Here is a 72,089-nt window from a genome sequence, read left to right as displayed (position 1 = left end):
CTTATTAATTTGCTCCGTACCAAATTTCTCAACCTTAATTCATTCATCTTATACTGGTCCATACCCTTCCTTTAATAGGGTTCCATTAAGAACTTAAACAATCTAAGGTTTACCTTCAAAGTCACTCATAACTTTAATCGTTCATTGCATGTCCGTTAACACTTTAACTCACTAACCTCCTCTAGTATTATTTCAAAATCTCCCAATTACTGAGAACAATTCTTCACCTTAGTTAGTCAAATTATTAATTTCATATATACATGTGTACATGTATTTTCAAATGTCAACATCTCTCGTTATGTATAGAGATCCATGTGTTCATACACCTTGGACTACATTTCCCTTTATTCATCCGCATTCAAATCCTAGTTTCAATATAAAGATTCGTATAGTGTATGTCAACCTTCTTATTATGCTTGCGTACAACTTCATATCATTCATATATTTTCCAACCATATGTTTGAGTTTCCTTATACTATATATCATTGCATCACAATGTCATCTCAATTGAATTATAATCTATTATGCGCGTATGCTTTATAATCCTATTGATGTGTCATGACCCGGAACCTCCCTCAGGCCCATGACAATCTCCGCGACGTCCCGATTGACACTCATTATCCGGAATGCCAACCGGAACCCCGCAAGGCTTACATATCTGTTTTTTTTCCTTTCCTATGAGCAATCATTGTTAAATATCGAGTTTTTAGAGAATATACACTATTTTAGATCAAAAACAATCAAAATAAAATTTTCGCCACACAGGGGTATTTTGGTCATTTTTTTCTCAAAAATTTTGAAACTGGGTAAAACGTAATATACAAGTACAAAATACATAATTCATATTCAAAATGAGTTTAAAAGTCTAAAATCTTCATTTAAAATGAAATTACGGTTATTTGAATATAATAAGAAAATAGAAGAAATATTAAGGGAAATATTCTATTTTCTTATAAAACAATATTTATAGAGTTATACGTGAATAATTTTTATAGCGTAAAAGCTAAATAAATTTATACATACTGAAATACAGTAAGCCAAAATATTTAATTTAATTTACAATAACAAGAGGGCCCCCGAATAAACAAAAGTAAAGAGGACTGTGAACCTACGGTTTGGAAAATGCAGATCCAATGGTAGTCCTCGATGAGATCAGCTATCTACAGTCTATACTAAACCTGAAATGGGTGGAAATGATGGTGGTGAGATTATAAAATCCCAATGAGTAAACAGACATTATCATAAATATCTAAAGGCGAGTAAAATGGAGGCAAGTTTAAACAACAAATTTCAACCAATTTCATAATGTTTTCAATTTATTTCTTAAACCATAAAATATTTGTAATTTATCAAAACAGTTGTTAAGGCTTATGTCTTTTATTAAAACAAGGCTCAAGCCAAAACTAATCATCGGCGATACCTTGGCCGAGGCATCTAACCGAGTCCGCCAAGGACGTTAAAATATTCACACGTGAAACACATTTTTATTTTTAAAACAAGCCGTCCCTTGGCGTTGGCCGAGTTCCACATTCACGTGGGGGTCCGACGTGAAGTGAGCTCTAATACTACCCCGAGAGTTACCCTCCTCGCCTCTACAACCGGTGTAACTATATAACTGGGTTTACCGTGCCCTTCTAATAGGCAGTCCACGGAAATCCGTCACTGCAGTGACTAACCCACCAATTTTAATAAAATTTCGACAGTATAACGTGGCTTTTATTTATTTATCCAGCCTGCATAGTAAAAACAACTTATATAAATTTCCCAATGCACTCACAAAATATAGCCACATATACTCATTTCTCATAAGCCATTCCTAGGAAAATATATATTTTTCAAGTCAATTTGCAGCCTCCAATTACTCAATTTCATAATCAATACAATATATTTTTATTTGTCACATTTATTCCTAAAACATCAAAAATCCCGTTTTAATCTCGTTCTCATTTCATAAAATACATAAAGGGCATTTAAAATAAACTCTAGATAATTTACAATAATAATAAGTTTACTCACCGTTTGTACAAACTAAAAGCTTTCTAAGCGCCCCGATCATTACTCGTCGGGTATGACTTCTTTGCCTTTTCCGGAAGGCTCTCCTCCTAGACACATTACAAAAATTTACAGAATTCATCACATTGATGCTAAATCACTATATAATTAACTTAAATCCTATACTAATGCATGGTATGAAATGCAATAGCCTAAAACGGCTTAAACGCGGTATTAACTTATTTTTGGCACTTTGCCCGATAAATTGCTAACACGCTCCATTTTAACTCTAAATCATCTCATTCTCTCTCCAACATTTCTAACCATTAAATATCAGCAAATAACCTTCTAAAAACAACAAAATCAGCTCACTCCCTTCCTTGGAAAATTCGGCCAAAAATGGGACATTAACTCGGTTAATTTTCTACTTTGTTTTTCTATCACGTTTAATCGTTTTTCATCATTTTCTCTTCATTTCCCTTAGAATAAAATCAATTCATCATCATTGTACAGCATTGAGCATCCAGCCAAGAGTGGGTATTGTGAAAATTTAATGATTTCTTGCCCAATTTAATTTCTAAACACATTTAACTAACTAAAACTATCAATTTAACTAAAAATCAAAACCTAAAAATTTCAATTTCTCTCCCCTAGAATTTCGTCCAGCCCTTGATATCACTTTTTGATCTCTCTCCTCAAGCATGCTAAATGGAAATAAAGGCATAGGAAAGGTAGAAATCAAGCTAAAATCGAAAAATCTTACCATTAGACGCGTAAACGGTCAAAAATCGTGAATTCCCCTTTGAATTTTCTTGTTTCTCTTTGGTTTTTCTTTTTTTCTTCATTTCCTCTCTATTTCCTCTCTTGTTCTTCCTTATGGCTGGCCAGCACTTAAAATGGGGTTTAAATGGGCTGACTTTTCATTAAAATAATATTATTTTATTTAAAAATGCCACGTGTCACTTTCCCATTGGTCTATTTTTAAAATTTCATCCATTTGCTTCCAAATTTTCACCATACACTTGTCCCACATATCCATAGTTTGGATAAAATTCTCAGACTTATCCAAAGTCTCGGTGGAGTAATTTTTGAAATTTACACTTTTGCCACATAAAAGTGAAAAATTACATTTTTGCCCAAAAAACTGAAAAATTGCCCATAGACATATTTTTCATCCCTTATACTCATACCATTCTCCAATTTGTCAAATTTGATCTAAATTCTCTCAAAATCTCAAATTTTGTCCGCAGGTGGTAAAATTACGATTTTGCCCCTACTCTCCACAAATCACCAGAATTAAACTTTTTCACTTCCTATCATTAAATTATACTCCAAATAGTTAATCTTGGTCAAAAATTTCACTCCATGATCAAATTATTATCTTAGGTGGCAAAATGACGATTTGCCCCTAAACATCTAAATTTCCAATTTTACCCCAAATGAACCCTCGAACTCCGAACAATCATTTTTAGTCATTCCTTGACTATAAAATATTAAATTTCATCTTACAATTCCTATTTGAACTAGTTCGAGGTTAAATCAACTCAAGTGTACCATTACGTACAATACCGAGTTTCATCTATTCTTAGGTGCTTTTTCTAGCATAATAACATGCTACTCAGTGCATGTACATCATGACATGTGTTTATAGGGTCAGGTTTTACATGATGCCTCAAAGATTTATCTTAACTTGATCATTACATCTCATGCAATAGCACAATTCCTAAGACTCATCATTTTTCCTTGATTATCCTTCATACCTCTACATTACCTTGTATCTTTCTTGCATTACGATATTAATTTGTCACTTAAGACTCAAACTCATTTGAATCATGTATACCTCAAGCATTTTCAAATTCCAATTTCCATAATATATTCGGAAAGTTTCATTTTCTGACTTCATTTTCAGGGTCAACTTCTATCATCCTTTGTTTCACTCCTTCATATGAAAATAACATCATTTTTCCTTAATCAATTTATAAATTGTACTTGAAATTGTAAAACTTAAAACTAGATTCTCCTCAAGTATTTTTCAATATTAATACTAATATCACTATCAGCTTACAGCTTCCTTTTTATAATCACATAACTTAGTGCTTGCTTTAACGAGATCCAGAGTAAAACTTCTCTTGAGTATTTCCTTGGGAATATCTATCTTAAACTTATGTCTCACAACATGTGATCCCTTAACTTGTGATTTAGCCGTTAGGCTTCTCAGCAAGTTTTAAAAATTTTACGTTTCATACTTGCTGTGTATGATTATAATCTCTTCTCAAAGATGTTTATGTATTCCTAAAACACTTAATCTTAAAGGTATATAAATACGCACTCATCCATTCAATCCCTAACTCATCTTCATAGGTTTCTAGGGTGACACACAATTAGCTTAATGTTGTTCCTAACTCTTGTCATTTTACTGTATCAAAACAGATATTACAAATTCTCGTAATGATATTCTATATAAACTGATTTTCTATACCAGTCTCATAATTCTTCCTTCACACTTTCATTATTTGGTATCTCATCTCAATATACTCATTTCAAGAATCTTTCAATTTTTCTTTTAATTATATGCCTATATACAAGGCAATAAAGAAGTTTTTCAATTCATTTGGGTCAACATTCTCCAGAATATTTAAAACTCCCAGATAACAAAACACAATGACCAATAACCAAAATTCAATTTGTAAGCTCATTATCTTGTCACTCCCATCTTACTCATGCATCATAGGCGTGAGGTATTCGGAGCATTATAGCGTTGAACAGTCAATGCTAAAGTACATAAGCGTGAGGTATTTGAAGCATTACAGCGTTGAACAATCAATGCTAAAGTACTGTAGCTATTAGAAATTTTCTCATCAAAGCTATTTGTCTGCATTCAAAGTCACCATATCAATCGTTCTCAACTAGTGGTTTCCCTTCTAGATATATATCATGAGTTCCATAAGTATAGGTACCATCTATTTTCTTGTCATACACACTAAGCTAGATTAATACTTTCATCTCATGTCATCTTTTGACTTTTATCAACCTTCATAAAATTCCACCTCAAAACATCCTTTCCATACAGTGTAATAAATTCATGATACATATACCACTCCACACATAAGTTGCTTACTATCTACAACTTTCCTCAAATTTATTGTCATCCCTATCCAATTATCTTCTTTGTCTTATACTCTAATAATTTTATTGACTTTCGGTATAATTAACTACGAAAGTAGCCCAGCTTTCTCCTCACTTTATTCTCGCAATCCTTACTGAATCAAAATTTTATATTCCCCATATTCCATAATTTAACTTCATTGGGTTATATTTGTGCCCAACTATTACCTCATAGTGTCATAACATCACTGAATAATCCCTTTCATGCTTAAATTACAATCATTAACGTAATCACATTATCCATTCCGAATGTCATTTATAACCTTATTGCTTCCTTCTATAACTTTCCTCAATAATTATATTACCAATTTATCCCTATTATACTAAAGATTCTCATATACCTTCAGTTACTTAAACAACCATTTTATAATACATTCTAGTCATATACTTTTAAAAGCCAAACTATTTTTACTTCTTTGTACAGATAATTATTATCTCTTTTACACAACATCTACTTAGAGTTAAGGTATTGTAAAATCCTACGAAAATATTACATGTCCTTGGGATCATCATCTTAATCTGATCTTATCGAAAGATTCTACTCCGAGTCCTCTTGAAGATCCTCTTCCGGGTTTTCCTCCTCTTGAGATTTTTTTTCTTTGCTTTTCAATCCAAGCTTGTTGTCTTCTCCTAATTTCCTCAACACTCACCGATGCAGCATTTCTTCCACATCCAGGAGGAAAATGGCATACAACGTTCACCACCTTCCTAAGACGAATATCTCCCCTTGCAATTGCCTTCCTCGTATGTTCTCTATGGTACTCTTCGGATTGTTTCAAAAGGAAATCTATTTCAGTTTTCAAAATATTGGAGCTACTCTTACTTTCAAAATTCTGGCTACTCTTAAAGCTTTCCTTATTATGAACCCATTCTGCTAAGTTTAGAGGAATTCTATTATTAGGAATTCGGGATGGACCACCTTCCGAATCACCTGTATCAGGGTGCCATTTGCTTCTAGCCGTAGAATCTAGAGATCCCTCGCTAGCACTATGAGAGGTATCGGGACTATTACCTCTTCTAGACATGGTGTGTATATCACCAGTGCACCTCAAAACCTATATGCAATCAGATAGTAATTGTTTAATTATTTATGCATCTCAAAAGTAGGTAGATTTCTATATGTAGATGCATACGTTCTATTCAATCTAACCTAACTTAACTTATCTTAATTGAACTGGACTTGGGGCCACGCTGACATTGTAAATTTTAAAACAACTTTAAACCCAAAAGTTTAGATCTTTAAAACCAAAAGCTCTGATCTTTAAACCATGCTCTAATACCAATCTAAATTGTCACGACCCGGAACTCCCCATCGGGCCCGTGACAACCGCCGTGAGGCCTCAACAGACATTCTTCACCCAGAATACCGATCGACACCCTGCAAGGCTCTCGTATCAGCTTTCGCACTTCCCCGGTGAGCAATAGTTATCAAATATCAAAATTCGAAGGCTTACAAATCATTTTCAAATCAGAACATAACATATTGTTTTCTGGCTCATAGGGGCATTTTCGTCATTTTTGTCGAAAATCTCGAAACTTGCTAAAAAAGTAGTAGGTAAGTAGAAAATATATATTTAATGATTTAAAAACAAATTAAGTATCTAAAACGTTCATGTGAAGTGAAAATTTGACCATTTGAATATAATAAAAATATTCAATAAAATAAACTATTTTCTTGTAAAATAATTTTCATAAAACTATTGGTACATAATTCTTATAGCGTAAAAGTTAATTATATTCATATATACTATAAAGCAAATAACCAAAGCATAAAATTTTTTTTATAGTGACACGTGGGCCCACATCTATCCAAAATGCATCGGAAGCTGGAAACTTACAACTTTTACCGATTCGAGTCCAACTGAAGATCCTTGTCAAAGTCAGCTAACTACGGAATTCCCCAAGCTTGAAATGTGAGGAAATGAGGGTGGTGAGATTATAAAATCCCAGTGAGTAAACAGATACCATCTAAAGTATCTAAAGTCGAGTAAATGGAGACAAGTAAAATAACTCATCATACTGTAATTTCATTACCTTTCAACTCATTTCAACCAAATAAAATCAATCCATATAAATCGAGTAATCAACTTGGCTTATGAATTTCTTAAAACTTTGGCTCGTGCCAAAACTCATACTCGGTGATACCTTGCGTAGGGCATCCAACCGAGTCCGCCAAGGCTGTTAAAATTTTTGTATACACTTAAAATATATTTTTAGTTTGAGAAAAATACAGTCGTTCCTTGGTGTTGGCTGAGTTCCCCTTCACGTGGTGGTTTGGCGTGAAGTGAACCCTAAGCTTTACCCTAGGAGATACCCTACGCGCCTCTCCGTTCGAGGTAAGAATATAATGGAGTTTACCGTGCCCCTTTAATAGGCTGGTCCACGGAACCCCCTCTGCAGTGAATAATTAATATATAATCTACCAATCAATAAAATTCATTCTAGCATGACATGGCAATTTATCGCAACCTAGCCTCTCAAGGCTGAATACACAGTATAAATAATTCTAACACCAAAATTAGTTTAGCCATTCATGCTCATTTATTGTCATAAGCCATTCAATTCAAAACCATAAATTTGCAACACAAGCAGGCAGTCTCTAATTACTCTATTTTCAAAACTAGTATTCGATTTTTCCAAAAAATTTATAAAAATGTAATTTCTCTTAAAACATAGCAATTTACCATTTAAACCCATTTTCCTTAAAATCACACAATTGTATAAAACTACTCTAGATAATTAAGATGATAATAAGTTCACTCACTATTCTAGGAGTCGATGTACTCCTAATCCCAGTCTCCAAGCACAATTTTTGTACTTTTATCAATGTACTTTGCTTACCACCTATCCACAATGTACAATACATAATTCATCACATCAATCCTTGACCATTATAAAATCAATTCAAGCTCGGTATATATGCATGATATGATATATAACTTATCAGACTACCGTTTAAATGCGGTGTTGACCTAATTCGGCCTATTATCTCCAATTTAACTCCAAATCAATTCTTCTCACTTTCTATACTCCAATTATACCTAAATTACCTTAATGATTGTGAATGAGATTCAATTTATCAGTCCCGATAGCAAATTACGAAAATACCCCTAGTGGGTAAAAATTCGTATTTTTGCTTCGAAAATTCCCATTATTTTTCTAGGCTCATAATTCATCATTTCTTAACCAATTCTCCTAGAATGAAAATCAAATTCATCCTCACTCAACACATGGTAAATTCGGCCATTAATGGTTGTGGGAGAAAATAAATTCTTTTCTAAAATTCCCATTTTGTCCTTAGGTGGCAAATGACCATTTTGCCCCTAGATAGCGAAAATTTCAATTTGACTCCAAATTGATCCTCGAACTCCGAATCACCATATTAAACCATTCTTGAACTTTAAAATTCTTAATTTCATCATAAATTCTCTATTTGATCTAGTTCGAGGCTTAAATCAACTTTGTTGTACGTCTAGGTACAATACCGACTTTTGTAAATTTTTTAGGACTCTCCTAGCATGCAAACATGCTATCCATCACATGGATGTCATGACAAATATTTTTATAGAGTCAGGCTTGTCATCTTCTCCCCCACTTGGATTAATCATATGATCCTTCTTCATGACTGATTTCGATATCCGACTAAATATTAATATTTTAATATTATTTTATTAATAAAATATTATTTCATTCTAAAAATTTTATCTTGTCTCCTTGGTACCCAAAATACCTTATTATGCCTTACTTGACTTCCAAATCGCCTTTTATCTCACAAATTCTCCTCCGATAAAATTATTATTTTATTGTTATTTTCTCACTTGCTAAATATTTTATCCTAAACTACTCCTTTTGTCTTTTATCACTTCTAAACATTTTAATTGACCTCAATTTGTATTCGATCAACTTTATTTATCACCATATCAAAGTATGGGGTATTTCATAAGATGATCAGAAAGAGGAAGTAAAAACTCTAAAAGAGACCCTTGATATAATTGATAAACATTTCAAAAGAAATTTGGGTGCTTGAAATTAGTGAAAATAAAGAGATCTTAATAAATTATGTCATGATGGGAAAAGATGGAACCGGTAAATAAACTTCGATGATATTTTGTATATAATATAAAGCTCAATATTATGAAAGAAAAGCGAAGATCTTGAACTTATATTTATTAAAGAATGTAGACATAGAAATGATTGGCCAATGTGGAAAGACGCAATCAAAGTGAAATTGAATTCAATTGCTAAATGTGAAGTTTTTGGACTTGTAGTCCGTACACCAAATGGTGTAAAAGCAATGGGATGTAAATGAGTATTTGTGCAAAAACAGAATGAGAAAAATGAAATTATAAGATATAAAGGACAAATTATCGCACAATGTTTTACCTAAAGATCTGGTATTCAATATGAAGAGATATATTCTCTGTGGTGGATATAATTACAATTCTATTTTAACTAGTCTGACAATATATGAGAAGATTGAAATGTGTTTAATAAATGTAGCTACAGCCTATTTATGAGGCTTATTTGATATCGATATCTATATGAAAAACTTTTGAAGGTTTTAAATTGCCTGAAGCACAAAACTTTGAATTCTCGAGAAATTTACTCGATTAAATTAAATAAATCTTTATATGGATTTATGCAATCTAGACACATGTGGTATAATCGCCTTAGTGCATATTTGTTGAAAGAAGGCTATAGAAATAATCCTATATGTCCATGTATTTTATAAAACGGTTTAGATATGAATTTATTATAATTATTGTTTAGGGTGATGACTTGAACATTATTAGATATCTTGAAGAGTTATCAAAAACCATGGATTACTTAAAGGGAAAATTTGAGATGAAAGACCTTAAAAAAAATAAAGTTTTGTTTGCATCATTAGATTGAACATTTGAAAAATAGAATTTTGGTCTATCAATCAAATTATATCGCAAAAATGCTAAAACAATTTTATATGAAGAAAGTATATCCATTGAGTTCACCAATGGTTGTAAGGTCATTAGATGTGAAAAAAGAATTTTTTCAACCTCGTGAGGATAGTGAAGAACTTCTTGGTCCTGAAGTACCATATCTTAATGCAATTGGAGCACTAATGTATCTTGCTAGCAATACATAACTTGATATATCAATTGCTGTGAATTTATTAACAAGATATAGTTCTTCTCCAACTCGAAGACATTGGAATGAAATTAAACATATACTTTGATATCTCCGAGGAACAATGGATATAAACTTATATTATTCAAATGCATCAAAATAAAATTTAATTAGTTATGCAGATGTAGGATATTTATCTTATCCACACAAAGCTCCATTCTAGATAGGTTACTGTTCATATGTGGAGGTATGACTATTCTGTAGTGTTTTGTAAAACAAACTATAGTTGCTGCTTCTTCTAACCATGCAAAAATTTTAACAACTCATGAGCAAGTCCTGAATGTGTTTGGTTAAGATCTGTAACTCAACATATTTGAGAAACGAGTGGCTTGTCAACCAAGAAGGAAATTCCAACAACGTTATATGAGGATAATACTACTTACATAGCACAGTTAAAGGAAGGATACATTAAAGGCGATAGGACAACACATAGTTCACCAAAATTTTTCTTCACTCATGATCTCCAAGAAAATGGTGAAATTAGTGCTCAACAAATTCATTCAAGTGACAATCTACTAGATTTGTTCACCAAAGCCCTTCTTACTACAACATTTGAAAAGTTGGTATAAAATATTGGAATGCATCATTTTAAAGATTTCTATCATGCAGTCATTAGGAGGAGTAAAATACGCATTGTACTATTTTCCTTCATCAAGGTTTTTCTCACTGGGTTTTTCTTGATAATGTTTTTAATGAGGTAGTATTTCAAAAGCGTATTCTTGAAAAGATTATGTACTATTTTTCCTTCACTTGAATTTTTTTCCAATGAGGTTTTTTCTTGTAAAGTTTTAACGAAACATATTCTTAATGCAATGGATATTCAAGGGAGAGTATTATGAATATTTTTATGAATATCAATTTATGTTATCTATATCAGATTTAGATGTAAATTAGATTGGATAAATATTAGGATTTAATCCATCTAATCCTTTAATATTATCTTTATCTTGTAAATTCAATCTACATAAGAAATTATTAGCCTATAAATAGGCCCCTTTACTTCATTTGTAAAAACACATTTAAATAAGATCTTTTTACTCCCTCTAGATACTTTCTTTCTCTTTAAATATTTTTTTTATATATTTCTCTTATAATTGTTCTTTTAAGATTTATTTCATAATAAAAAATTAATTTTAACAAATATTCAAAAAGAAAATGAAACAAGACGGGGCAAATTGTCATGTTAGAAAGGGAAGGCACGAAGCGTGTTGACTGTTGTATAGATAAATCTTAAAATCGCACGATATATACTTGTCCGCATAGACCCTTAACCGGAGCTGCTAAGGGTCATTGTATAGCTTTTGGGAGTGATGAGTGAAGACTACGCCCACTCTTTCGAGACAAAAGCTGTCTTTGAATGATGTATAAATAGGGGATTCAGTGTATGTCTTTAAATGGCAAATACAAAAAAAAAAAAAAAGAAGTCATATAAATATACATCTTATATTTAAAAATTAGATTCAAATATAATTTCTTTATTGAATTAAAAATGATAAAATGATAATAAAAAACTCGAAAAATTATAACCATAAATGGATTTAGAAGAAAGCACTTACTAACGTAGATTCAAACTACATGATTCTAGGCACCATGGATAGATACGAATAAATTAAGAAGCAGCGTTCATTTACTTAATTAGTTATTTTCTGGTATTAAGTTTCCTTTGAATTTTTTTTTTTTCGAAAACAACTGTGATTGAATTGTATTCCAGAATTTATGGTTACTTTCAATGACATTAAAGTAATTTCATAAAGATAGCGCCTCATTAAAACCCTTTCCATAAACAAAATCCAGTATTTCCATATATCATTCCTAATAGCCTTTTGTGCACTAATAGGAAGAGAATTAAACTCCCTCCATAATACCTGGTCAGTCTCCAAATCTTTAATTACTTTGGCTAATCCATGAGCAACAACATTGGCTTCCTTTCTACAGTAGTCCACAGAAGAGGAATTCAGTTGACGCATCAGCATACAACAGTCTTCAACCACACATCCCACTTCTCCATGAAATTGCTTTCCCTGTAGCTAACTCACAACCTGCTAGCAATCTGTTTCAATCTTTGTAACAGTAACGTTTTCTAGGTAGCAAATCAAGAGGAGCCACAACACAAAAATATTAATATTCATTAATTGTGTAAGACATCCAAAACTTATATTTATAAATTTGTATTCATCAAATGACAATCTAAATGGCAATCATTGAAATATTTTTTTATTATAATTATTAGTAAGATTTATTTAATTTATAAATAAAAATTATAATGTGTTGAATGATTTCATTAATTTTTTTAAAAATTTTAATAGTATTGAATAATTTAAATATTAATATTTTTAATTTTTTAATATTGTAAGTTAAATATTAATATTTATCAAACCTATACCCTTAGGCTTAGTAACTAAGATTTTTCTTGTTTTGTTTTATGGAAAATGTCTTAGGTCTCTTCGTAATAAGAGTTTTTCTTTTTTTGTTCTATGGAAAATGACTTAGGTCCCTTAGTAATAAGAATTTTTATTTTTTATTTTATGGAAAATGTCTTATACCTTCATGGGTGTTTAATTTCTTGTTGACATATAAAATGTTTTACATATGAAATAAAATTTTAATCTTTCAAACAAGTATAAGTCTTAAAAATGTTTTATGAAAAATTATTTTACGTCAAAACAAACAAAACCATAAATGCATTTTTATTTTTTGTTTGAGCAAAAACTCTATAATCTTTCTTTTTAATATGGAATTCAATTTCCACTTCCAATTTGATAAAATTGTGGTAAAAATCACAACTTTTAGTTTCCTTGACAAATGATATTACGGTGGAATGCCTAAGATATGGATTTAATCATTAAAAACAAAATACAAATGAAAAGACTCAAGATAAGGGGCATCCAATTGTCAATTGACATGGCGAAAACTGAAGACCACTCAATTAGTGCAAGATTCTCTGAATGATTATCAATTCTAGATGGAGTTCTTGGAAGCAATGCTTTTGGGTAAGCCTCATTTTGTCAACAAAATCAATGAAGTTGTTATGTTAATACTGAAATTAGAAAGCCACTGAAGTTTTATAACCCAAACAATGCACTGCAATTGTAGCTACATAAGACTTGAAGGCAACATTTTCCTTTATTTACAATTTGTAACTAAGAAAGATTGTGGTTGACTTAAGACTTATATGATCACAATGTTCTACCATCTGGCTCAAAAGGCAAGTTTAAGTTGCACTCTTGTCAATTCCATTATCTTCAATAAGACATTTCACAGTTAGAAATCAACCAAATACCAACAAAAGTAGAAAATGTAAACCATTTTAAAATAGCAAAAGGCTACTGAAGAGACATGAGATGTATTTATCAACATATTTTATCTATCACAAAGCCACGTGCCACCTTGACTAATGTCTTTTTTGACAATTAACATGGAAAGATGGCAAGGGTAAAGATTGCTACATCACACTTTAGTTTTACTTGTTGACGTTCCATAACAATGGAGCCAATCTTCCATAAGAATTTCCTAGGTCCTCTCAATCTCTTTGATCTGGTTTCTCCGAAAACAGAATGTGTTGCTTGACACCATTGTTGAAGCTTCCTTTATAAATTAGGATAGCAGAGGGGAAAATGAGGACAACCGAGCCATAAGCAAGTTTAATACTATGTTTATAGAAAGGCAAAGCATGAAGCGTGTTGACTGTTTTGTTTCCTATTTGACAGCACATATTCAAATTCGATCCCTTTCACACAGTTTTTTTCTCTGATCCTTAGCTCACGTTACTCCCTTTTCTCAAAATTTTTAAGTTGTAACCCTAACAATGCGCTATAAGTGTGGCCGCATATTGACAACTTGTAGTTTATAAAGTTTATGGTTGACTTATGTCTCCTATAATAAACAAATTCTGCCATCCATATTGCAAGTTTGCGTCGCGATCTGATCCATTGTTTTCGATAGCTCATTTTGTGGTTAGAAATCAACCAATATAAAGGAAAACTATGAGATATATATAGCAAAAAGGATTGCTATAAGATATTTACAAAAGAGAGATTTTGATTTCAAAGATAACATAAATTGTGTGATAAAACATGACTTTGATAGTTTATATTTAAAATTTGTGTTCTGAACATAGCATAAATTAAAATTGAAATAAACTTAGAACTTTTAATAAGAAACTAGGAATTCTTTCTTAGCTCTATTGAACTCTGCTCTGAATCTCTAGACAACATCCAAAAGCAACTATGAAGGAAAGGAAACCAAGACAGACACTTGCCCCCAAAATAAAGGAACAAGAAACAACCAATTACTGGGTAAAACAAAAGCACCTTAACATTGATACAATTGAACTTGCACTCACTTATTTTCTTGATTTGGGATTCAAAGGAGTCAAATGGAAGCGTTAGCAACATGATGGTATTTTCATCAAGCCCGTATGTTTGAATCCTTCAAAAACTTGATTTTGATCTTCTTCAGCTTTGCAACTACGTTTTGCATGTCAGTCCTCTCTTTTGGCAACTCTTCTGAACATTCTAATGCCAATTGCAAAACAGACGATGCACAATCCTTTATTGCAAAAAGTTCTCGCTCCCTCTTATCAATTAGCAAATTGGCATCTACTACTTGAGTTAATGCAGATGGTATAGACTCATTCACCCAATGTCTTAAGCGCATTTCTCCAATAAACATTTCATCTGTAGGCTTTTTTCTTGTTAATGTTTCCATTAGAAGAATACCAAAACTGTACACATCGCCTTTCATAGAAACAATTCCTTGTGTTCCAAATTCTACATGCAAGTCATTAAAGCAATCATCAAAATATGCAATGATTTTACATGAATTATCATAATGGATAAAAAAAGTCTAAAGTTTAAGTGTTACCTGGTGCCATATACCCAATTGTTGCTAGTGTTATTGTTTGTATCGTTGAATCCTCTTCACCTAATAGTTTTGCAATGCCAAAATCACCCAAATGTGCAACCATATCTTCATCTAATAGAACATTGCTGGGTTTTAAATCACAATGGGCCACAGGAAGTGTTTGATCATGATGGAGGTATTCTAATGCAGATGCAACATCAATCATAATGTTCAACCTATGCAACATATCAAGAAAATAGTTATGAGAATATAACCACTTCTTGAGGCTTCCGTTAGGCATGAACTCAAGCACTAAGGCTTTAAAATCAACATTGCAGCAACTACTGATGATTTTGACTAAATTCCGGTGGCGAATATAGCGCAAGACCTCACACTCAACGTTAAAGCTCTTGAATGATCCTTCTAGCTCCACATTAAAGACTTTTATGGCAACGTTCAATCCATCTGAAAGAGCACCTTGGTATACTGAGCCAAAACTCCCCACACCAAGTAGTTTGCTTTCACAAAAACCATTTGTGGCTTGATGAAGCTCTTGGTATGTAATTCTTCTCCACTCAGCTAAACCAATTGAATTTTCTCGATCAATTTTTTGCTTTGAATGCTTTTTTCGGCTTCGGAAGAAAAAGACTATTACGGCTAGAATTAATAGCGTTGAGCTAACAGGCAATAGAATAAACTCTAAGAGCTTAGTAGCTTTCCTTGAATGTTTAGTAGAATTACTTGTGCATGGTGGGAGTTGCAGTCGAGCTGCACCACATAGCATTTCATTCCCCATAAATGATTGAATTGAGTAGTTCGCAAAGGGTCCTCCATTAGGAATTTCTCCATGCAGTCTATTGAAGGAGACATTAAAATACTCGAGATGCAAGAGTCTTTGCAAGGATTTTGGAATAATTCCAGAAAAATTATTCCTTGATAGATCCAAGAATTGCAACCCTGTCAGTCGACCAAATAACTCAGGTATAGATCCTTGCAATCTGTTACCAGATAATGAAAGATAGGTTAGGTCTTCAAGATCAGCAATGCTACTCGGGATTTCACTTAATAATTGATTTTCAGAAAAATCAATAATTGTAACAACCTTCCACATTCCAATGTCAATTGGGATAAAGCCACTAAGGAAATTGGAAGACAAGTTTAGTTGCAAGATATCTATAAGCCTTGTGAAGGTTGAGGGTATTGAGTTTGCAAACTTATTGGAGTCTAAATATAGATGCCGAAGAGAAACGAGATCACCTAAGCATGCTGGTATTGGTCCAGCCAATTTGTTAGCTGTGAGATACAAGAAGCCCAAACTCTTCAAACGACATAACTCATATGGAATGGATCCTTCTAACTTATTGCCATCAAGATAAAGACCTTGCAACTTTTCTAATCTTCTAATTGTGGTGGGAATAGATCCAGTCAGTTCATTATTTTTTATGTCCAAGCCGATCAAGTTGCTTAGGTTGCCAATCTCTCCTGGAATGTTGCCTCCAATCTTGCAACCCGAAGCATCGAATAATTGAAGAGAAATAGAGAGATTTCCTATAAAGATAGGAAGTTCACCATCGATCAATGGATTATCACCAAAAGCCAAGAATCTCAAGGCTTTGCAATTTGCCAAAGAAGAGACAAAGCTCATTTCTTGGGATGAAAGTGTGCTAGCTAAATTATTAGAATATAGGTTGAGTCCTTGCAGATCTCTTAGATTGCCGAGGTCAATAGGAATATATCCAGAAAATGAATTACTTGACAAGCCAAGCCGTGTTAGCTTAGAGGCATTGGAGATGGAGGTAGGTATTGCTCCATTTAACTCATTGTCACCAATTAGAAGCTCTTCAAGTTTTGGAAGCCAAAGTCCCATGCTCCATGGAAGAGAACCTGAGAGATGGTTTGAATTGAGTGCAATGACACTCACAGTTGAGCTATTGAAAATACGAGGAGGGATATGTCCGGAAATACTATTCGATCCCAAACTCAAAAATTCTAATTTTTGTAGGTTGCCTATCTCAAGTGGTATTTTACCTGTCACAAAATCAGAAGTCATTCGGATTAGTTCTAGTGATCCAGAAATAAATAACAAAATTAATCATAAAAATTTTACACAAATTTCTATCTTTATATTTTATATTATAGATACTTATAACAAAGAGCCAAACAATTAGGATTTGTAAATAATATTATTTAAATATTTACAACATTTGAAACTATACAAAAACTAAACATACATATGAAAAATGTAGCATATTACCTGTCAATTTATTATAGTTAAGGTCAAGTGTTTCCAGAAGTGTTAGGTTACCAATCTGTTGTGGAATTTCACCTGCATAATGAAATTGATCCATTAATTATTTCAAAATTTAGCAACAAATTATAAAGCTCATTTGTTTGTCAAACGAAACAATCAAAATTATCAAACAAAGTTTAGAAGTTAGATAATACAAAGTAACATAATCTTGCATTTTTACGATTAATTTAATATTTTCTTTTCAATTTATATAATATAATGAAAATATATTAGAAAAAGTTGAAAAAAAGAACATAAATAAGTAGATCGTATATTTGAATTTTTTATTGAATGATTATGAACAAAATAGAAATCAAATACTTGATTATAACAGAAAAAGGAATTAAAAAAAGGTGAAGATCAATGGTAAAAGTTAATTTAAACAAATATAACGAGATTAAATAAAGAGTGTGACAATATTATCAAAAACCAGAAAAATATAAAAAAGAAAGATGATATCATATGCCCAAAAAGTGATAAAATATAAAAGCATGTGAATGTCAAGTTAAAATTTTAAATTCTAATTACAATCATTCGCGATCTTTGAGTAATATTTTATTTGATCAAAATTTAAATTTAGTCTTCTAATATTAATTACAATTTGGTAATATTAGTCTCTTTAAATTCAAAGAATAAAATCATTATACTTTTATTAAAAGTCGATTAAGGATAATTGTACATATTAGTCCAAAACAATCATATTTTATATTAATTAAATAATAATTAATTATTTTTTAGATTCTAAAACAGCAACATTTTAGTACTTTTCTATAAAAAAATAAAACTCTTTCATTTTAAGGTTCTCATGTATGTGATATGAAAAAAAGATTTCAAATTAGCATGTTATGTCATCAACAAAAAAATCATGTTCTAGAAATTGATAGTATAATTGGCTTTTAAATTAACTTTTAATAAAAAATATAGAGTTTAAATTCATTAAAATTGAGGTATAAAGAACTAAAATAGTTGAATTGAAATAGTATAGGGATCAAATTCAAATTTCAACCTATTTAATCTTCATTCGTAATTTTTAAAATTGAACCTTTATCAACGACCATTTAAAAAAATTCCGAATCCATCCGTTATGTTAATCAATGTTTAAAATCAAAAGAACATGCTACGTCAGTTTCATGTGAGCTTCACGTGATGTAAATCTCAACCCACAAAGTCAAATGAGTTCAAATTTTTTTACCACATGAAAGTTTGTGTCATGCTAAGGTGGCAAATTCTCTTAGAATTTTAATGACAGATTAACATAAAGGATGAATTTTGGAACTTTTTAAAAATATGGTGGATCTTAAATTTGAGTTAAAAAAATAACGGATGAAAATGAAACTTACTCAAAGGTCTTGAATGTTAGGTGCTCTCAAATATTTACTGAGTTAAAAGTGGACAAGTTGAAATGCTATTTGTAAAAATATTTTTTATTTGAAGCATTACATTTTTTCATTCATTTGATAAAAACAGCACATGATATTCAATAAAAATATGGTTAAAAATAAAAAGTGTAATTTTACACTTATTATACACCGCTAGTCGCTAGAGCCATCTAACAAGTGTAATTCTCTTCACCTTTTCCCATATACAAAAATTGAATAGAGATATTTAGGAATGTGATATATTACCTGTCAAATTATTGCCGCCAAGTGTAAGTTCTTTCAAAAGTGTTAGGTTACCAATAATGGAAGGAATAGGCCCTATTAGGTGACATCTTTCTATACCTAATGCGTCCAGATTCAGCAGAGTGCCAATTTGTCGTGGAATTTCACCTGCATAGTGAAAATTTGATTATGATAAACTATGGTCATATTAGTTGACAGTGGATGAGCCAAAAATTCTATCTTGATGGTGTTAGGATAAAATTAATACCAAATATTAAGGAATTAATAGAAGAAGTATTAAGGAATTAAATGAATTACGAGATTGTAAAAAGGTGTCTTTGTTTAAAAAAATTCAATTAAAAAAAGTAAAATATTGTAGGCCCAAAAAGAGAAAAAGGCAAACGCTTTATTGTGAGAAGCACCGACCAGAAATATGCCAAAAATTAATGCATCTCAATATGTATTTTTCTTTTACCTTTGAGGTTGTTGCCTCCAAGAAACAGAAGCTTAAGCATCGTCAAATTCCCTATTTCTTCTGGTATAGTCCCCTCCAAATCATTATAAGAGAAGGATAATATTTCTAACTTTCTACAATTGAATAAACCCATTGGAATTGAGTTAGAGAGGTGGTTGTCACTCAAACCAAGCTTTTTTAATTGTGGTAAACGCTCAAACATATCTGATGAGATATGACCAGTGAGGTTATTCAATGATAAATAAATTGTCTGCAGGGAAGACATTTTGAGTGGGATGGAAGGTATGGAACCACTTAGCTGGTTCTCTCCGAGAAAAATCTCTAGCAATGAAGATATGTTGAAGACTGAGGAAGGTATGGAGCCTGAAAGTTGATTGCGGTGTAAATATAAAAATCTCAAGTTACGAAGATTTCCAATTTCCACGGGGATATGTCCTTGCAGATTGTTGTTATTCAACTTCAAGAACTCTAGTTTTGACAAAAAGCACAAAGAAGATGGAATAACTCCCACAAAGTTATTACCATTCAGACTCAAGTTTTGAAGTTTAGAGAAGGAATCAAGCCAGGATGGGATTCTCCCGTTGAAATTATTGTTAGACAAAATTAAATATTTCAACCGACGCAAATTAGCCAACTCGATAGGCAACGAACCATGAAAACTGTTGTTTCCAATGTCGAGGAAAGCAACGAAAGACAGATTTCCCATGTCTGGTGGTATGGTGCCAGAGAGATTCGTGCCAAATAGATCCAAAGCAATGACTCTGTGGTGCCGAGATCCGCAAGTGACACCAACCCAATTGCAAATAGAGGTAGCAGTTGACCAGTTGGTAGCCAGAAGATCACTGTTGACACGGGCTTTCAGCGCAAGAAGAGCCAATTGGTCTGTACTGATGTTGATTGTTGATTTCATAGAGGATGAAACCCCAAAACTAGGCAGCAACACCACCACCATAAGAGCCAGAATGAACCGAGTGTTTCCCATGAAGTTATGAAGAAGTGAAAGGAAAATTTCTGAATTGGAAATAGGAAAGATGATGTTTCTCTTTCAATATATAGAAAATGACAAAATTGTGATGGGACCTATTTCCACACGCTTTCCCCGCCCTTCCACGGTGAGAACATTAATTTACAGCTTTGGCATGTTGGAAAAAATTCTTAAAATGCAACGTTATCATTTCTTGTTCATTTTCATTGAAATGTCTGAAGGCCAACAAAAAGAAAATAATCTTATTTATAAAGTTTATTAGAGCATCGATTTAATTTTTTTATAGATATGTTACAGAATTATATAAGAAGAAGTAACTCGCTTTCATCCCAAAAATCTCATTCTCTCATATCATGATTGAAATCTGAAATTTCAAGTTAAAATTTTAAAATCAAATTATCGAGTTATTTGTTCAAATACTAAAATAAACAACTGATTAAGGAAAACATAGGTAGATACGTTATAAAATTAATTAAATCACTTTCTGTCAATGCTCGTTAATTCTAACAGAGATTTTATTGTTGGCTATAATTAATTAAGTCTTCAACCCAATCATGCATGACCAACTCATTTGTCATTAAGGTTGAAAATTTCAAGCTACTAGTTTTTCTTGTAATGCGCTTTGCAGTTCCATGTATCTATTTATTGTTTACTCCATTGATAACTCTTCATTATCTTTGATTTTTTTATTTGAAAATTTAAATTTAACTTTTTAAATAAAAAAAGTGTATATATGTTTATTATTGAATCAAATATTAGGGTCTGTTGACCTGTAAACTGTTTTACTTTGGAAATAAATTTTTAGTCTTTTAAATAAGCATAAGGAATGAAAATGTTTTTAAAAAAATTATTTTATGTAAAAATAAATGAACATTTAAATACGTTTTTATTTTCTGTTTGAGCAACAAACTCTCTACTATCTTTCTTTTTAGTACGGGATTCAATTCCCACATCCAATTTGATAAAATTGTTAGAAAAATCACATCTTTCGATTTCTTTCACAAATGTTAATATGGTCGAATGTCTAAGATATGGAGTTAACTGTAAAAAAGAAAAGAAAAGACCCAAGATAATTGGGGAATCCAATTTTCAATTGACATGGAGAAAATTGAAACCCACTCAATTAGTGCAAGATTCACTGAATGATTATCACTTCTAGATGGAGTTCTTGGAAGCAATGCTTTTGGGTAAGCCTCATTTTGTCAACAAAATCCAGATGAGTGCTTCTTTAGGGATAAAATCTTTGAGCAAAGTTTAAACATTTAGGAAAGTGAGTTAATTAAGTGTGGTAAGACAATACAATCCGTTTCTGAGGTCTTAATTCTTTGCATAAAAGAAATTGTTCAATGCTCACTTTACAATTACGAAAACCAGAATGAAATACAGGATCAATACTATAGATTATTATTTGTCATTTCAATGCTAAAATTAGAAAAGCAATGAAGTTCCCTAACCCAAACAAAACGCTATAATTGTAGTTACATATGACTTGAAACATTTTCCCGCATTTACAACCTGTAACTTAGAAAGATTGTGGTTGACTGAAGACTTATATGATCACATTCTACCATCTAACTCAAAATGCAAGTGTAGTTGCACTGTTGTCAATTCAATTATTTTCATTAAGACATTTCATAGCTAGAAATCAACCAAATACCGACAAAAGTGGAAAATGTAAACCATTTTAAAACAGTAAAAGACTACTGAAGAGACATGAGATACATTTATCGACATATTTTCTCTATCACAAAGCCACTTGCCATCTTGACTAATGTCTTTTTTGACAATTAACATGGAAAGATGGCAAGGCTAAATATAGATACATTACAAATAATTTCACTTTCAATTCTTTTCATTAAAATCTCACAATTATCTAGTGTAATCAAAGTTACGTATGATTCAAGACTTCATAAAACAGTTTCATTGATTTAACCTAATTTATGATTTTAATTAATTAACTCCATCTCATAATATTCCTGTGAGACCCTGTCAAGCTCGATTAAAAGACGGTATTGTACCGAGTGGTACAACTAAGTTAAATCGAGCCTTGAACTAGTTCAAATAGAAATTCTAAGAGGAATTTGAAAATTTTAAAACCAACAGAATGACTTAGAATAGTGATTTGGAGTTCAAGGTCCAGTTTGGAGTCCATCAGAAAATTGACCAATTAGGGGCAAAACGGTCATTTTACCATTTGATGATAAAATTGAGATTTTTAGCCAAGATTTGATCACATTTCACCAAGAATAATTATATGAAATATAATTATGATTATTGGAGTATAAAATGATGTTTAGCAGTGAAAAATTATGATTCTCGATATTTATGGAGCACAAGGGCAAAATGGTAATTTTGCCACTAAAGGACTAAACGAAAAATTTTTTAAACAATTTTTGCCCCATTTGGTTAATATTGATCAATATTAGTGTTATTTTAGGTTGAAAAGTAGAAATAATGAGATTCCGGTACATTTCGGAGTAAAAGGGCAAAATAGTAATTTTTTCGCCTCAGGGGCAAATCGGTAAATTTTTCACCCCAGCACTTGTCAAGACCAAGGGATTTTAATTGTGGTAGGATTGGATAAATACCAGAATATTTGTGGTGGAAAATTAAGAAGAAAAAGTCAAAAAGTTAAAAATTGGGCCAATAAGCATGTGACACATGGCATGCTTGATTATTTTATTAATTTCTATAGAAATCAGCCCATTAAATCCCCAATTCCCTCACCATATTTGGCCTAGGCATCCAGCAACAAGAAAAAAGGAAAAACAAGAAAACCTAGGTGGAAATTCAAAGAAAAAGTGAAGAAATCAAGGAAACAAGCTAGGTAAGTTAAAATTTCTTTAATTCTCCTTGATACCTAGCTTACCCATGCTTTTGTTCTTGTTTTCCATGGTTGAATATTGAGTTATCATGATGAATTCAATTCTGAAAAATGAGTATGGAAGAGGAATTGTTGTTGGAATAATTTGATTTTAGACTATGTTAGTGTTTAGGGATAGTTAAGCATGGTTATGAACAAAAATACAAAAGAAATATTCAATTTCTCTAGGGTTCCTTGTTGGCCGAACCATGAGAGCTGAATATCAATGGGGGATTGTTTTTATTTCAAGGAAAATGGCATGAAAAATGATGAATTAAGGTGAAACGGTTATGTAGAAAAAAATTCGATGCTAGTGCACCAAATGACCAAATTTTTCTATAAGGAACTGTGAGGGTTCTAATGCTGAATTTGGCTTTATTTAAATGTATGTGGTAAATTAAGGTATTAGAGGAGAAATGAATTAAGTTGGAGGTGATTTGGACACAATCGTCGATTAATCGGGTGATCGGTCGAATTTAATCGATACCGTGATTAAGCGGTAATCAGACATATTTTTGCATTTACATATCAAGCATTAGTAATTTAAATTAATTTATATCAATTTAGGGACAATATAGTAAATTCCTTGACTTTTTTATTTGTCAAGGTGGTGAGACGTCCGGAAAAGGCAAAGGAATTGCTCCTGAGGGCTATTAGTCCGAGTGCACCCGGAATCTGGATTTTCGATACCGGTGAGTGGACTTGCATTTCAAACTTATTTTGGGAAATATGAAAGATTCTATCCAACTTGTCTTAGAAAATGTACCTTGGGAACAAACTTTTAGTAAAATGATTTTATATTGTGAAAATGTGCTATACAATAGTTTATGTGTTATCACAATATGATAATATGCATTGGATGCTTCTTTACATGTTGATTTGAACCCGACTATGTGCGAGTAGGAGTGCACATAAGCCGTTGCTGACCCGGCTATGTGCGAGTAGGAGTGCACATAAGCCGTTGCTGACCCGGCTATGTGCGAGTAGGAGTGCACATAAGCCGTTGCTGACCCGACTATGTGTGAGTAGGAGTGCATATAAGCCGTTGCTGACCCGGCTATATGCGAGTAGGAGTGCACATAAGCCGTTGCTGACCCGACTATGTGCGAGTAGGAGTGCATATAAGCCGTTGCTGACCCGACTATGTGTGAGTAGGAGTGCACATAAGCCGTTGTTGCCCCCATAGCTTATAGGGCTGGATGCTTCATGATCTTCCACCCTATGAGTGCTTTGATAGGTATGATCTGTGGCAAAGTATGACTCTCCACCCAAGAGCTTGGAGGAGGAGGGAAGGGACTGCTCCGTTGCTTCGTGATCCGGAGTGAAGTGCACCTCTTGCCGAGTGAAGGGGGGGATGCTTCGTGATCTCCCACCCCCTAGTGACAATAGCATAAGCCGTTGCATATGAATGATGATAATGGGATGATGTGCATGATGATGATGATGGGATGGTGTGCATGTTGATGATGGGTATATGGTTGTAAATGCAAATATGTAAGTATTTGTTTTGTGGAAATTTGGAAGTTTACATGTGTTACATGTTGCTATTGTTATTTTAGTAGGATGACTTGTTTTAAGGGAAAAAGGAGACTTTTTTTTTCCTTGATGTTCTGGTTCTCGTTGCAGCGAGAATGAAGTTCGCTACAGCGAGAAACTTTCTGTCCATTTTGCTAACTTGTGGGTTTTTGTCATATTTCCCATTTCTTTGGTACCATAGTTGAGCATGGATTTTTGTAAAGTGATTTACTCATGTGGGATTTACATGAGGGGTTTAAAGAGCTAAAACAATTGCATGGTTTTGAGAAAACGAATGCATCATGATTTCAATAAACATTCCTTATGGTATGCTTGTTCCTTTCCTTGTTCACTCACTGAGTATTGTACTCACGTTTTATAAAAATTCATGTTTTTAGATCAGGTGACTGTTGGACCCTAGATCGAGGAGTCCCCGTAGTGCATATCTTGGGTATGTGTCTGGCATTCGATAGTAATCTCTTTTATTGTAAATGTCTCCGCTGGAAGTCATGGGTCCTTTTGTATTGTGAAAACAATATAACAATATGAATATGTGTATGCAATGTAAATTGCTAAATACATGACTGGTATAGTGCATGTATATTATTATCGATAATGCCATTGTGTTTTGGCTATGTTCACACCCGAGAAAAGGTGTGTGTGTATGCATGATATGATAAATTTGTTAAGCAAAGGTAAATGGATAGGCTTGCTTGGGCTTAGTGAGCTATGCTCATTGAGCTCATGCGCCGGTCATTGTCCGGGAAATTGGGTCGTGACAATTCCATTCAAACTCTTTTAACTTTTATAATTCTTTATATTATAATAATATCATATCACAGTAAAAAACTAAACATAATATTTTGATAGATCCTAAGGAATATAATTATAATTAATTAACTCCATCCCATAATATTCCGTTCAGATTCATTTTTTTAAGAATAGGCTACTACAACTAGCTTTTTTTTTGTTCCTTATTTTCGTTTTGGCAACATGAATTAGGGAAAAAGTAGATTCAACTATCTGGTATTGCCCTATTTCTTTTGGTCCAAAAAGCCCATGAAACATAATCATATGTAGATTGTTTGACAACCTCTTTAACTTGTCTTGCTTTAACATACAGTACAGACGCATGCAATTGGATTGAAGTTGAAACGGAAGATATTTTGCATTCCCTTTTGTGGGGTAAGCCTAGAAAAATGCCAATTTGGAATGGAATGTGCTTTTATTTGGCTACAACTTCCACTTTCCTTTAATGACAAATCCTGTTTATAGGCCGGCCCACCCTCCTTTAAAATGGGAGAAAAAGTCTTTGTTGGTCTCCAAAAAGTTTCAATATCAATAACCAAGTGGAGGCTGACAAAGCCACCAACAACGTGATGGAAACCTTCGGAGAAGAATTCAACAGGAGAGTAAATTTGAAGGTGACCCTTGTTGAATAAGGGCATATTGCAATCATCTTTCCACTCATGTATGGAAAACTTGGTAAAAAATGATTCAATGAAAACAAACAAAAGTGTGACCCTCATTGGACCATAATCATACCAAAAAATATAGTTTCAGAAAAGTATAACAAATTCATCAAGACACTTCTCGAAGTAGAAGAATTCCCAATCTAAATGATTGAACCCCATGAAACAGTCTTCAACCACATATCCCACTTCTCCATGAAATCGCTTTCCCTGTAGCCAACTCACAACCTGCTAGCAATCTGTTTCAATCTTTGTAACAGCAACGTACTCTCGGCAGCAATTCAAGAGGAACCAGAACATAAATAAATAAAAATTCATCAATTGTATAAGACATCTAAAACTTATACTTATAATTTTGTATTCATCAAATGACAATTCAAATGGCAATTATTGAAATATTTTTTTATTATAATTATTAATAAGATTTATTCAATTTATAAATAAAAATTTTAATGTGTTGAATGATTTCATTAATTTTTTTTTAAAATTTTAACAGTATTGGATAATTTAAATATTAATAAATATTTTTTAATATTGTAAGTTAAATATTAATATTTATCGAACCTGTACTCTTAGGTTTAGTAAGTAAGACTTTTTTTTTTTGTTTTATGGAAAATGTCTTAGGTCCCTTTGTAATAAGAGTTTTTATTTTTTTGTTCTATGGAAAATGTCTTAGGTCCCTTAGTAATAAGAATTTTTTTTTTTTTTATGGAAAATGTCTTATACCTTCGTGGGTGTTTAATTTCCGATTGAACTAGAAAATGTTTCACATATGAAATAAAATTGTAATCTTTCAAAGAAGCATAAGTCTTAAAAACGTTTTATGAAAAATTATTTTACGTCAAAATAAACGAAACCATAAATGTATTTTTATTTTTTGTTTGAGCAAAAACTCTCTATAATCTTTCTTTTTAATATGGAATTCAATTTCCACTTCCAATTTGCTAAAACTGTGGGAAAAATCACAACTTTGAGTTTCTTTGACAAATGATAATACGGTGGAATGTCTAAGATATGGATTTAACTATTAAAAATAAAAAAAATGAAAAGACTCAAGATAAGAGGCATCCAATTGTCAATTGACATTGCCAAAATTGAAGACCACTCAATTAGTGCAAGATTCCCTGAATGATTATCAATTCTAGATGGAGTTCTTGGAAGCAATGCTTTTGCGTAAGCCTCATTTTGTCAACAAAATCAATGAAGTTGTTATGTTAATACTGAAATTAGAAAGCCAATGAAGTTTTCTAACCCAAACAATACGCTGTAATTGTAGATATATATGAGTTGAAGGCAACATTTTCCTGTATTTATAATTTGCAACGAAGAAAGATTGTGGTTGACTTAAGACTTATATGATCACAATATTTTGCCCTCTGGCTCAAAAAGCAAGTTTAAGTTGCACTCTTGTCAATTCCATTATTTTCAATAGGACATTTCACAGCTAGAAATCAACCAAATACCGACAAAAGTAGAAAATGTAAACCATTTAAAACAGCAAAAGACTACTGAAGAGACATGAGATATATTTATCAACATATTTTATCTATCAGAAAGCCACCTGCCTCCTTGACTAATGTCTTTTTCGACAATTAACATGGAAAGATGGAAAGGGTAAAGATTGCTACACCACACTTTAGTTTTACTTGTTGACGTTCCATAACAATGTAGGCAATCTTCCATAAGAATTTCCTAGGTCCTCTCAATCTCTCTGATCTGGTTTCTCCGTAAACAGAATGTGTTGCTTGACACCACTGTTGAAGCTTCCTTCACAAATTATGTCAGCAAAGGGGAAAATTAGGACAACCAAGCCATAGGCAGGTCTAATACCGTGTTTATAGAATGGAAAAGCATGAAGCGTGTTGACTGCTTTGGTTCTTATTTGATGGCACATATTCAAATTCAATCCCTTTCACACTGTTTTTTTCTCTGATCCTTAGCTTACGCTACTCCCTTTTCTCAGAACTTTTAATTTCTAACTCTAAGAATACGCTCTAAGTGTGGCCGCATATTGACAACTTGTAGTTTAGAAAGTTTATGGTTGACTTAAGTCTTATATAATAAACAAATTCTACCATCCAACCCAAATTGCAAGTTTACGTTGCAATCTGATCCATTGTTTTCAATAGGGCATTTTGTGGTTAGAAAACAACCAATGTAAAGAAAAACTATGAGATATATACAGCAAAGAGGATTACTATGAGATATTTATAAAATAGAGATTTTGGAAAAAAAGTGGAAGCCGTTCAAGTTTTGGAAGCCAAAGTCCTATGCTCCATGGAAGAGAACTTGAGAGATGGTTTAAAGATACGGGGAGGGATATGTCCAGAGATACTGTTAGATTCCAAATGCAAAAATTTAAACGTTGGTAGGTTGCCTATCTCAAGTGGTATTTTACCGCCACAATATCAAAAGAGTCATTTGAATTTGTTCTAGTGATCTAGAAGTAAATAACAAAATTAATCATAAAAGTTTTACACACATTCCTATTTTTATGTTTTATATTACATATATATATAAAACAAAAAAGCAAACAATTAGGATTTGTAAATAATATTAATTATTCAAATATTTGCAACAGTTGCAGCTATATAGAAACTCAACCTACATAAGAATAAATGTAACATATTACCTGTCAAGTTATTTTTGGCAAAATCAAGTACTTCCAAAAGTGTTAGGTTACCAATTTGTTGAGGAATTTGACTTGCATAATGTAATTGATCCATTAATTATTTCAAATTTAGCAACAAATATAAGGCCTATTTGTTTGTCAAACGGAACAAGCAAAATTGCCGAAGAAAGTTTAGAATTTAGATAATACAAAGCAATATAATGCTGCACATTACGGTTAATTTACTATTTTTCATTTTAATTTTTATAATATAATGAAAATAAATGAGAAAATGTCTAAACCACCAACATAGATAAGTTGATAGTATATTTGAATTTTTGGTTGAATGATTGGTGAACAGAATAGAAATAAAATTCTTGATTACAAGCAAAAAATGAATTAAAAAAGGTGAAGATCAATGAGAAATATTGATTTAAATAAAAAACAATGAGGTTAAATAAAGAGTGTGATACTCTTACCAAAAACTAGAAAAATATAGAAAAGAGAGATGTGGAAAATCCAGATGATATCATAAGCTGAAAAAGAGTAAAATATAACCTATTTGTTATGATTATTAGTTGATGCAATAAAATTAGAGCAGATAGTATTTTTCAATAAAAATTGTTACATTTTTTTGTTTCACTGTAAAATAATATATGGTGCATGTTCATTGAAGTGTGTTTTCTTAATCTTAACTTTATGCATAAAAGAAAAAGGATAAAATATATATAAACTTAAAAGTGATCGAATTGAATTTAATAGAAGAAGTAATAAGGAATTAATAGAATTACTAGATTGCAAAAAATAAGATAGTGTTAAAAAAACAAACCCAATAAAAAACCAAAGAAACTAAAATATTGTAGGCCCAAAAAAAGAAAAAAAGAAAAAGGCTCTGCTATTGTGAGAAAGAAAGGACTAGAAATATGCTAAAAATGCATTCCAATATTTATTTTTCTTTAGTCTTTTTGGTTCTTGTGTCTTAGAAACAGGATCTCAAGCATTGTCAAATTTTCTATTTCCTTCGGTATAGTTCCCTTGAAATGATTATAAGATAAGGATAAATCTTTTAACTCTTGGCATTTAAATAAGCTCCTTGGAATTGGACCAGAATGGCCCTTTTAATTTAGGCAAACAATTAAACATATCTGATGAGATATGACTAACAAGGTTATTAAATGTTAAAGCAAATTTTTACGAGGATGACATGCTGAGTGGGATGGAAGGTATGGAACCAGTTAGTTGGTTGTCGCTGAGAAAAATCTCTAGCATTGAAGATATGCTGAAGACTGAGGAAGGTATGGAGCTTGAAAGCTGATTTTTGTCCAAATATAAAAATCTCAAGCTAGAAAGATTTCCAATTTCCATTGGGATATGTCCTTGTAGATTTTTATTATACAAGCTCAACACCTGTAGTTTTGACAAAGAGCACAAAGGAGTTGGGATAAGTCTCACAAAGTTATTTCCGCCCAAACCAGGATGGTAGGCAACGAACCAAGAAAATTGCTGTTTCCAATGTTAAGGAAAGCAACGAAAGACAGATGTCCATGTTTGGTGGTATGTTTCTAGAGAGGTTCATGCCAAATAGATCCAAAGCAATGATTCTGTGGTGTCGAGATCCGCAAGTGACACTAACTCAATTGCAAATAGAGGTAGCAGTTGACCAATTGGTAGCCAGAAGATCACTGTTGACACGGGCTCTTGGTGCAAGAAGAGCCAACTGGTCTGTGCTGATGTTGATTGTTGATTTCATAGAGAATGAAACCCCAAAATTAGGCAGCAACACCACCACCATAAGAGCCACAATGAACCGAGTGTGTTCCATGAAGTTATGTTGAAGTGGAACTTGTGAATTGAAAATCTTTGAATTATAAATGGGAAGATGATGTTTCTTTTTCAATATAGAGAAAATGCCAAAATTGTGATGCGACCTATTTCCACTGGCTTTCCCCTCCCTTCCACAGTGAGAAAATTTACCATGAAGAGAATAAGAGCAATGTTATCGTTTCTTATTATATTTATTGACATATCTAAAGGCCAAAAAAAGTATTTTTACTTGTAAGTTTATTACAATAGCAATTTAATTGTTTTTATACATGTGATACACAATTATATAAGTATAACATCCTATAAATCTCAAATAGAAATAACAATTATATAATTGCTTTCGAATCAGAGTTGGAAATGACAGAATCCTTGCCAAAAGAATGTTGTTGCTTCATCCTAATCATTCTCAAATTGAAATAAAATATGTAAGTTCTTACAACTGATTTTCAATACTATACAGTTTCCAACATGAAAGAATATTTAGGAAACAAGAACGACTATAGCTGTTTTCTTTTTTAACATTTAGCAGAAGTTTAATTCAAGCAAAACACTAAAAACTGCCTAAAACAGAAACTATAGTGGGTTGGCAATTCATTTAACGTCTCATAAACAAACGTTAGAACTGAAGCCCACAAACACTGTTAATTTACAAATGCAAACACTCATATATGAACAAAGCTTAAACAATGAGTATCCAACCCACATGCTCAAAGCAAATCAAGAAAGACTATATGTTGGATACAATAGAGACACTCTAATATAGTTTCAACCATATGCTCGAAGGAGTCAAATAGAAACGCCCACTACATGATGGGTCTCTTCATGATGCTCGCCTTTTCGAGTCATTTAAAAACTTTATTTTGATCTTCTTTAGCTTAGCAACAACTTCTTTCGTGTCAATCCTCTGCTCTGGTAATTCTTCCGAACATTCCAATGCTAGTTGCGAAACAGATAATGCACAATCCCTTATGGCAGACTGTCCAGCCTCTCCATTATTTAGCAAATTGGTATCTACAACTTCCATTAATGCGGATGGTAGCGACTCATTTACCCAGTTTCTTATGCTCTTTTCTCCAATGAACATTTCATCTGTGGGTTTTTTTTCTTGTGAAGGTTTCCATTAGAAGAATGCCAAAATTGTACATGTTTCTTTTATGGATACAATTCCCTCTGATCCATATTCTACATAAAAAATCATCAAAATCAACCATCATTAAAGTATACAATGATGTTACACTAGTGTCGTAACGTGTGGGTCCGGGAACCCGACCGTCAGACGTGATATGAAAACTCTAAAAAAAACTGAGAGTCGCCACCAATCATTTTTTTTTACTAGGTGCGATTGATCACCTAATAACTCGATTCTAATCGACGAGGCCTTAAATTGATTTTAAGTCCGCCGAAAAAAACCTTAAACTAGTTTTAATGATTTTCTAGATCTAGGCTAGGGAGTACGGTTACGTCCGGGGAAGGATTAGCACCCTCGGGACGCCCGTTCCATGAATGGTACCATTTTTTAGATTATCCTATTACACTTTAATTTTTAAGTTCACTATATTTTCTTAGTTATTATTCTCTTATTTTATCCCCTATTTAACCTTTTATTGAGGACGTTCTCCTGAATCCGCCCATCGTACTGGTGGGATCCGGGGTGTTCTCTCACCTAGGGAATTATTCGAGAAATTCGCCTCTGCAAGTTCAATGAATAAATCCCGTCATCGGGGTCATCGTACTTTTTCTTTTAAAAATAATATTTTCATGAATAATGAACCTAATTCGAGTGAAAGCCTTTTATTAAAGATGTTTCCCGAACCCTCCCATCATACTGGTGGGACCCGACGACACCTTTTCACCTAGGGAACTTTCCGAGAAATACCCGCCTTCGTGAGATCCTCGAGAGATCCCATCATCGAGGCTTAACTCGTGAGCAAATATTTATATGCAATGATATGCACGATGCAATATACATATATGCTATGCTAATGCAATTATCTATTTTTTGGTCATTTATTATTATTTAATTATTATTTTCATTTTATTTTTCTCTTATACTATTTTTCTATTTTTTCTTATTGTTATTTTTTTTATACTTTGCATTTTTTATTCCAAGTTTCTCTTGTATTTCCCGTTTATAAATTGTTTATGGTTCCATGTTATTTTAGTGGACAAAAATTTTATTATTTTTTACTACTTTTTATTTTTATATTTTTATTATTTTTATATTTTTTATGTTTTGATTATCATATTATTATTATTATTATTTTTTGTAAGCAATCTTTTATTCAAATCTAATGCCTAAAATTTTATATCTGTGTTTAATTTCATTTTTTACTTTCTATCTTATTTCTTTTATATAACATTTTATTAATCTATAGTTTATACTATTAGATATTTAATGATTAATTTTAAATTAGCTATTGTTTTGGATTTATTTATTTATTTATTTTGTCTATTTATTTAATGTCATGGATATTAACTTTTCATAAATTTATTATATATATATATATTTGAATCATCATTATTATTATTTATTATTTATTTATTATTTTGGTTTTTGAATGATTTTGCATTATTATTTTTTTATTTATAAAAATTTCGGGATCTCGAAATCAAGGCTCTCCCATCGTACTAGTGGAGCCTTAATTTAGATTTCGAACTTAGGGAAAATGGGCCCGGGATTGCGACTTCTCGCGTCTCGACCGACCATCACATCATCGGCATCACTACATTCGTAATCAATACCTTGATGTTTTTTATCATTTATATTTGTTTATTTTATTATTTTTATTATATATATATTTTTTATATGGACTTCACTTTCCTAAATTTAAATAATTTTAACAAGTATTTTTCTATATTTAAATTTTCCTTAACTAAATATGCAAGTTTTCTTATTTTTTTATGTTATATTATTTTTATATATATATTTACACTCCTTTATATATATTGTTCTCTTTATCTGAAAAATAACCTTTTAAAAATCTTATACACATTATATTAAAGTACTCCAATCCTAATTCTAAATAATTGAATAATAAATCCGAAAGCTAACAAAATGAACAAACCCAAATTATTGCAAACCTTAATAACATGGTAAAGAGTTTACCTTTATGGGCTCAATACCCACTCAATTTTGCTCACTTGCTTCTCTGCGGCCCAATCCTGTTCAAAGAGAGCCAGATTGGGAGATGGCTCGTTTACCCACTTCAGGGACTCAGTTCCTTCTCTCCCTAAATGGTGCCGTTTCTGGCTGTAACCCTTTTTCAAAACGATGCCGTTTTGATTTATACCTAGGTATAAAAACCTCTTTTCTTCTTCATACTTCCATTTTCTGCCCCTATTTTCTCTCTCTATCGCCGAACTCTCTCCTCTCTCTCTCTAAGAACTTCTTCCTTTCCTTTTGCCAGTCATTCAAAGGCTTTCCTTTTCCCAACGCCGATCAGCTCTTTTTCACTCTCCCTAGCCGGCCATCACTCACAACCGGACCTCCCATCGCCCATCTGTAGGTGCCTTTACGTTGGCGGCGCAACCCAAAGCTCTCTCTCTACAAGTACTCGACCAAACCCCAAAACAGGACTCTCCTTGCCGCTCGACATCCCCGGTGTCGCACCCCCCAACAGCTCTCTCTCGGCGTGACTCACCTACCAAACCCAGTTCTAACACTCCCCGAAACCGGCGGTAGCTAGCCCCAAGCCTGTAGCGTCATCGGTACCCCCTTTTGTTCTTTCCTGCATCGGTAGATCCCAAATAGGTTGCCCCAAATGACCGGCCCTCTCTCTATGATCGAGCGGTGGCAACCCAAGGCTTCAGCTCTCTAAAAAACTTTACCACCGGCGGCACAAACCCCAAACTCCTTCCCTTACAATCGGTGACATTTTTTGTTTGTGTTTTTTTTTCTTTTTTGGATGGTTGTGGCTGCTAGAGATTAGGGATTTTGGATTACTGCTTGTTGCTAGGGTTCTTTGCAGGTGTTTTTACTTTTCGATTCCCATGTTTACTACAGTGCCTCATCCCCTTTATACCCGGTTCTTGGCCTCTAGAGGGGGCACGCTCCCCTTACCCTGCCAGACCAGAATTTTTTGGGTCTGGTAGGGTGAGGATGGCGCCGGCAGGGTGCCTCCGTACCCTACCAGTCGTACTTCTATTTTTTTTTCTTTTTTAGAATTTATTTATTTTTATTATATATATATATATATATATGTATTTTGTGTCTACAGCTGCCCCTCTTTGCGCATTTCGAAAATCAGAAATAGTGCAAAGACATAGACACTGTTTTTAACTAAATTCTTTAATTCTCTTACCAAAGTTTTTTTTTTTTTTTTGGGATTCCTTAAAGCTGAGGCAACGAAACTTTAATAATGAACTCTTTAAAGCTGAGGCAACGAAACTTTAAAAATGAACTCCTCAAAACTGAGGCAGCGAAACTTTAAAAAATGAACTCCTCAAAGCTTAGGCAACAAAACTTTAAAAATGAACTCCTCAAAGATGAGGCACGAAACTTTAAAAATGAACTCCTCAAAGCTGAGGACACGAAACTTTTAACAATGAACTTTTCAAAACTGAGGTAACGAAACCTTTTTTTCTTTTGTGGTGAAAAATAAATCAACTCCTCATCTGAGGCTCTACGACTTTAAAGATGAATTTCCCTATTTTTCAGTTATTTTAAAACTTTGAACATGGCAATTTTAAATATCTTAATCATCTTCATCAGTTTTTTTTTTTTTTGTGTTTTTAGAGCTTTCTCTTTGATCAATGGGGGATGAACCGATCATGCTTTCGATCTCTCGTCTTCCCCAATTCGTTACTCATAACTGTTTTCTTCCTCTGTCATATGCATGGTCCAATCATTCTTCACATTTTTACTATTCTCCATTCTGTTGCTATTTCCATTTCTTTCTCTCTTTTCTTAATCTTTTTCTTTTTTTCTTTTTTTTTATATTACCAAACTCTATTTCTTTTCCCGTCTGTTATAATCCTTTTTCAAAATACTGCAAACATTTCTTTACTTTATCATGCTCTTAATTAAGTATCATTCTAATTTTATGGCAAATGCAATGCAATGTACTCATATCTCCTCTTTTGGCAGAATGGAAATGATGACAATATTGGGAGCAGAAAGGCTATTTCTCATTAGAAAAAGGGAAGTTTCAACAATCAGGTATAATGACAAGGAACAAAAAAAAACCAATTGATACAAAAGAGATACAGGTCTTTCTTAATGACTGTTCCGATAGCTATTGACAACAGTCTCAAAATTTTATTTCAAAGCAAGCATAAGCGTTAGCTTCCTTGTCTTTTGTCTGAACATCTCGGATCATGATTTCACCCATTTTGTGTTAAGCCCTTATAGTACTTGGACCTCCTTTGTGTCTAGACTGCCCTTTCGGGTTTTCAACCTAAACACATCTCCCAGATTCAAGTCGCCTTTTCAGGTTTTCAACTTGAAAAATTTTCTTTCTTTTTTTTTACTCAAAATGTTTTTTGATAGCATCGGTATTCACTGGGTTGGAAAACTCCATTCCGTCCATCTTTGCCAAAATTAGTGCTCCCCCTGAAAAAGCTTTCTTCACCACAAATGGTCATTCTCAATTCGACGTTTATTTCTCGTGAGGATCCTGTTGGTTCGGAAGAATTCTTTTCAATACTAACTATCCCTCTTGGAACTGACAAGGATGTACCTTCTTGCCATATGCCCTCATCATTCTCTTTTGATATAACTGCCCATGGCAAAGTGCCGTCAACCTTTTTTCTTCTATGAGATTCAATTGCTCATAACGAGCATTAACCCATTCGGCTTCTTCCAGCTGTACTTCTTTAAGAACCCTTGGGGAAGGGATTTATACTTCAATTGGCAAAACTACTTCCATCCCATACACCAAAGAGAATGACGTAGCTCTTGTGGAAGTTCAGACTGTTGTGTGATAAGCATGCAAAGCAAAGGGTAACTTCTCATGCTAGTCTTTGTATACATCAATCATCTTTTCAATTATCCTTTTGATGTTCTTGTTGGCTGCTTCTACCGTTCTATTCATCTTTGGGCGATAAGGCGCTGAATTGTGATATTTGATCTTGAACTTGGCACAAACCTCTTTCATCATTGAACCATTAAGGTTACTAGCGTTATATGTGATGATCCTTTCCGGGAGACCATAGTGGCATATTATTTCTTTTTGGATGAACTTACATACCACTTTCTGGGTCACATTGGCATAAGATGCTGCTTCTACCCACTTAGTGAAGTAGTCAATCGCCACCAGAATAAACCGATGCCCATTTGATACCTTCGGGGTTATTAACCCAATCACATCCATGCCCCACATTGAGAATGGCCATGGTGATGTTAATACATTCAGTGAATTTGTAGGAGTGTGGATTCTGTCTACGTATATCTGACACTTGTGACACTTTCGAGTGAAATCTATACAATCTGTTTCCAACGTGAGCCAGTAATACCCTGTTCTCATGACTTGTCTTGCCAACATATGCCCACTTGCATGTGCCCCACAAATTCCTTCGTGGACTTCCTCAACTATTCTCCGAGCTTCGGATGAATCCACACATCTTAGAAGCACTTGATCCTTACTTCTCTTGTATAAGATGTCCCCATCTAAGAAGAAATTCATTGCCAACCTTCTAATGGTTTTCTTATCATTTTTTGAGCTTTGTTCCGGATACTGCTGAAATTTGAGATAATGCATAATATCATGGTACCATGGTTTCCCGTCTACTTCTTCCTCTACATTGGAGCAGTGTGCAAGCATTCTCAAAGATTAATCATGATGGGTTGAATCTTGACATCAGTACTAACTTTGAACATTGCTGCTAGCGTGGCTAATGCATCAGCCATTTGGTTCTCCTTTTGGGGCAAATGGGTGAAGCAAATCTTATCAAAATTTTCAATCAGCTTTGAAACATACTTATGATATCAGACTAACTTCGAGTCACGTGTCTTTCATTCTCCTCACAACTGATAAATGACCAAAGCAGAGTCTCCATACACTTCCAAAACGTGAATTCGATTCCTCCTCACTTGTTTGGCATATTGACATCAAGTCCTCATCCGAAAACTCAAACTCCATGGGTTCATAATCCTCCTCCACCTTTTCCGCTAGAAAATCAGCAATTACACTTCTTTTGATAATTTTTGGGATACATATACAATATCATATTTAGACAACAACACTTGCCATCTTGCCACTCTACCTGATAAGGATGGTTTCTCGAAGATGTATTTAATAGGATCCAACTTCACAATGAGCCAAGTGGTATGATATAGCATGTACTGCCTGAGTCGATGCACCGTCCATGCTAAAGCGTAACACATCTTTTCCAACAAGGAATACTTGGACTCGTACTCAGTGAACTTTTTACTCAAGTAGTAAACTGCTCTTTCTTACTTACTAGTTTCATCATGCTCTCCCAACACACATCCCATGGATCCTTCATTTACTGTCAAGTACAAAAGGAGGGGTCTCCCAATCACAGGTGGTACCAACACTTGCGGACTCAACATATATTCTTTAACCTTGTCAAAAGCAACTTGGCACTCCTCGTTCCATGCCCCAAGATTGTGTTTGCGAATGAGCTTGAAGATTAGGTCACATTTGAGCGTGAGTTGTGATATGAACTGGGCTATATAATTCAATTTTCCCAAGAATCCTCTAACCTCTTTCTACGTTTTGGGAAAAGGCAAATCACGGATTGCTTGAACCTTATTCGGGTCAACTTATATTCCTCTTTCACTGACGACGAAACCAAGTAGCTTTCTTGAAGTGACTCCAAAAGTACACTTTGCCATATTTAATCTGAGCTAAAACTTCCGTAACCTCTTAAATAACCTTTCAAGATTGGTCGATGGTCTTCTGTTTTGCAAGCTTTTACAATCATATCATCCACATACACCTCAACCTCTCTGTGCATCATGTCATGGAAAAGAGTCACCATGGCTCGTTGATAAGTTGCCCCAGCATTCTTCAAACCAAATGGTATTACCTTATAACAAAAAGTCCCCCACATAGTTATGAAGGTAGTTTTTTCTCTGTCCTCTAGTGCCATCTTAATTTGGTTATACCCTGAAAAACTATCCATAAAGGAAAACATGGAATGACGAGCAGTATTGTCAACGAGGGTGTCGATGTGGGGCAAAAAAAATTATCTTTTGGGCTAGCTCTATTCAAATCTCGATAGTCCACACACATTCTCACTTTCCCATCTTTCTTAGGCACTGGGACAATATTTGCAACCCATTCAGGGTACTTAGCTACTTCCAAGAATCCTACATCGAACTGCTTTTTCACTTCTTCCTTAATTTTCAACAGCATTTCAGGTTTCATTCTTCTTAACTTTTGCTTAACTGGTTTGCATTCGGGTTTCAAAGGCAGTTTATGGGCTACAATGTTTGTATTGAGTCTTGGCATATCTTGATAAGACCATGCAAACACATCTACATATTCATGGAGTAGCTTTATTAGTTTTTCTTTTTCAATTGGCACCAACGTCGTACCAATTCTAACTTCTTTCTTATTTTCTTCATTTCCCAAATTAATCGTTTCAAGTGTCTTTTGATGTGGGACAATTTGTCTCCCCTCCTGTTCTACTAGTCTTAACAAGTCTAGAGTTAAATCATAATCCTCCACGTTTTTTGTATCATCAAGTTCACTGACACTTATACCTTTTTCAAAATTAACCTCAAAACCACTGTCATTATCATCTTTGCATTCATTATTTGGAATCCTGGAAGGTAAAGGGAATTGAAAGATGTAGAGCTATTGTATAGATAAACAGTTAAAATAAAAGGATGAGATGACAAAAATAAAAATGGTGAATCATGAGGGGAGATATGAGTAATGCACTACACATGTCAATTTATTAGAATGATAAGCGATAAAAAGCCCGATACATAAAATTTCTAATGCTCTTAGGCATAAGCACGGATGTTTAGTTTGCATTGCTTTGAAATTGACTTACAAGTGACTGGTAAACTCATGGTGGTCTAGCTGCTCAACTTCAACTTCGGTGGCCCGAGGTATGTAGTAGAAATCCCATCCACATTTCTTGGCTGCTCTTCACTTTCCTCCATTGTGCATATTGATAAATCAAAAAAGGCTTCCCCTGATGCTGACATTGATTTTCGACTTCCAACGGTGAATGATTCAAGAAATATACAGCCTCCGGATCGAAATGTCTCGTAGATATGAGGATATATCATTCTATGATTTTCCAACATGTGCTCCTTGAAGCAAGCCAATCTTTCCCTTCTTTTTTCAGCTATCATTTCTTCTCTTTCCTTCTTGGTTGGCTTATATCCCAAGCCGAACCTTTATTCATTTTTAGTAGCACATATTGGCCTTTTAATGCCTTACAGCTCTTTTCCCAATCCTGCCCCGGCTCGATATCTTTTCCCTACTATCTAACTGACAGCCATCTTGGTGGTTTTAGAAAGCCTCGGAATGGGTGGTGTGGTTCCTTCTCCAACATACGTGGTGTTAACAAACTCGAAAGATCGAAAGGAACATTCAGGCACTTCTTCTGTCGCTTCCACGTAAGGAGTATCCGTTGGCTTACTTATGAGTAAGTCCTCTTCCCCGTTAACACATACAATCTTCCTATCCATGATGAACTTGACTTTTTGGTGAAGCGATGAAGGTATGGCCCCAGCCAAGTGGATCCAAGGTCTTCCCAACAAATAGTTGTATGAAGGAGCAATATCCATAACTTGGAATTCAGTGGTAAAGGTACACAGGTCGATTTCTATCGGTATCTCAATGTCCCCTACTACTTCTTTCCTTGTCCCATCAAAGGCTCTCACAATCATCTAGCTCTTTCTCATATAAGACATGTTGATGGGTAAGCGGGCCAAGGTCCTCATGGGCATCACATTCAAGGACGATCCGTTATCAAGCAGCACTTTTGCGACGGTACAGCCTTTACACTTGGAAATGATATGCAAGGCTTTGTAGTTTCCCCTACCTCCAGAAGGGATTTCTTCATCGCTAAAGGATATTATGTTACCCATTGAAATGTTCCCAATAATGTAGTCCAAATTTTCAACTGAAATGTCATGATCCACATATGCTTGGTTTAGAATCCTCATCAAAGAATTCCTATGTGGTTCTGAGTTGAGGAACAATGATAACAGTGAGATACGAGCAGGCAACCTGTTCAATTGCTCAACCACATTGTACTCACTGTGTTTGATGAACTTAAGGAACTCTACCGCTTTTTTTTCCGTCATCGGTCCTTTTGAGCCATTTGTCGATTCTTGAGATTGCACTTTTTCGTCTCTCAGATGTTACTCTTTTTCTTTTCCCTTCTCATTCTTAAGATTCTCCAATGCCTCTGGTGTATAGCAACGTCCGTTGCGGGTAATTCCCCCAACACTAGTTATATTTGCAACATTATCTTAAGATTCGACCATCCATTTTCTCGCATTTGAAACTTGTAAATTGCAATTGTAGTTCCATGGGACAGCTTTGTCATCTTTGTAGGGGAAAGGTTTAGGGACTTCGATGGTCATTTTGGCATGGGTTTTGTCTTCCACAGACTCTCCTCTTGGTTCATAAAAAATGGTTAAAGGTTTTATCTTCATTGGGTGGGTGGAATCTTTGGCCATCATGTTTACTGCTAGCCCTAAAGCTTCCACGTAGAATTCAATCCTTGATTCGTCCATCATCCTTTACACTTCCTTTTGGAAAGAACTACAATCTCGAATTAAATGCCCCACACATCCTTTGTGATATAAGTAGTATGGTCCTTGGATATCTCCCCGAGTCATTCCCATTAGGACATTTTGGCCAAACCTCAAGCATATCAGCCTTTATCAAGGCCTTAAACACTTTCTCCATGGAGGATTCCACTTTCAGAATGTTCCTTTAACATACACCTCCCTTTCGATTGCATTTACCCCTGCCCCAGCATGATTTGGTAGTGGGTTATTGTTAACATTCTATTCCAACTTCTTTTCAAAATTTAGGATTCCTGCTTTGATCAACCTTTACACCTTATGTTTGAATGCTGTACAATTCTCGATCGAGTGACCTTCGATTCCATAATGATAATCACAATGGGCGGAAGCATCATACCATATCAGGAATGGAGGTTTGAATGGCTCTATGTATAAAGGTGCCACCAAATGGTTTGCAACTAACTAAGTGAAGAGTTCAGCATATGGGATTAGGATTGGGTCAAACTGGACTTTCTCTTGCTTGTTTCGCCATCCTCTTGATTCACCGGTAGTATGGTTGTTTGAAAGTGTTGTTTGTTGTGTGGTTGAAGCTGTAACAAGTGTGGAAGTAGGTGGGTGGATATTTATGGGGTAAGGTGTCCGTTGGATGGGAGCATATGGGTATAGGTTAGAAAAGGTATTTGGCATGGGTGGATATAGGTATGGGCTTTGTGAAGTGTTATTCACAATTGAGTAATAGGGGTATGATGGATATGGTTGGTAAGGGTTATAGCTTCCTCCTTGGGGTTGTCTCGAAGTGATGGCTTGGGCTTCTCCTTCCTTCTTCTTAAAAGTTTCCCATTTCTTCGTGTTTGTCATATCACCTCTTTCTATCTTTCCTTGCTTAATGACAGTCTTTATCATCTCTCCTGAAATCACCATATCAACAAAGTTCTTTGTGGCACTACCAACCAATCGTTCATAGTAAGGGGTCAGCAAGGTGTTAACGAACATTACGGTGGTCTCTTTCTCAGTCAATGGTGGCTGAACTTGAGAGGCCACATTCCTCTATCTTTGAGCATATTCTTTGAAGCTTTCAGTGGATTTCTTCTCCATGTTTTGTAAAAAAAGGTGACCTGGAGCCATATCTATAATATGCTTATACTGAGCTACAAACGCCCGAGCAAGATCTTTCCACGTGTGGATTCGATTGCGGTCCAGTTGGACGTACCACTTTGCTGTAGCACCAGTGAGGCTATCTTGGAAGCAATGTATCAAGAGTTTGTTGTCATGGGCATATGCGGCCATCCTTCTACAATACATGGTGATGTGTGTGACCAGGCACTTGGTTCCATCATATTTTTCAAAGTTTGGAACTTTGAATTTCGGGGGTATAATCACATCTGGAACGAGACAGAGTTCGTTGCATCCATAGAGCAATACATTCCCATTCCTTCTATCATGCGTAGTCTCTCCTCAAAAAGGTCAAATTTCTTGTGGGTATCGGGATTGTCCTTTGATTCAACGGATCCACACTTGAGCTTCTTTTGTTCCTTCGGAGCATCCAGATCAGGTACAGAGATGGGGTCTGAAGGACTTACCCCTCCAATTGGCCTATGTTGGGCATAAGTCGGTGGTGGCCCTGTAGGCGCTAGCATCCCAAAGAACGGATATTGTTCTATCGATGGCATCGGGATAAACGCATTCCTTACTAGTGGTGGTGTGAATCCTGGTGGATATACGGGGTCTATATTGGCTTCTGTCTGTTGAACATCTTTTGACACATCAAAACTCCCCGCCACTCTTTTCCCTTTATCTGTCGATATCAACTCCAAAATCTTTGACAACTGAGTCATGATCTCTTCTTGCTTCTTTTCAATCTTGTCCATTCTCTCCGAGTGTTCGTCCCCCATGATCTTAGAGCGAGCTCTTGTGTTGTATCTGTGTAGGGTTCGTTTCTCTGGAATTTTGTTCTTTTATAGGCCAAATGGATAAGTTAGAATTTTAAGTCATTTGTTATTATTTATATAAATCATGTAGCTATGATGCAAGTGAAATGTGCTTGAAAAGAAAAAATAGGAAAAATATTGGCCATCCAACATTTACCAAAGAAAATCCGCATCCATGAAACTTAAATATCCGATTACATCATTGTCTAAAACCATTGTATAACTACCAAAAGGAAAAATCAACTTTGTCATATTGGTCCCTAACCATCCTGAGGTGATCGATCACATGCTCACTCAATTCATCCCTCGGAAGAATCTCTCGTCTGAGTTCTTCGGTCTTGTCTGCCATCACTCGCGCTCTAAATGCAACTTCTCTCATCTGTCTCAGTATCCATCGCATTTCAGCTTCTTTCCTTTGAAGGCTTTGTGTGCACGAATCATTTCTTTCCCTCATTTGGAAATACTCTTGCCTTACTGCTTCATACTGTGCCTTATATCCCTCCATGGAAATTTCCAACAAGCCATAGTCATTTCTCAACTCTTGGATGGTTTGTTCTTGTATTCGTACCTTGTGCTGCAAAACATTGTTGGCATTTTGGAGTTCTTGCATTCTGGCTATCAGAGAAGAATTTTCCATGTTCACTTCCTCAAATTTGCTTTGCCACTCATCCCGCTCTTCCAAAGCCATCCGTACCTTTCTTGCCGTCTCTTTCTTCACTTCTGCTAGCTCATCCTTATATCTCCGCTTCATATTCATCATCTCCTTTTCAAGTCTCTTTCTTGTCAACTTGCTCTCTAGCATGACATCTTAAGGTTTTGGGTTTATGGGATGTTTTGATGGATTTTTCAGGGGGCATACGACATCTTTCACTTTTTGGTCATGCCAAGTATGATATCCTGTGGTGACTTCATCGGTAACCCTTCCCTCATCCACTCGACAAGTTTTCTTCCAATCTTGTGCAATTTTCTCAATTTTCTTTAGCGTTTTTGGCTCTCTATATGTAAACTCTAACTGGTTGAGCTAGTGAGTCATGGGCACGAATTGCTCAGATCTGAACTGTCTTCGTACCATTATCTGTGCATAGCTAATGGCTCCCCATGGTCCCATCAGCGACACCCACGGCTTGTCTCCGCATTTATACATCACTTGCATTCGCGGCATCCATGGAGCTCTCCAAGTTACTTCAACGCTCATTAACCTCCGGAGATTCGCGACCCACTCTTCTTTCCTCTTACAGTCGGGCCATACACTTTTGCAGAACTCAAGGATAGGGCAACTTACAGACAGATAATGCTTCCGAAATTTGCTCTCTTTGCATTCGAAATGGCTTTTGACCCATATGGTTAAGAGTTGGGCACATCCGATGAATCGTCCCTCGCCTTTGCGTCGACAGAAATTCAAGGATTTGAAGGTTTCAGCTAAGATGGATGGGGCTGGGTTGATGCTCCTTGTCACCTAATCGAAGAAGTCTATGACCGATACCTCCACATGACCTAGAACCTTCGGGAAGACCATTAAGCCATAGATTGCCATTACGAAGGCTAGGAGACCTTGTTCATCCTCCATGTGTTTTTTAATATATCCGTTCAAGAAACTCCACGAAAGGCATTTTGTGTCTCCTTTCTTCTTTAAGTGCTGATCCACTTTTACTGTAGTCATTCCTAGCAACTTGGCCAACTTCCTTCGGTGTCCCGTCTTCTGGGCCTTCCAATAGATCTTGTCAGGCTGTATGTGATCTATTCGAAGTAGAAAGGAGTACTCTTTTATGGTAGGAGTCATGTCCACCTTGTTAAAGACAAAGCAATGGTATGAAGGATCCCAAAACTGGACGATGGCTCAGAGCATCTGGTCATCAACAGGTACATATAAGAGCCATGCAATGTGTCCATACTTGCTTTGAAAATTGTCTGGGTGAGCACGTCTCCATTGTTCCCAAATTCCTATCATCTTTGTGAAGTCATTCTGTTGAAGGTCTAAGTGAACTCTCTCGGGTAAAGTTGGGATATGTCCTTGAGTCAAACAGTCTTTTTTTTCTTGTTGAATTTGCCCTATCTGTAACTCTATCTCATAGTAATTTTTGTATATGTTGAGTGGGCCTGCTGATGACGATGCCATGGATGTAACCGGGATCTCTTAGGTTGGATGTTGTGTAGCCAATATTTCTCCTATATGCAATTATGATGCATGCAAATGAAAATGCAACATCCATATGACAAGCAAAATAAACTTAAGTTAGTATGGTAAAAAGAAAGAATGAAGTGTTAAAAATGATGAGAAAATAATAAGCAATATCATGGGTATTACTGTTTACTCCACGATACTTTATTATCTCGTGGCAAAATTTAAAATAGAGGGAGTGGAAGAGATTCCTTCATGTGCACCTATTTATAGGGTATACTCTCACAGGTATGGCCCTACCTAGGGTTAAGCTGCTTTCGGTATTCTATATGCTGAGTGGAGTTTATAAACAGAGCTAAGGTTCCCAAATCGTTCCTCACTGTCGTCCACGCGGACTAGTAAGGCACCCCGATCCTCACCCATTACAAGCTTCAAATGGACTAGGTTCGATTTGAGTGAGAGTCTTCACTAGCCCGTATGGAGGTTTTCACCTCACGAGAGCATAGCTACTAAACTCCCTCCTCAAAAGGACATAACTCGGGTGGAGGGTTTATGCATGAATGTAAAATGTGCTGTGTGTGTGAAGGAAAACATCGAGTTCAGAGTAACATACTCACATCCCCCTATCCTAAATCCCCATAATTATTAAAAGCAATAAAGTAACAAATGCGAAATAAACAAATGCACCAAACAAAATATGCAGAACAAATCATCAACATTAAGGAAACATCAAATTATTTAAAGACTTGGATAACCTATTATTATTTAATGGTTCGACTCTCTGAAGTCCCCAGTGGAGTCGCCAGCTGTCGTAACGTGCGGCTCCAGGAATCCGACCACCAGTCGTGATGTGAAACTCTAAAAATAACTGAGAGTCGCCACCAATCATTTTTTTTTACTAGGTGCGATTGGTCACCTAATGACTTGATTCTAATCGACGAGGCCTTAAATTGATTTTAAGTCTGCCGAAGAGAACCTTAAACTAGTCTACGATTTTCTAGATCTAGGCTCAGGAATACGGTTACGCCCAGAGAAGGATTAGCACCCCCAGGACGCCCGTTCCATGAACGGTACCATTTTTTAGATTATCCTATTAGACTTTAATTTTTAAGTTCACTATATTTCTTTTGTTATTATTCTCTTATTTTATCCCCTATTTAACCTAAAATGAAATGCAAATGGGAGGCAAGATGAGATGCATGGCGTGAGATAAAAATGTCGGACAAATAACATTTTATTGAGGACGTTCTCCCGAATCCGCCCATCGTACTAGTGGGATCCGGGGTGTTCTCTCACCTAGGGAATTATTCGAGAAATTCGCCTTTGCAAATTCAACGAATAAATCCCGTCATCGGGGTCATCGTACATTTTCTTTTAAAAACAATATTTTCATGAATAATGAACCTAATTCGAGCGAAAGCCTTTTATTAAAGATGTTTCCTGAGCCCTCCCATCATACTTGTGGGACCCGAGAACACCTTTTCACCTAGGGAACTCTTCGAGAAATACCCGCCTTCGCGAGATCCTCAGGAGATCCCATCATCGGGGCTTAACTCGTGAGCAAATATTTATATGCAATGATATGCACAATGCAATATACATATATGCTATGCTAATGCAATTATCTATTTTTTGATCATTTATTATTATTTAATTATTATTTTCATTTTATTTTTCTCTTATCCTATTTTTCTAATTTTTCTTATTGTTATTTTTTTTATACTTTACATTTTTTATTCTAAGTTTCTCTTGTATTTCCCGTTTATAAATTGTTTATGGTGTCATGTTATTTTTGTGGACAAAAATTTTATTATTTTTTCCTACTTTTTAATTTTATATTTTTATATTATTTATTATTTTTATATTTTTTATGTTTTGATTATAATATTATTATTATTATTTTTTGTAAGCAATCTTTTATTCAAATCTAATGCCTAAAATTTTATATCTATGTTTAATTCCATTTTTTACATTCTATCTTATTTCTTTTATATAACATTTTATTAATCTATAGTTTATACTATTAGATATTTAATGATTAATTTTAAATTAGCTATTGTTTTGGATTTTTTTTATTTTTTTTTATTTTGTGTATTTATTTAATGTCATGGATATTAACTTTTCATAAATTTATTATATATATATATATATTTGAATCATCATTAATATTATTTATTTATTATTTTGTTTTTTGAATGATTTTACGTTATTATTTTTTTATTTATAAAAATTTCGGGATCTTGAAATCAAGGCTCTCCTATCGTATTGGTGGAGCCTTAATTTGGATTTCAAACCTAGGGAAAATGGGCTCGGGATTACGACTTCTCGCGTCCCCACCGACCATCCCATCATCGGCATCATTACATTCGTAATCAATACCTTGATGTTTTATATCATTTATATTTTTTTATTTATTATTTATTTTATTATTTATATATATATATATATATATTCTTTTATATGGACTTCACTTTCCTAAATTTAAATAATTTTAACAAGTATTTTTCTATATTTAAATTTTCCTTAACTAAATATGCAAGTTTTCTTATTTTTTTATGTTATATTATTTATATATATATATATTTACATTCCTTTATATATATTGTTCTCTTTATCTGAAAAATAACCTCTTAAAAATCTTATACACATTATATTAAAGTACTCCAATCCTAATCCTAAATAATTGAATAATAAATCCGAAAGCTAACAAAATGAACAAACCCAAATTATTGTAAACCTTAATAACATGGTAAAGAGTTTACCTTTATGGGCTCAATACCCACTCAATTTTGCTCACTTGCTTCTCTACAGCCCAATCCTGTTCAAAGAGAGCCCAGATTGGGAGGTGGCTCGCTTACCCACTTCAGGGACTCAGTTCCTTCTCTCCCTAAACGGTGCCATTTCTGGCTGTAACCCTTTTTCAAAACGGTGCCGTTTTGATTTATACCTAGGAATAAAAACCTCTTTTCTTCTTCATACTTTCGTTTTCTGCCCCCATTTTCTCTCTCTACTGTCAGACTCTTTCTTGTCTCTCTCTAGAAACTTCCTCCTTTCCTTTCCCCCTTATCACCCAAAGGCTTTCCTTTTCCCGATGCCGGTCAACTCTTTCTCACTCTCCCTAGCCAACCACCACTCACAACTGGACCTCCCGTCATTGATCTGTAGGTGCCCTCACGTTGGTGGCACAACCCAAAGGTCTCTCTCTACAAGCTGCCAGCCAAACCCCAAAACAGGACTTTCCTTGCCGCTCGACGTTGCCTTCGTCGCACCCACTAGCAGCTCTCTCCCGGCGTGACTCACCTACCAAATCTAGTTCTAACACTCCCCGAAACAGGCGGTAGCTAGCCCCAAACCTGTAGCATCACCGGTACTCCCTTTTGTTCTTTCCTACACTAGCAGATCCTAGATCGGTTACCCCGAATGACTAACCCTCTCTTTATGATCGAGCGGCGGCAACCCAAAGCTCTAGCTCTCTAAAAAACTTTACCACCAGCGGCACAAACCCCAAACTCCTTCCCCTACAACTGACGACATTTTTTGTTTGTGTTTTTTTCTTCTTTTTTTTTTGGATGGTTGTGGCTGCTAGAGATTACGAATTTTGGATTGCTCTTTGTTGCTAGGGTTCTTTGTAGGTTTTTTTGCTTTTTGATTCCCCCATTTGCTATAGTGCCTCATCCCCTTTATACCCGATTCTTGGCCTCTGGAGGGGGCACGCTCCCACTACCCTGCCAGACGTGAATTTTTCGCATCTGACAAGGTGAGGATGGCACCTGGTAGGGTGCGTCCGCACCCTGCTAGTCGTACTTTTTTTTTTATTTAGAATTTATTTATTTTTATTATATATATATATATATATATTGTGTCTACAACTAGCATTTATAATGAGATAAGAAAGTTTAAAATTTAGTCATCACCTGGTGCCATATAACTAATTGTTGCTAGTGTCATAGTTTGCATTGTTGAATCTACTTCGCCTAACAACTTTGCCATGCCAAAATCACCCAAATGTGCAACCATATCTTCATCAAGCAGAATATTGCTTGGTTTTAGATCGCAATTAACCATAGGTACTATATAACCATGGTAGAGGTATTCGAATGCAGTTGCCACATCAATCATTATGTTCAACCTATGCAATATATCTAGAAAATTATTGTGAGAATACAACCATTTCTTAAGGCTCCCATTAGGTGCAAATTGAAGAACCAAGGCTTTAAAATCAACATTACAACAACTGTTGATGATTTTGATTAAATTACGATAGCGAATGTTACGCAAGACCTTATGCTCAACATCAAAACTCTTAAATGCACCTTCTAGCCCTAAATTGAAGACCTTTACTACAATGTCTAGTCCATCTAAAAGAGTACCTTGGTATACTAAGCCAAAACTCCCTGCACCAAGTAATTTGCTTTCACAATATCCATTTGTGGCCTCGTAAAGCTCTTGGTATGAAATTCTTCTCCATTCCAATAAAGCTTGAGAATTTTCCTGATCAGTTAGCACCTTTACAATCCTTTTCCGACTTAGTGAAATGATAAAAATCAAGGATAGCACTAGTAATGTTGTGCCAACCTATAATAGAATATATTCTACAAGTTTACTAGCTTTCTTAAAATGTCTAGCCGAATTTCTTGTGCATAGTGGGAGTTTAAATAGGAGTGCACCACATAGTCCTTCATTCCTCATAAATGACTTAATAGAGTAGTTAGCAAAAGGTCCTTCGATTGGAATTTCTCTTTGCAATCTATTGAAAGAGACATTAAGATATTGGAGATACAAAAGTCTTTGTAAGGACTTAGGAATAATTCCAGATAAATTATTCTTTGATAAATCCAAGAATTACAGTCGTATCAATCCACCAAAAGACTCAGGTATAGACCCTTACAATTTGTTATTGGATAATGAGAGATAAACTAGGTCTATGAGATCACTAACGCTACTCGGGATTTCACCTGATAATTGATTCCTTGAAAAATCAATACCAGTGACAACCATCCACTTTCCCATGTCAATTGGGAGAGCCCCACTAAGAGAATTGGAAGACAAGTTTATTCGCAAGATATATTTAAGCCTTGTCAAGGTTAAGGGTATTGAGCTAGTAAACTTGTTGGAGTCAACAAAGAAATCTCTAAGAGAAATGATATCACCTAAACATTTTGGTATTGATCCAGCCAATTGGTTACTTCTGAGATACAAGTAACCTAAACTCTTCAAATGGCACAACTCAGATGGGATGGCTTTCTCTAACTTATTGTCTTGAAGAGAAAAACTTTGTAATGTTCTTAATCTTGTAATTGTGGTGGGTATAGATCTAATCAGTGCATTGCTACCTAAGTCCAAGTTTATCAAGCTACTTAGGTTTCTTATTTGTTTTGGAATGCTGCCATTCATGTTGCCACCAAAAGCATCAAAATCCTACAAAGAAATAGAGAGATTTCCAATAGACACCGAAGCCTACCACTGAGCCATGGATTTCCCTGAAAATGCAAGAACCTCAACTTCTTGCAATTTCTTAAAGATGATATGAAGCTTATTTCTGTAGACGAAGGCATGTTAGTGAAATTATTAATCTTTAGGTTGAGCACTCGTAGATCTCTTAGATTGCCAAGGTTAGTAGGAACATATCCATAAAAAGAATTACTTAAAATGTCAAGATTAGTAAGTCGAGAGGCATTGGAGAGAGAGGAAGGCACTACTCCATTTAGTTCATTTTTTGCAAGATAAAGTTGATCAAGTTTTTGAAGCCAAAGGCCTATGCTTGATGGAAGACAGCTCGAGAGAGGGTTTGAACTTAGTGAAATGATTCTTACACTTGAGCTATTAAAGATACGAGGAGAGATAGGTCTAGAGATAATGTTAAATTCCAAAAACAAGGCATCCAATTTTGGTAGGTTACTAATCTGTAATGGTATTTTACTTGTCACAAAATCAAAGAGTCATTTTTATTGTTATAGTGATATACAAATAAATGACCAATGAAACAGATAAAATTAGATTTTGTTAAATTCAAAAAAATTCTTTGATATTATTTTAATACTTTAAATTAACTAGCCAAATTATTTTTGAAAAGATTATTTTGTTCCTCCATCAACAACTACGTTAACCTAATTGACAAAAGACTTTAATGGTATAGGAAACTTGGTGTGGACAAGTTCATTGTACATTTACAAAAATTTCTTCCCACAACAAGCCATCATCAACAAGGATCTTAAACAATGCCAAAACAAAAGCTAGAAATCCTTCTAATGACATCTTAAAAAAAAAAAAACCTATGAACAGCAAATCCATCAGTAAAAACCTGCTTGAGAATCAAAACACAAAGAAAGCACCTATTGGTAAAAGTGCAAAAAAAAAACCACAATTTGGTGAAAAATCTGCCCAACAAGTTGCTGCTTGGGTTAAAGTTGTGTCATTTAAAGATGGATGGAGAATAAAGACCTTATGAAGCAAATGAACAAGTTTGATGAAATCATTGATCAGTTGAAGAAAGCTGATGTGAAAGTGAAGAAAAGAAGGCACTATTGTTTTTCACAGCATTTATGAATTCCTATGAGGTATTTTTAATAACTTTAATTTGTGGGGAAGATACAATAATGTTAAAGCAAGCACAAGCAATGTTAATATCTTGTGAAGTTTGAAAGAAAGTAAAGAAAGGTAAGGAAAAGGGTAGAGATTCAATTGACTTGGCATTGGTGATAAGGTTCAAAGGAACAAGTCAACTTTAAGGGATCTAAGGGTGACAAATCTAGTTTGACAATGTTCAATGCTTTCGATGCAAAAGATATGGACATATTCGAAGGGATTGACTTACAAAAAAGGATAAAAGTAACGTAAATAAAGGTGAGTGTATTTTTGTTACCAATAATGATCATTACGTTGTCCTTGTAGTCTCATAAGAAATGAATGCAAATTCTATTGATGGTTAGTATTTAGATTTTGCTTGTGACACTCACGTATGCTTCCAAAAGGATTATTTTGATTTGCTTCAAGAAATAGTGGTTGGGAATTTGACTTTGGGTGGCAAGTCAACTATGAAGGTCATAGGTACTCTTGGAGTTGTGAGAATAAAAATGTTTGATGAGGTTATGCATTTTTTTTGGTGATGTGGTCTATGTCTCAAAGATGTGTAAGAATATAATATCATTGAGTTTATTAGATTCCAAAAGATATAGATTTTCTACTTGTGGTGGAGTAGTAAAAGTCACACAATGCAACATGGTCGAGGACTTTGTATAATGATTTGTTTTTTTTTTTATTGTGAAAAGTGATTTTATTGATCTTCCATGCCAAGATATCATTACAAGTCTCTCGCTTGATTGGTCAAAGACTCTCATGGCATTAGAATTCGAATTGAGTAAGAAACTTGTCTAATTGCAGCGACATCACTACTTAGCCAAAACAAAAATTGCAACATCATTGCCACACAAAAGAAAAAGTGGTGGTTGTTCAAAGAAAACAGAGGAAACAAAAGAAAAGTCACCTGATGCCCAGGAGCAAAAAAAAAGGGCAGCACTGCATGCCTAAAACATAAAAAACAAAGGCCTAATCCTTCTCTTAAGTAAAAGCCAACAACAAGGAGCAAATAAAAATCAAAATCATTACATTCAACAAAAGTATTAGGTTACCAAAACACAATCAAAACCCAAAGTCTCAAAAACACGACACCTTGTTGAAACCTTGAACCCTTAGCCTCAACCATCAGCACAACTCAATAAAACGCATTCTATACCATACTTGAAATGCGTTTGAGTCACCTACCAACACCCTAAAGCTCTTGGAACTCAGCTCTTGTCATCACAAACGTGTTGATCAATTATCACCTTCCACTTCCAACTTTCCTTAACACTAAAAAAATGACTAACATACTCATTGATTCCCAACCCGTAAACACACCAACTTCATTCATTCATTGTGATCATACACATATCATCTAACTTGACACCCCACATGCTGCCATCGGAGAGCCCTTATTCCACAAAACAATAGTAAGAATCTTTCCCACAAAATAAAAGAGAGGGCTTGGCCTTATTCAAATAGTAGTCAATCGTGAAGAATCCCATCGCAACAACCATTGATCACGCAAAACTCTCACCATAATGGTTTGTATAGTCTAAAAGTCGAATCCTCAGCTGGATGGGAAAAGTACACAAAGGATATCGAAGTGAGATTTCATTTACGGATAAGGTGATAAAAGGTTCCTATGGTGTAAACCATTGTGAAAGGATGAATAATCTTACTAGTGTTGGTGAATTGGAGGGATTGTCAAGGTCTTTCTCTGAAGTAAATTAGTGTTGTTAATTTGATGATTACACATGTGCACTGGTTGTTTGTGGAATCAAGTGATGGACCATACTTATATGTATGGTCGTGGTAATTTTGAAAGCCAATGATTTGAAAAGTCTTGTGCTTGGAGAGTTGTTTAAGATTTTAGAAAATAAGTAGAGTTGAAGAGTTTCTATTAGGTGAACTGGTGGAACAAGTTTAAAGAGTTTAAATTCAAGTGAAATGAGGAGATTTGTTGAGTTTTTTTGCTAGGATTTTAATTTGTGTTTGTATATTTTCAAATTTCTTATTCCACATTGAGTTCTAAGCTTATTCTACTTTAGACATTTATATTATAAAAATATATCTCTAGGCTTTAGAAGTGGAATAGTGCTTTTGGGAATCCAAGAGAAAGACACCTTGTAACTCTGTCTTTTGTTTTGGGTGGTATTTTTGGGAATCTTAGAAGGAGACATCTTGTAACTTTGTCTTTGGGTGGAGATAGAGTTGGTATGGTAAGTATTCTTGTAAGGTTATCAAGGGAAGGTATACAAAGGTTCTTTAGATTGGTTTTGAGAACCATTAAAAGATATTTTATTGACTTTAATTTATTAATAGTAGAATAACTATTTAATTTTGTTGGGTAGGCAAACGGGTAGACCACATAACTTCTTGTGCTTTTTTGTTTACTTGATTTCTCTAGATTTTATTCTTATAGTTTCTAGCTTGGACAATTTTCATAAAAAAGAGAAAACATCTTCTTTGTTTGTTTTGGAAAATGAAAAATTTCATTATCTTTGCACTATGTTGTGACAAATACACCATTTAAGGATCATGGAGGCTAGTAGGGGCAGAGGGAAAGAGGGCTAGTAAGGTCCCCGCCACTTTAAAAGTTTTATAATTTTATAATTTCCCTTTTTTTCTTAAATTTTATAATTTTGCCTCTATTTTTAAAAATTTTATAGTTTTGCCCCTACAAATATTGAACTTTTACCATGATTATTTTATAGACATTCTTTTTGCCCCCAAGCATGAAATCTTGGCTCCACCACTAATGGCTAGTGCACCCCTTTATTATGAATTTTGTAAGCTTGTTAGGTTGTGTTTGTTTGACTCTTACTTAAGGTAATTATATGTATAAATAGAAATTATAATAATTATAATCAAATCTAGTTAAAAAGTACTAAGAGCCTATTTAATTAGGCTTTTTTTTAGCTTAAAATCTACTATTAAGTTATTATGAAATATAATAGCTTTTAAAATTAAGTTGTTTAGTAAATTTACTTTTATAAGCTCTTTTTTATAGATAAGTTGTTTGGCAAAACACTTTACACAAGCTTTAATTTTGGTTAAAATTACCATAAAGAGTAGTTAATAAATAACTTTCTATTAATCACAAATTCTTTTGTTTACAACGGAAAAAGTTAACTTTATTTTTTTATCTATTTAAAACAAAAATTTGGAAATATAAAAGTAATTTTATCAATGGAAAAAGATAACTTTATTTTTATCTACTTAAAACCAATTTTTGGAAATGTAAAAGGTAATTTTATATAACATAAAGTTTATAATTAATAATAAATCATAAATCAAAGCAGAACAATTTTGCTTCAAGCTTATATATGATTTTAGATGTTAAAATCAAAGATATACGTACATAAACGGAATAACTCTCAAACTTTATATAATAGTAATAGTATTAGATTTTTGTTGATCTAGCTGTAACAATCGCTCCTCGTTCGTTATCGGCGTTCGAGACCTTCGAGGGAATCTCGCCAAGTCCCAAACAAGCCTTAATAGAAATTCCCGTTAATTCACTATACACATTCACCAATCCATATTAATGCTTAAACCATGTACTCTCGTGACATGATTTGAACAATGGACATGAGAAGCCAAATCGACCTTTATTCCATATACCTATAAATAAGAACATCATAGCCTAAAATTTCCAAATGAATACTTATATTGAAACCAATATCCATTTACAACATAAACAAAATACAATGACTCGATCTCTAGCAGCGGAGCAACTCGATTGGGAGTCTAAGAGGTGTCATTACCTACGTTGCAGCAAGTCTCTATGTGCTGCACGATGCACTTAAGCTGATTATTTATCTGCAAAAGGAAATAAGGATGTGAATCTCACAAACTCAGTGATCATCAATCCTGTGAGTAAGGTGTAGATGGGAAACAAGCTAAACATAGAAGATTTGAATATATAAAAACATAAGAACATGTAAACCATTTAAAAGCAAATCGAACATTGTGCCTTACGTATAAAACCAAGGATTTTATGCAAGAATCATTTAACCATCATTGTGTCAAAACTAGTGTGAATAAAAGATTTCTATCATCGAAATTGTTAACAACTTGCTCAAGCTGATTCAACATAAACATGCACACCCTTGTAAAACCAAGCATTTTCAAAACATATACACAAATTCGCAAATCGCCTCGTACACGAGGAGTTAAATCCAACAACATAGTACAAATAGGGGAGTTGCGAAAAATCTTATAGTTTTCACCATGCGAAAGAAGACACATTTGAAAACCCAAAGAGATGCCACTCTTGAGTAGGAAAGTATAATATCAACATGTGGACCCACTTTCACATAATAACAATCCAGGAACAGCGCTTCCACCGGATTCCCACATGCCATGGCAGTCTTGAAGATATTGGCTGACATTAGAAAAATCAAGCGGTCGAATCGCGAATATCAATTGTGGCCTAACCACATATAACAACCCGTGGCCTTGCCACGTATATCACAGACCATGGCCCCAACCATGTCTAACAACTCGTCGGTGACCCAAAGGTTCTTTAGCTAAAGCTCACTTGTGCACAAGGGTCACACTTGTTTGATGTGACATCCGACCTACTCTCAAATCTCCCGATTTAGTAAAATCACTTAAAAGCTAAATCGGGTTTTCAAAAGATCATTTCAAATCACTTTCAAATTACCGATCATGGTAGCGTCCTAAAACCCCTTTTTGTAAAACTTTGCAATGTAAAACCTTTGGCATGAGGTTGAGTGTCAAATCAACATGGTGAATACGAAAATTCATTCATGAATGCACATCACACAATCATTAAGGCACATTTTGGACATAAATCGTATTAAAAGGCTTGTTTCCCAATTTTAAAAACCCTTTTGCGTATATAGCTTACATTTATATATATATATATATACACTTTCAAACATTTCAGCATCCACAAAGTACCTAGGATTTCTACCAGCTCATGCTTTCCACAAATTTGCATTTAAAATAAACCAACACGTATATATATATATATATATATATATATATATATAGTTACGAGAATTTTAAATTCGACACCCCCTACTCACCTTACGATAGTGGGATACTACACTGCTATTGACTTGGATTCGTATCTAGCTATTTCTACTTGTCGATCGCTCGTCACTCCCTCCAGCATGCCACCACAACACACTATCTTTACTTTTACATTTCCTAGTAACAATCTAACTCAATATACTTAATGTATATCATTTCCACTTTTCTTTCTCATTCAAACATTAATCATCATTCTACTAGCTTATATCTTACTAGATTCACCATTCTATCTCACTTAACCTCGCATATTCATATACATTCTGACATGTTTTTGCTAATATTATTCACATCTTTTACTTGTGTAATTCTTTAGATTATAAGTACTGGCAACTTATTTATAGCTTTAGCACACATATTAATCTTTTCCAATGATATTTATCAAGTTCAACTATCATTTTCACACCAATAACCTCACATATGGCAGCAATTATAAATCTAATTTAATCAAGCATTTTCTAAGTTCATATGCATCACTATTTACATTTACATGCTGCCAGCAAGTATAACATCAATATTCATTCATGCGCACCAACATTCATAACCTTTTAAGCCTTTCACAACAACACATGTCCACACATTACATTTTTCTGAGCTTTCAACTATCATACTTGCTTTCTAACCGTACCCATAACATCACAATAACACTACACATTTCATGCCTTACCTTTGTGTTGAATTTGACCTTGCATGCAACCTCAATGCTCTTCCAATATTCCACTTACCAAGCTGCCAACAATTGCACAATCATTCCTCACAATATTTAACTAACCGTAGGCTTCAAAACATAGTGTTAAGCTTTCCACTTCTCTTTCACCTTGAACCCATTATGCACCCATGGGTTTGGTGGCTTGCATGTCACCAATTTTCCTCCAATTAAGCTAATCTTTGTTGCCACAAGACATTTCTCTTAGTCGCCAACTCATTTTCAAAGATTACTCAAGCTAAAATGAAGAATCCTTACCTTTCCTTGCTTGAATCATGAAACTGAGCTTTACTCTTCCATCAACACTCCACGGCTTCTCTCTTGAGTATTGAAGACTCCTTGGGTGATGAAACAACACAAATCCACAAGATGAGGGAGGAAACCTCATGGTTCCTCCTGGTTTGGTGCATACTTGAGCCTTTCCTTCCTTTCTCTATTTTCTTTCTTTCTTTTTTCTTTCTCTCGGGTGGAACCTCTCCAAACTTCCTTTCGTTTCTTTTTCTTCTCTAAATGGCTGGCCTTTTTCTCTCACCAAGGCTTATTTCTCATTTCTCCTTTACTTTTTAAATTTTAGTATTACATGGCCACTCATTTAGACCAATCACCTTGCATGCATTCTTTTTCTTTTTATTTCATTTGGCCACCTTTCAAAGCCAATCACAATACATGCACCAATTTCCTTTTATTTTCATTTGGCCATTTTGCCACCCACTGATTCTTCATGCACCAATTTCCTTCCTTGTGCATTGGCCCAAAATCTATCTTCATTCTCTCTCCATCCGCCACCTCACTTTCTCATCCTTTCTCTCTTCATTTCTTTATTCCATGCACTACCTTATTCCTCCAATCACATATCATGCACAACTTTACTTTATATTTTATTTAGTCTTTCATTAATTTATTTAAGTCGCATGCACATCACATCTTTCCTTCCTTATTTGGCCACCTAATGTACCAACCCCATTACATGCAAAATAAATTTAGTCTTACTTTTACTATTTTCCTTTTTATTATGCATGGTGAGGGTCCCACATGTTCCCCATTAACTTTTTTCTTTTCACATGCTATCATTTGCATGAAATATTGAATTTTTGCATGCACATTTCATCATTCCACATAATATAACTTCCCTTGTTTAATAAGTTCCCATTTAACTTCAAATGTGGTAATTGCACATAAGTCCTCAACTTTTCCTTATTTATCGTTTGTCCCACCAAACTTTTCATCCTTCACAATTTGGTCCTCAATCCTTTATTTTAAGTCCAATTTTCTTCTATCTTTCTTCCTTTACATGTGTACGAATAAAATATAAAATTTACACCTCATCAAGGTGTCATCATAATATTTAAATATCTACTTACCTGCTCTTGCTTTATTAAATAAAGGTACACAAGTCCCACTTATGTTGTTCTTCTCCCAAATTCTCTCGTTCTTCTTCTCCCCTACTTAGATTAGCCATATAATCTTCCATATAATCTTCCTTCATGACTAATGTCAACATCAGATAAAATATTAATATTTTAATAATATTTTATTAATAAAATATTATTTTATTTCAAAATTCTCCACTTGTCTCCTCGGGTCACAAAATATCTTGTTATGCCCTGGTTCACTTCCAAATCACCTTTTAACTCACTAATTCATCCTCGATAATGACATTATTATTTAATTATTATTTTCTCACGTGCGAAATATTTTACTCTAAAACATTCCTTTCACCCATCACCACTTTTTAGCACGTAAATTCACATCAATTAGCCCTTCGTCTTATTGATACAGTTATGTTGACTTCTATACGAGAGTACAGGGCATGACATTAGCAAGCAATCAAACCATGATGCTTCAATTTTCCAAGAAAAAAGAGAAGAGAGGAAATAATGTATTTGATATTAAAATATTTTTTGGTCAAGAATAGAGAAAACCTTTAAATAGTACTTGAATGCAGTTTTGAATTTTTGATTTTCTTTTCTCTTAATCTTTGTAAGAATAAAAAAATCTAAATTTCGTTATTCTGTTACTGCGCCTTTTTTTTTCTAATAGTCTTTATAGAGAAAGGTAAAGGAGAAGGAGATTACAATATGCGTTAGAGAAGGTGACTTGTAGAATGAGGGAGAAGAGAAGGTAATCGATTGAGAGAGAGAGAGAGAAAGGGATTTTTTTGAAAAGTTAACATGTTTTTAAAAGAAGAGAAGAGAAAGCTCCTTTTTGAAGCTTTTCGTTAAGCTCTTTTTTTTTTTAAGATTTTGCTCTTTAAAAAAAATTTCTTTTTTAAAAAATACTTATCAAAATCCTATTTGACCTACTTTTAAGAAGCAGATACATTGAAAAAAGAACCGAGTCAAATAGGCACTAAATAAGCTAATAGACAAAGTAAAATAAAATTTATTGGATGAAACCCATACATAATGCAACTTGAATCTTATACCTAGAAGTTTTAAGATCATATCCATAAAATTGAGGCAAGATCTAATTCAATTATTATATCCCAATATTGTACTTTTCTCGGTCAATGAATAAATTTTTGATGTGTTGTCTATTGATCGAGTAATAAATCAAAGAAATAGTAGGAAATTTAATTGTAACTTAAATAGATGCAAAAACTTGTAAACATAAGAATAATGTGCAGGTAAACGAGTCTTTGATAGACAGTGATGTGGTGAAGGAACAAGCTAATTAGTCGCGAGGCAAAGAAGGTGTGGAAAAAGAGTAAAATGTCATGGTTGGAAGCAGCACCAGATAAAGAGAGTATTTTTAAAAATTTGGAACAGATACCCAAGGCTTGAAATGTGTGATTGGATTGGAAAAGCTAAACAAAGTAAGGTTAAAGAACACAAATCTAGTTGGGATTTATTTTTGAGATTTAAAAATAGAAAAATGGATGAGGAAAAAGAAGAAAAGATAGGAAAAGAATAAGAAGGAAAAAAAGAAGGGGACAAACATAGGAATTTTGATAGCAAAACAACAACATATAATTGGTCATACTTTTTTGTAAATTTATTTTATCCCATTGGCTATAGTTTTGCCTATATGCTGTTGGGTATGGAATTTGGAAAGGAGGATGTGTGTTTTGGAGGCATACGAATGGGTTAGTTAGGATATGGCTGAGTAGGAAATGCAAGCGATTAAGGAGAATATGATATAGATGTGTTTGTTTGTGTTTTATCTAGAGGTTAAAGAACAAGGAATTAAATGGTGTAGAGCATACCCAAAATGAAGGTTCTATCATGTAATTTGAGGGGCATTAATGGAAGTAAGGAATAAAGGGAGGATACAACAGGAGTCTATGTTAGGTATAAGCCCTGCAACCAATCAAATTGCTGAAGGTTTATATCCTTAATCGTGCAATAAGATCACTCATAACGAGTGATCAAAGGTTTTCCTTCATCAATAAGCTATTGTACATAGGCTTATGGGATGAAGTCCAAGGAATTAACATGCCTTGTAAGGGAATTGTAAAGTGTTACAATTATAAGATCTGTATGCATCAAAGTATAATTCCTAAATTATTCATGATTAATGTATCATTGAGACTAGACATCAATGATACTTTTTATTTAGTATGTCACTCAAGTGTCTATGGAATATATTTTCATGTGACAGTTGTGCAAATGATCCTTAGACTTGAGACAATAGGCTGTTTTATATGAGGATTGCTATACTTTGATATCATCCCTCTGTGTCCTAATCAAGGATGCCTAAACAGGATGTTGTTAGGTATAGCATGAACATATGAAGGTAAATGAATGGTTAAGAGAGGATTCACCACTCCAAGTGATTAAGGAGATGTGTCTCAATTGATCTTGCCCTGAATTAGATTAATAAAGTTTTTGGCCAAAGCAAGATGGATTTTTGAACAGAAGTTTCCCAATTTCCTTTCTAATTCTCTGATCATGGTTTCAGACTTCAGACATAGATTGGAACAGGCAGTGTGGGTAATGTATATAGTAATACATTTTATTGAAAATATTTAAAGCATTTAAGTTATACAAACACTAACTTAGATAACAAGAAAGAAATGTGATACCTTACCTGTCAAGTTATTACTCGAAAAATCGAGGAATTCTAGAAGTGTTAGGTTAACAATATTTGTTGGAATAGGTCCTATTAGTTGAGAACGAAGTAAGCTTAACACCTTCAAACTCAAAAGATTACCAATCTCTTGTGAAATTTCACCTGCAAAAGAAATTTACTTGGTTTCAAAATTAATACAAAAAACAAGGCCAATTTATTTTGGTACATGAATAATTAGGCCCATTTCTTTGTCAACCATGGAAGAATTAAAGAGATGAAAGTCAACTATCAATCTTACCATAATACTATTTATTCACGCTTAAGGGTCTTTTCATAATTTTATTGTGTAAAATTATGATCTTCCCCCATTCCACCAAAAAAAAAAAAACAAAACATAAGAATAAGAGTTAAGTGTGAGAGATATTGTATCAATAAAGTATTATTACATTAGTTAATACGATAACAGGAGCAATTAGTACTTTTTTAGTTAAAAAAAAGTTGAAACTATTGACTATTAAAAAAAAAAAGGAATGAGGACATCTCATTTTAAGATATAAAAATAAATGGAGAAAGAAAATTGTGATGATGAAAGGACTGTAAGTCGACAACGAAATAACAATTCCATTAACTAGGTGTATAAAATTTCTTTTTTTTTTAATTATATTTTCCCTTTTCTTTTATAATGTATCTTATGGAAATCATATTTTGACTAGTCTAATGAATAGTGATAACGTGAAAGACCACAGTGTTACCTTGGAAGTCATTGATACCGAGATACAGGATCTTAAGCATAGTCAAATTTTTTATTTCTTTCGGTATAGTCCCCTCCAAATCATTATCAGATAAAGATAATTCTTTCAACTCTCTATACTTGAATAATTCTTACAGTAGGGAGCCTGAAAGATGATTAACATGTAAATATAACCGCCTCAGGGTATATACCTTAGAAAGATTTCTGATTGCCACGGGAATCTGTCCTTGCAAATTATTGTAATCCAAGTACAACAACTCTAATTTCGACAAAGAGCACAATGATGTTGGGATAACACCTATGAATTTCTTGCCAGACAAAGACAAATTTTGCAATTTACTGATGGAACCGAACCATGAAGGGATTTCACCATTGAAATTGTTGTTATCCAACCATAAAGATTTTAGCCGATGCAACTTAGCCAACTCGATGGGTAATGCACCATAAAAATTGTTGTTTCTGATGTCGAGCAATATGAAGAAAGACAGATTTCCCAAGTGGGGTGGTATGGTGCCAGAAAGATTTATACCAAAAAGATGCAGAGCGGTTACTCTTTGTTGTCGAGATCCGCAAGTCACACCAATCCAATTGCAAATAGAGGTAGCAGTTGACCAGTTGGTAGATAGAAGATCACTGTTAACATGGGTTTTCAGTGCAAGAAGAGCCAACTGGTCTGTGCTTATGTTGGTGTTTGATTTCATAGACATGGTAACTACAAAATTAAGCTACGGCACCACCACCCTAAGAGCCTGAAAGGACCGAGTGTTTCTCAAGAGATGATGCATGAGGAGAACTAGCGAAGCAAGTTATTAGAGTTTTGTTGTTCCTCATATAAATAGAGTTTTGTTTTTCTTTTTTAACTTCATACTCTTTATTTCTTTTTATATTTCGTATTAATTGTTCACTTTTTAAAAAAATTTTTTAGGTGCAGGTTTTGAATCTTTCTCTCTTTCCTTCAACTTCCTCGTATAAATGAAATGTCCCTAAATGAAAGCAAGTTAAGCTAATGTCTTATCAATCTAATTGTCTTCAATAGGGCACTTAGGACCTATATCCTCAAATTCTAGCACCTAGAAAGCAAGTTAAGCTACCCTCTTGGTCAATTCAATTGTTTTGAATAAGACGTTTCCTGTTTAGAAATTAACCAATACTGACAAGAAAAAATCAAACCAGTGTAATACAACAAAAACGATTACTGAGTAATGCTATTAATATTTATCAACCGACCCTCTAATTTGTCAGAATCCACATTATTCCAGCTTGACTAATTATTGCCTTCTTTGACAATAATTAACCGGAGAGATGTTTAGGGTTATCACTGTGGTACTCTTTTTCCTGAAGAAATTTAATGCATATCATTCTCTTTCTACATTCTAAACTAAAGACAGAATAGGTAGGTCTGTACTTATACTTTCAGCATATATCAACTCGACAATCAAGCTATATACCGAAAGAAAAAAAATAAATTGTTTATAAATCCACTCAAGTTGAAATTCATGTTATGCAATTATCTAAGCATGCATTTGAAAACTTAAATTAGAACTAAACTCTCATGAAAATGACTTTCATATTTAGACTTCACAGTTAGTACAAATTGTGAACTCATGAAAAATGACTTTCACAGTTAGATGAAAGTCATTTTTCATGGCCTCTCAATTTATTTATTTATTTATATCTACAGCAAACTTCAAAGATACGAGGAAGAATTCAATTTTATTGGCCAAAGTCTAGGAAAAGACAAAGGGATTTTGGACTTACAAGAGGGGCCTTGGTGAGCAATTACATCAGGCAAGAATGACAAAAAAAGGCCTCTCCTCTGAGTATATATTTAATTGGATCATTTCCTTTTCATTTTCTCTCAAATAGATATCAAAGTTGTAAGTTCATAACAGTGATTTCCCATACTAAACACTTGCAATAAGAAGGAAATTTTCGGAAACAAGGACAACAACAGCCATTTTTCTTGTTAAAGACTGAAGAGAAAGCACCAAAAGCTAAAGGTTTTGGTCCTAAAACTGAACTTCCCTGTGAACTAACAATAAAACTAAACGCAGTCATTCTGCCCACAAACATATCCAAACCCCATAAAAGAAAATTTACAAATGAAGACAACCATAAGATCAAAATCTAAATATTTAGTGAACCTCGTCACAGGGAATGAACTGAAAGCAACTAAGCAGAACATACTTGCAAGCCAAATCTTACACAAGCAGACAATTCCATCTTCTTTCCGATTTATTCGAAATGTCACTGTGACAACCAAAAATAAGTAAATAATGGAAAATTAACTCTACGTCATAGAAAAAGCTATGAGAACCTAAGAAGTACCTTTGCATTATTCAAAGCAGTTAAAACTCACTTAAAGCATGTTGGATGTAGAGCTAGTTTCTTCTTCCTCTATTCCTGCGAATCAACCTTGTAACATTCTTTTGCCAATCGTTCTCAATCATTCTTACTTACCACCATGGTCTTCCAGTTATGAATGCGATGTATCCCACTCTCAATCCTAACAAGTATAGCAGAATGGGCCTAGTTGAATATCAAACTCATCAAAATGAGCAAGTTACGAGTCAAGAATGACATCAAAAGCCTCCTCTAAGGATATGTCTAATTGAGATCAAATCTTTCTTAGTTATTAACCCAAAATGGATATCAAATCTATAAGTTTACAACAAGGATTTAGAATACTAAACAATTTCAATAAAGATGACAAAAACTAAACCTAAGGTATTTGCTCTAGAGTGATGAACCATTGTTAAATTGCAATTCATAAAACAATGAAGAGCAAAAGTCATAGAAATATCATACATGAGTGGGAAACAGGTTGTTCTGGACCTTGTTGTTCTCAATCAGTAATTCTTCTGTTTGCGTCTTCTTGTTGAATATTCTGCGAAAGTCTTTACATTCAAGAACTAAATGACCAACTATACTTACATTAGGTTAGGCTTCTCTTCTATTGTTGGTGGCTGTGTAACATATGGTAAGTTTACTTGTCCATCCTGATCCATTCATGGAGAAATGCTCTCACTCTGTTTAGTAGAACTAATAATGGTGGAGAAGAATCGTTTTCCTCATTTGGTCTTCTTCTTGGGTTGTCCCTTATAGGTTGCAAATTTGATTGAAAATGACATTTTCTTTCTTTACCTCATTGAATTGCATTCACTATTAAGGTATTCCTTCTATCGAAGCAAATTGCTTTCCTTTGTTTGAGAACTATATTATTTGTTCTTCATGCCATTTCCACCAAGGTAGCAAAAGTTGGAAGAGGTAAATTCTTTAAGTGTAGCCTATACTTGTCGAACATCCCTTGAATGCAAACCTTCACCAATTCCTTCTCATCATGGGACTCTTGTATTTACAATACCCTTTCTCTAAAACACTAGATGTATTCCATGAGATCTTCTCTAGACTTTTGACATTCTCTTCCCAAATCAATGAGAGTAACCTTGTTTTGAGTAAAGAAAAAACTTCTCAAACATCTTACACATTTGATTCTAAGATTCAACAAAGCAAGGGGTGAGAATAATGTACCATGTATAGGCCTTTTCAATGAGAGATTTAGAGAACTCTTTCAATTTCAAGTCAACATCTAATCCCGCTACTCCGAGTGTTTCCATATATTTTATAGCATGCTTTTGTGCATCACCAGTCTTACCATTGAATTACTTGAATTTAAGATTAGTGTAGTCCTTAAGATATGGCTTAATAGCTACATATGTTGGGTAAGGAAGCTTAAGATCAGATTCAGAAAAGCTAAAGCTTTTATTCTTCTGATCTAGTAACTTTTAGAGCTCTTCCATTATCACAAAGCCTTGAGAAATGGTCGGTGGAATAATTGTAGTAGAAATAATTGCTAGCATAACTACCATAAAGGAGTTGATCAAGTTGGGATTTCCAATACCTACCACATCAACTGCATTTTCTCCATTTCCTCCATTCACATTTGTGTTTATAACTAAGGAAGTGGATCAGTCAAGTGCATCTTCATCACCACCAAAGTGTACAGGTTGAGCTTGAAAAGTGGTGGCAGTGGAAGATGCAAGTTGAGATGTGGTCTCCAACATTTGCCTATTGTTGTCTTCTAACATTTGCTTTCTCTCTCGAGAAGATTAGATCATTTTCATCAACTTTTGGATGTAGGTGGGAATAGGTGCATCTTGATTGCTAGAGGAACTGTACATCTTTTCCAGTAGCGCAAAGTTTTGCTAATAAGATTTTACTTAATGCAATTACTCCTCACCAGGGGAGTTGCCAAAATGTAAAAAAAGTTCTTGTGATGGGAAGATAAAGTATTGCAAACAAGTAAATGATGCGCTAGAGGCAGCGGAGAGGAAGATTGGAGTAGTTCCTAAAGTATTAAGTGTCGTGATAGGTGGAAAACAATAAGCAGAGAATTAAAGAGTAAAAGAAAAATTAGAGAGAGAAGCTCTAGAGGAAATTGTGTTAGCTTCGGGAAAAAAAAAGGTTCTAAATGAATTGTAAAGACTCTATATATAGTGCCAAAAGTGGTAGTTACAAGAAAAGGCTTTAATGCATATAATGAATGACATTATTAAGAATAGCTTTAATGTTTGGTAATCATTACAGAGAGTTAATGTTAAGTAACAATTAAAAACCCATTATGTGATTGTTGAAGTAATTAGGTGTAATAAGACTTATTCTTGAGTAGAAGGCAACAGTGAAGAAGTATAAATAAAATAGCACAAAAGAAGCTGTATTTGAACATATACAAGAGAAGAAGCTATACATGAATAAGTTCAAGAGAAAAAAGTGTATGTGAATAGGTACATGAGAACAACGTAAGAGGGGGAAACACTTGTACTTTAGGAAAAGGTTAACTACCTTTATATCTAAGCCACTAAGCCAAAATCTCTGGAACATCCCAAAATGAAAATAACCCGCGAACCCTACCATTTATTCCAGGTTGTTTCCACTACTATTCATGCGAAATAGTGCTTCATTTGCTTTAGTTTTTTAGCGTGAAGTAATGCTTCACTTATTTTGATTGTTCTACGTGAAATAATTTTTCACTTGTAATGGTTGTTCTCATTATTTTCTATACAATATTATGCTATAAAATAATTTTTTAGAGAATGGTATTCACCAAAATCAAGTTTCTACAATATTTATATGGAATAGCTGACTTTAAAGTTTTGGTTTTTAATTTTTTTGAGCTGTATAAAATGATTAAAATGATGGGCATATTGCATTGAGTTTCACCCTAACATGTCATGAATAAAAGAGGTAGCTTCAAGTATGGAAAAGCCTAGTCACCCTCAAACAGCATTACCAGAAAATTCAATCATAACTTGCCTTTAAAAGAAAAAAAAACACTTTGCTTTTATAATGAACTACTTTAAAATAACCAAAAATGAAAAAGGCTGATGCCTCCGACCATAATGTCCTAAAGTAACAATAAATGAATTCTATATTAGCTCTTATATCATCCTCTAGGCAGCTTCTTTGGCAAGTACCTTCTCTTTGGCTTTGGTTCTCACTTGGGATTTGGAACCCATGATACCACCACCCCATTTTTACCTATACTCATCATACTTGTCATGGACTTTAGTATTAGCTTAGTTCTTCTTCCTCTAGTTTTGTGAATATGCTTTTTGACTTTTTAGTTTGAGGCTTTCTGAATTATCTTCACTCTTTAAGCTGTTTTTGTTGTTGTGTGTTACATTATATCCCATGCTCAAACCCAACACAAGTCCACATCCATAACTCGTCATTGCAAATTTCCAAGTAAATGCTCTTCCATTATCATCATCTTCATCAAATATTGAAGGAGGAGGTTTTGTTCCCTCACTTTTTCCAAACTTGGTATTGGACCATAAAATATATTTGATCGCAGGACAAGGATTTGCAGACTGGAAAGTACACCAAAGCAATAAGGAAAGGAGTCATTCAAGTTGTTGTTTCCCAAATCTAAAACTTCTAATTCATTGCAATTCACCAAAGATCACGGCATAGATCTTTCTAGTTGGTTGTCGTTAGGGTTAAAGCTTCTCAACAAACTACCTTCATCAATACAGATTCTTGGGATTTTACCATCGAAGTTATTCATTCATAAATTTAGAACAGAGAGGTAGTCGTAATTTCCAAGACATTTTGGAATGATTCCACTCAAGTTGTTCTTTTACAAGTTGAGGACTTGAGGGAAAGTTATATTGCAAAAACCTGAAGGGATTTCTCTAGTCAATTCATTTTTTGAAATGAAAAGATGATGTAATGTCTGTGGTGGAGTAGGGACTGGTCTTTGAAGCGGATTTGAACAAAGGTCAATTGTTTGAAAAGTCTTCCTAGGAAATTGCTCTACATTTGTGAACAAATTGAAAGGTCCAAATATTTCAAACTCTCCCACCTTTCGGCTTCCCATTTGGAAATGGAACCTTGAATTTTGTTATTAGAAAGATCTAAATTGGACAAAGTCTCAAATGCTCTTAAGAAACTTTGGAATTGTTGTATGTTGCACGAAGAGAAAGACAAAGTGTATAGCTCGGGGAAGGTAGAATTGACATCATTGCTACATCTACTCAATGATAATAAATTGTTGTTTGAAATATCCAGCTCTTGTAAATTTCTAAGCTTTGAAAGCATGCATCACTCAATGTCGCCACTCAAATTATTTGATGAAAGATCAAGAAAAGCATTGTTCAATGGTAGACTAAACAACCAACCTGGTACTCTGCCATTAAGCATGTTTGCAGATAAAAAGAGGTTTTGAAGATTTAAAACTCCACCTACATTGCCTGGAAAGGGCCCCCTTAAATGATTATTGTTCAAGGCCATGTCAATAACTCCAGTGAGGCTAAATATTGATGATGGAAATAAACCATGGAAATTGTTAAAAGAAAAATCCAACATAATTATATTCTTGAAGTTCCCAAAAACATTTGGAATTTGACCTTCAAAATTGTTAGATTTTAAATGTAAGAAAGTGGTTTTGGTGAGGTTTCCAAGAGATTAAGGGATTGACCTTGTCAAATCACAAAAAGAAAGGTCAAGTTCTTATAAGTTTTCAAGATTTCCAATTGAGTCTGGTAACTCCTTTGAGAAACTTGTTCTTGAAAAGTGCAAAAATCTAAGGGGAGTACTCCAATTTGATTTAGGGAGATAACCACTGAGATTAGGATTAAGGGTTAATATGATTTTTTCTAGATATGGAAAGCTAAAAATTTCACTTGGAAATTTTCGTTGGAGTTGACAGTCATAAAGACTCAAACACTTTAAAGAGGAAGTCAAGTTCAGAAAGAAATTTGGTTTAACCAAAGACATATCCACTCGATCAAGGAAAAGATTTTCTAACTTTGTTAGGTTAAGCACAAGCATGTTAAAGTGATGGTTGTCAAGCTTTAAAAGAAGAGATATTAGATCAAGTGAACCCATGTTAAGAATTAAAGGGGTTACACAAAAAAGGAGTAAAATAGAGAAAATAAGGAAAAAAATCTGGAAAAATAATTGGAGAGCAAAAACAATGGCTCACACACCCTCATCTCTTCATTTTTCATTTATATACATCACACTTAACAAGGAATAAATGAAAAATTAGCAAAGATAACCAGCATTGAAGAAAGAGAGTGAAAATGTTTGGTTGTGCACTGAAATCCATGTATTGGTTTCAGTGCCAGGCAACGGCTATAACCAAAACAAAAGACACTTGGCTTAACAACCATATAAACATCGAAAATGACACACTCAAGTAGTGTTTTAACTAGATAAAATGAAAAACGACATAGGCTAAATCCGTTTTGCATAAAACAGTAAAGTAACTTAAGTACAACGACATCCAATCTTGGTGTATCAGCTGTTGAAGTGAAAAAACGTCACCGTACTGCTCATCCCTCTTTTTCATCTTCCTTCTTCATTCTCTGACCCTTCCCGTCAAGTCTGCTTATTAAATTTCCATATTTGTGATCATCTTTCAAAAAACTCATTTAATCACTAATCTGGTAAACACCCAAGCATGACCTTAGAAACTCAAATCTATCTCTACTTAACCCCTTGGTCAAAATATCAACAAGTTGCTAGTTAGTTGGACAGTAATGAAAATCAATTTCATGGTCCTTCACAGCTTTTCTAAGAGCATGGTATTTAACCCTGATGTGGTTGGTACAACCATGCTGCACAGGATTCTTTGCAATAGCTATGGCTGATTTATTTTCAACATTAAGTGTAGTACCTTTAGTTTTTGGAAACCCTAAGTCTGTTAGTATCTTCCTAAGCCACTAGATGTAATTTACAGTAGCTGAAATAGTAATGTACTTAGCTTCAGTTGAAAACTGAGCTACCACTTCCTATTTGTTGGAATTCTGGGAGAACATTCCACTGTCAAAAGAAAAACAGAATCCTCTAGTGCTCTTTGAGTCATCCAGTGACCTTGCCCGATCATTGTCTGTGTATCCCTGAAGTTCCCCACTATCCACCTTGCAAAACTTTATTCCATAATTTACAGTCCCTTTGACATATCTTAACACCCTTTCAGCTGCTCTGAAGTGTATCTCTGATAGAGACTACATAAATCTGGATTGTAGGCTAGATGAGAACATAATGTCAGGCCTAGTAGTTAATAGATACAATAGAGAACCTATCATACTTCTATAAACCCGTCCATTTGCCCCCTCTGCACCATCCTTCTTATGTAACTTTTATCCTACAAATAAAAGTGTATGAACTAGTTTGCAGGACTCCATTTTGAATTTTTTTAATAAGTCTTTTGCATACTTAGCTTAGTGAACTATAATCTGATCATTAGTTTAAATGATCTCTATATCAAGAAAATAAATCATGAGCCCTCAAATTAGTCATTTCAAATTCTATCATCATCTGAGTTTTGAACATTTCTAAATATTCTGCATCAGGCCTTATTGTCAGAAGGTCATCCACATATACAGCTACTATAAGCATAACTGAGCTGTCAAACTTCTTTACATATAGTGTAGGTTCTGTTATACTTCTGATTAAACCTTGAGCTTTGAAAAAATCGTCTATTCTTTCATACTAGGCCCTAGGTGCCTGCTTTATCCATATAGTGCTTTAATAAGTTTACAAACCTTACCTTCAGCTCCTTGCTCCTCATAGCCTTCTGGTTGCTCAATGTAAATGTCTTCAGTTAAAACTCCATTTAGAAAAGCAGATTTCACATCCAGGTGATTTCACATCCAACCACAGGATGACCACTTGGTCTGTCTACTAGGTACCAAGTTCCATTTTTCTTAATCATGTTTAACTCATAATTCATTGCTTCCTTCCAATTTTTCTTTGCACTTACCTCCCTATAGCTAACAAGATCTACAATTGCTACATTGCACCTGCTATATATATCCTAAAGGGTTCTGGTACCTCTCACAGCCAAAAATTCATCTTCAATATTTGTCTCACCATTAGAATCACCTTGTACTAGGTTTGAAGTCAGATTCAAGTCACCAGGACATTCAACTACAACTTTATCCTAGTTCCACTTTGAGTTC

General features: G+C 34.1%; 1 protein-coding gene and 1 pseudogene across 6 annotated transcripts; both read right to left on the bottom strand.

The window, feature by feature from the left end:
• Positions 1-14,628: 14,628 nt before the first annotated feature.
• On the bottom strand, positions 14,629-20,524 carry LOC18594881 (uncharacterized). Of its 6 annotated transcripts, none has more exons than XM_088808347.1 (5): positions 19,996-20,524; positions 19,529-19,923; positions 17,417-17,488; positions 15,184-17,190; positions 14,629-15,089 (listed from the first exon to the last, which is right to left on the bottom strand). In XM_088808347.1, exons 1-5 carry the CDS (start codon positions 20,508-20,510, stop codon positions 14,728-14,730), a joined length of 3,351 nt encoding a protein of 1,116 aa, XP_088664473.1. In that variant the 5' UTR covers positions 20,511-20,524; the 3' UTR covers positions 14,629-14,727. The 6 variants fall into 6 exon arrangements, with proteins under 6 accessions (XP_088664473.1, XP_088664474.1, XP_088664470.1 ...); XM_088808348.1 differs by having other exon boundaries at positions 19,529-19,909; positions 20,054-20,524; XM_088808344.1 differs by lacking the exon at positions 17,417-17,488 and adding an exon at positions 19,078-19,221 and having other exon boundaries at positions 19,529-20,524.
• A 10,841-nt stretch (positions 20,525-31,365) lies between these two features.
• Positions 31,366-68,673, bottom strand: LOC108662794 (uncharacterized; annotated as a pseudogene).
• Positions 68,674-72,089: the final 3,416 nt, after the last annotated feature.

This window comes from Theobroma cacao, chromosome 7 (genome assembly GCF_053813885.1).
Source record: "Theobroma cacao isolate CCN51 chromosome 7, ASM5381388v1, whole genome shotgun sequence".
Taxonomy (NCBI): Eukaryota; Viridiplantae; Streptophyta; class Magnoliopsida; order Malvales; family Malvaceae; genus Theobroma; species Theobroma cacao.
This window is presented reverse-complemented; position numbering and strand designations above follow the sequence as displayed.

Bases quoted from the DNA above. Each gene is read 5' to 3' on its own strand.
- LOC18594881 (XM_088808344.1), bottom strand. From the start codon at position 20,510: ATGGGAAACACTCGGTTCATTCTGGCTCTTATGGTGGTGGTGTTGCTG. The intron at 17,191-19,077 runs GTAATATATCAC...ATTTTGTGACAG, and splicing joins TGGCGGCAATAATTTGACAG to GTAAAATACCACTTGAGATA. The intron at 15,090-15,183 runs GTAACACTTAAA...ACTTGCATGTAG, and splicing joins AATTGGGTATATGGCACCAG to AATTTGGAACACAAGGAATT.